The following is a 72,089-nucleotide window of genomic DNA, read 5'->3' as shown; positions in this document are numbered from 1 at the left end:
TCATTGCAATTCATAGCAGTAATTCTATATACCTAGATAATTTCTCACGGTTATAACTATCTATTCCAGTTGCTATGCAATCTTAAAATTAAAGACTTGATCATTCCATCTTTTCCCAAGATTGCCGAAATGTGGAAGCGCAAGTACAACTTCATTGAGATGAGAGAAGAGCTGAAGAGAGAAATGTCCTTCTACAATATTTTGATGTTCCCTGATGCTTTAAAATTGTTGAGCGACTTTTTCCCAAGCGTAGCAGGTGAATATCTCTTGCTTATTATCTTTCTCTTGTGCTTGGAGTTTTCTCTTTCTCCACTCTTATATTTCCCTATGGTGGTGGTAGAGATGACAATAAAGGCAATCAAACTAATAATCAGAATGCTCTGCAAACACAAATGTAGCGGACATAGAGACAACTTCTAGACTTCAATGTTAACTTTGATATTGAAAAATGTTTATTGCAAATAAGTTATTTATATTTTTTTTAAAACGACGTCGTTTTGGTATTGAAATTTTAAAAAATTATAAATATAAAGATTATTATAACCTTGAAATAAATTAAAATTACAAAAATACTATGATTTTCGCTCCAAAACGACATTGTATTGAGCTTACTGTATATAACTTATCTGCAGTAATTGTAGAAAAAATGAACCCATAATTAAAATATAATTATGTTTTTTTCCCATCTTACTGTATGTGAATCGTATTAATCATTCCATTTATACATTCAAAATTGGAATAACTTTCTTTTCGTGATGATTTCAATAATTCAACTACTTATTGATCATTAATGATACTCTTTTGGTAGTCAATTCACTACAATTGTTGAACTTGTGTGATATGTTATTATAATTATTAACTCTCATGTGGGTCTTTTCATAAATAAAAAAAAATTACGAGTGAGAAAATCATGATTAAGAATTAATATAAGTATGTGATATTATACTAAATATTTTGAATTAGCAATGCAACATAGTTAACACGACAAATTAAGAAAAAAAATATTAAATTTATAAACAATATAATCTAATAAAATTAAGAAATCATTTTTTAATTAATTTAATATTGAATCAATTTAAGGAAAGGTTGAATAAGAACTCAAGAGACATGTGATAAATTGAATGCAAAAGCACACAAGTGTACTAATATACGTTGTTTAGGCCCTTTAGGGAGGTTTTATTTACATGTTTTCTTTTTCTTTTTTCAAAGATGTGATACAGTATATAGAGGGGGCAAAGTTTTATTATTATTATTTCAAGAATAATATCTTGACATTCAACGAAAGATATTCCACAGTTTCTTTTTTTATTACTTGAAATTTTTACGATATAAAATACGATGTTGACATGTTTTAAAAATAGAGGAGGGATATTCTCACTACCAAAAATTTTTACTGCCAACTTACTACCTATTTAATCACCATTAGATTAACATTTTCTCTCTCTTCAAATTTTTTTTAACATTCTCTCTCTTTGATCCAATGGTGATGTGATGATTAGTAAGTTAGTAGTAAAAATTTTTGGTAATTAGAATATCCTTACCCTTAAAAATAATGGTTGATGAGACAAAATTAGTTGTCCACGAAAAACTAGAGGTGATATCACATGTCACCCAAGTTCCTTAAATTGATGATATCACCCGTAAGGCGTTATGTTTAACAATTTCATTTGTAATTTTATGTTTTTCATTTTGTTTGGTTTGTTGGGCTTAATTTTTAAAAATAAAAAAAATTTCAGTGAAAAGTAAAAATATTTATTTTATATTAAAATAAGAAGGGATTTTAAATGGCAAAACACATTTATTTCTTTATAAAATAAAAATTTAAATATAGGATACCATTTATTCTCTAATTTTGTTAAATCTGGTGATGTTGAATTCATTTCTTAATAGTATAAGTCATAAGTATTATATGAAAATCTGAAATAACATGTTTAATTTTTTTATTTTTTATATAAATTTTTGGTAAGAATAAAATTTACCATTTTTAAAATATTCTTTATCACTTTTCAATTAATAAAAAATTAAACACGTTATCCGCACTAAGTGCCGCTTGATCTCCTTGGCGTCACTGATAAATATCATGAATACCGAATTAAAATATTAAATAGGATAAAAAACCCTCCAAATGAGTCAAGGAGCCCCTCTTCTCTTCTATATAAAGACACTGACTGCGTACCCTTCCCTAGTACAATTGCCTTTAGGTGGTGTTTGGTTGGGAGCTTTTTCAGCGGATATTTATGTTTTTCAAATATGACTTTTAGAAACACAATGTTTGTTTCAACGTATTTTCACCAAAAATCCATCTATCCAATTTGTATGGATTTATGAGAAACATAAATATCTGCACTGTTTAAAAACCCAATTTGAAGGTGGGATTTTTCGAAAAACCGGTTATCTGACTTTTAATGCACTGTTGATTTCATAAAGTTACCTGATTTTTTCAGTAAAATTTTTCTCCACCAAACAACTTTTTTTTACATTTTTTTACATATCTCACCTTATCTATCTTTCCAATCATTTCTCTGTATATTTCATTTTTCTATTATTACAAAAAAAAAAATTCTGAACCAAACGCTGAATCCACTTTCAGACAAATTTCAAATTTTAGTCACTGCTAGCACTAAACACCAAGCTGGAGAAGACTGTGCAGTCTGAATTTGTTGCCTGTCTTGCTTGACGACGTGACACATTTGTTTCATTTTTCAAAGCACTAGAAGAGAAGAGCGCTTTCTCGGTCTCCTCTGGTATCGATTTTCCCATTCTTGTTACCATATATAACTTGAATTCCTTCAATGAGTTGAGATATTCACTAAAATATTTTTTAACAATTTCAAGCTGTGCAGGCATTTCACAGGTTTACTGATTACTTGCTTCTGCAATGACCAATGCTCAAACTTCAAATGAATCTATAAAAATCTTCACATCAAGAATCTAGGGCGGCAAAGATCTTATTCCCAAATTGAAGGTATATTTTCTACTCAGTAGCAATTTATGGTATTGTCGAGATTTTTTGTGGTAGATGATTCGACTTCCCCTGTTGGGCAAAGTATTCAATCTCCTTGATTGAAGTCTACTTATTCGAGAACTTCATTTATGTATGCAGGAAGGTTCATTATTTGTTTAGTTTGATTGATGTACAAATTTTAAGATCTGTTCTGGCATAGATTGCGCCGTCATAACCTATTTGGTTTTCAAATGCATATTTAATTAAAGTGGATTGCTTATTTGTGTATTGAGTATGATGTTTGCTTGAATTTTTTTCTTTCTTGACCATTTCTTTCCCTATTATTCTTTTTTATTTCTTCAGATCATTAATGTTCATTGGTATTTGTTAATCGCCATAACTACTTTTGTGATCGCTTAAGCTGTTTACTAATTCTGTAACAGATATTTTGGCACATTCAATTGATTTGAAGCCATGCAGGGTATACGGAGTTGTGTATCCAAAAAGAGGGCGGCAAAGGGAGAGCAAAACAAGGAAACTAATATTCCTGGACCATGTTGCAGAGAGGTACATATTCTTTCTCTATGATTTGTGCATCAAATATTATATTTGGAAGATATTATTTTTGTGTTTTTTCCATTACATTTAGATTTTTGACTATGTGCTTTGTGAAAGATCTATGAGAAATTGGAAGGCTCACTTGGAACCAGAAATGATGTCTTTGCAAGATACTCTTGGAGAGTTATCCGCCAAATGGATATGACCCCCAAGGTGGTCTCTGCTGCTAGGAACTCACATTTAGAAAATAATTCTAAGGTTGCAGTTACTTGGATGTTAATGAATGAAGCTTTTAACACAATAATTGGCACGCACACGGGCATCAATCTGGTCGAAAGTGTAGTTTACAGTCGAGGAAAAGCACATTGATGGTATAATTCCACATTGTTGCAGAACTTTATTAGTTTTCCCCGTCTTAAAGCATATAGCTCATTACTTCTGCTGCCATTAATTTGTATTTTCATTCAAAACTTTCTAATTACTCTAATATTCTTCTACTTTTCATATAAGAATCAAGAATACAACCTTTTGATCAATTGCTGTCATTTACTATTCAGATCAAAATTATCCAGGATTAATTTTAGCCAATTTTATACATTTATCCTGGAGAAAGATGATGAGATCATCGCTGCAGCTTGTGTAAGGTATCCTTTTTTTGTTTGTTAATCTTTCCAACTTTTTTAGTTATTGAGTTTGTGAACACACTTCTGTAACTTTGCAATGCCCCTCGTGCTCAGATGCTCTCTGCCCTTGAAATACAGATTTATAATTTTGTTTTGCGTTAACAAAGATTGTGATACACACTGTTATTGATTGTTACCTTCTAGCTCTATATATTTCATGAGAGGAGGATTGCAGAAATGCCTTTTATTGCCACAGAAGAGGCATACAGGGGCCAAGGAATTTCCTGGGCGTTAATGACGATAATTGAATCGGTAAGTGGTTAACAAAGTCCCTTGATCTCTTATAGAATGTCCATTCAATCATGTATAATCTATGTAGAGATTACAGAAGGATCTTAAAACAACAACTCAATTTGCCCCCCGTCAATTTCCTATCATTGCCATTCATAACAATATTCTATATACCTAGATAATTTATAATGATCATCACTACCTTTTCCAGTTCCTATGCAATCTTAAAGTTGCAAACTTGATCATTCCATCTGATCCAAAGACTGCTGGGATGTGGAAGCGCAAGTTCAGTTTCAATGAGATGAGCGAAGAGTTGAAGAGAGAAATATCATCCTTCAATATTTTGATGTTACCTGATGCTTTAAGACTGTACTAGAACTACGACAAGCATAACAGGTGAATATTTCTTCTCTTGTGTGGAGTTTTCTCTTTCTTTACTCACGTTCCCCTTCTACAGATGGGTGACAATAATAAAGACAATCAAAATGGCTTGGAACCACAGACAGAGCAGGGAGAGAGACCCCTTTTTGACTTGAATATTGCCCTTCATGAGGAAGACTATTAGAAGTACAAGAATCTTAGTATCCATACAAATGGTGAATGATAGGTTTATACTCTGGCTGACCGGATTAAAACTACAACAGTCTCTTTCCAAACCCAACAAGGTCAGAAGAGTTGCCATCCAAAGTAATGAGCCTAATGTCAACTACCATTATAGTTAATGACGCATGCTGAATGCTGCATGATATTAACCCTGACGTAGGGTGTGCATGACAATCGTTCTGTTTCCTGGCACTGTTTTTAAAAAGAAACAATTATTTTCTATTTCTGTGTCTTGGAACAGTTTCTGAGAAAAAAAATATGTTTGACAACATGTTCTATTTTTATTCTGAGAATGAGAATTGTGTTTGATAACACAATAAATAATATAAAAAAAATAATTCCTAATAAGCATAATTTTTTTTCGGATCATCACTTTCCTTTCATATGGCGGCGGTGGTGGCAGCGGCGTGGTGGTGGTTGGTGGTGTGTAGTGGTGGTGACATGGTGGTGTTGGTGATGGTATGGTGGTGGTGGTGACGACAGTGGCTGCGGCGATGATGGTAGTGGTTGGTGACGGTGGCAGTGGCGATGATGTGGTGGCAACATGGTGGTGAAAATGGTGGCGATAGTGGTGGTGGCAGTAGCTGCGGAGCTGATGGTGGTAATGGTGGCGATGGTGGTGGTAGTAGTGGTGGTGGTGGTGATGGCAGTGGTTGCGACGATGGTGGCTGTGGTGGTGACAGCAGTGGCTATGACGATGGTGGTGGTGACGGCAGTGACTGCGGCGATGGTGGTGGTGGTTGGTAGCGGTGGCGGTGGCGGTGGCGGTGGTGTGGTGACAGTGGCGATGATGTGGTGGCGGCAGTGGCTGCGGCGATGATAGTGGTAATGGTGGCGATGGTGGTGGTAGTAGTGATGGCAGCAGTGGTGATGGTGGCAATGGCTGTGACGATGGTGGTGGCAGTGACGGCAGTGGCTGCAGCGATGGTGGTTGTGGTGGTGACAGTAGTGATTGCGATAATGGTGGTGGTGGTGGTGACGGTAGCATGGTGGTGGTGATGACATTGTCGTGGTGGTGGTGATGGTGACAGTGGCATCATTGTGGTGGTGGTGGTGGTGGTGGTGGTTGTAACGACGACATTGGTGGTACAATGGCGGTGACAATTGTAAGAACCTGCACCGCTAATTAAGGAAATTAATTAGATAATTATGAGATAATTTCATAATTGACCCTAATAATAATTATGATAACATGTTCTATTTTTATTCCGAGAATAAGAATTGTGTTTGATAACATAATAAATAATATAATAAAATATAATTCTTGTTAAGCATAATATTTTTTCATATTACACTTTCTTTTTCATATAGTGTGGTGGTGGCGGCGGCAGTGGTGGTAATAGTGACGGTGGTGGCGGTGGTGGGGGCGACGAAGGTAGTGAAGGTGGTAATGCCATGGTGTTGGTGGAGACAGTAGTGGTTGCACACGACGGTGGGGGTAGTTGGTGGCGTGTCGGTGATATGGTGGTAGTGGTGACGACAGTGGCTGCGACGATGGGGGTGTCAACGGCGGCGGTGGTGGTAATGATATGGTGGTGCTGGAGAAAGCAATGACTGCGACGATGATGGTGGTAATTAGTGGAAGTGGTAATGGTTGTCGCGGTGACGGCAGTGGCTGCAATGATGGCGGTGGTAGTTGGTGGGGGTGAGGGTGGTGACGACAGTGGTTACGACGATGGTGGTGTCGACAGCGGCAGTGGTGGTAATGATATGGTGGTGCTGCAGACAGTAATGATTGCGAGACGATGGTGGTAGTTGGTGGCGGTGGTAATGGTGGTGGTGGTGACGACAATGGCTGCGATGGTGGTGGTGGCGACGGTGGTGGCGGTGTCGACGACAGTGGTTGTGGTGAAGGTGGTTGCGGCGGTGATGGTGGTAATGACATGGTGGTGGTTGCAATGGCGGCGACGACGGTGGTGGTAGTTGGTGGCGGAGGTGGTGGTGGTTGGTGGTGGTTGGTGGCGGCGATGGCATGGTGGTGATGGTGACGGCAGTGGCTGTAGCAATAATGGCGGTGGCGGTGGCAGTAGTGGTGGCAGCGACGATAGTGGTTGTGGTGATGGTGGTGGCAGCGGCGGTGGTGGTTATGACATGGTGGTGGTGGTGGTGGCTGCGACGACGGTGGCGGTAGTTGGTGGCGGTGACGACAGTGGTTACAATGATTGTGGTGATGGTTGGTGGTGATGGTGACGGCAGTGGCTGCAGCAATAATGGTGGTGGCGGTGGCAGTAGTGGTGGCAACGACGACAGTGGTTGTGGTGATGGTGGTGGCAGCGGCGGTGGTGGTTATGACATGGTGCGACGACGGTGGTGGTAGTTTGTGGCGATGGTGGTGGTGGTAGTGGAGACGGCAGTGGCTGCGACGATGGTAGTGGTTGGTGGCGTTGGTGGTGGCGGTGGCGGCAGTGCTGGAGACGGCAATGACTGCAGCAATAATGGTAGTAGTGGCGGTGGTTGTAGTAGTGGCGTGGTGGTGGTTGTGGTGATGTGGCGATGGGTGGAGGTGGAGGTGATGGTGGCGGTGGAATCGTGGTGGTGGTGACAACGGCATTGGTGGTACGACGACAATGGCGACAATGGTAGTGATGGTCGTGTCGAGATAATGGTGGTGGTGGAGAGTAATTGAGATAGACAAGTGTTTCTCATTTTGTGTCAAGGAGCAAAAAAGCATAAATTTTTTTATTGTTTTTTCTGTTTCCCAGCACAAAAATTAAATCGGTTCATTCCGAGAACAAAAAAATAAACTGATTTTACCAAACAAGTTTCCTATCCATTTTTGTTCCCGGGAACAGAAATTAAAAAAGAATTGATTTCAAGAAGGTTGTCATGCACGCCCTTAGATTGCTAAATCAGCCTAGTTTTGGACCGAAGATTTATTTTGTTTAGTGTAATCATTATTTAGTAAAAGCTATATTTCACTTGACTTTATTATGATACTATTGCAGCACTTTACATATTGGCGTATGATGGTTGATTATGCCACAACCGGAAGTTAACAATTAATAACTAAATCCTAAATATGTTCAAGTTTTGTATTAAATTTCAAATAGAAGGAGGAAAAACAATTTCACTTGCATAATTTATCACTGTTTTTTGAAAATGTGCTTAATTTATTTTGATTAGTAAAAAAAAATAGAGTAATTAATGTGAGACACAAGCCTTCATTTGTGATTTGCTAGAGCATTGAGAAAACACTTTCAAAAACCAATTAAGTCAAATTTTAGTTTATAAATGTAGTTTAATTGAAAACTAAATTATTTTAAACTACTTTCAACGTTTTCCTAGTATTTTTTAAAATTAATTAATTATACTACAAATTACTTGGTTCATTTAAATTTCCATCCGTGTTTGTCCTTTGATTTTCCTTTTTTTTCTTGTCCCTTGATAATTTTTTGGTCCGAGTTTGTTCACTACTAGAGTTAACAGCACAGCACCAAATGTTGGTAGCTCAGTTGGCGCATGAGAGCTTAGCAGATGAGGGTGAGAGTATGTGTTCGAATCTCCTCAGTACCACTTTTGGGAGGAGTTTAAAGCCTTAATTCTGGACCTGCCCCGAATCAGATTAGTTGCGAAGTCATGAACCGATTGAAATATTTCCAAAAATAAAAGAGTTAAATCTGTTCATTTTTGTTACCGATTAAAAGAAGTTACAAAATTGTATTGCATAAAACGGAAAAAGATCAATGAATTATATTCTTTAATTATCCTAACACTATTGCGTAAAATAATATTCAACACAAATGATATTATAATAAATTTTGTATTATTCTATTCACGAGTATTATTGGTCATCAATTAGCTAACAACACTAAAAAACTGTCTTATATCATCTTAATATTGGTCTATTTGTGGTGTCTTTAAACGTGCATGAAACGCAACCTTAGTTTCTCCTGAACTAAGACAACAAAATGTGATTTTTCAAATGAGATGGTTGTCAAAGTCAAATTTCAGGCAAAACCACACACGCACACAACAAATTATAAAAGTAAGCATTTTTATATGGAAAATTTGCAATATCATTAACTGACGTCCATGTTCTCAAGTGATGCATCATGAAATACAATTAACTTAGTTATATAAAATAGTTATACAAGTTACACTAATATACAATTAGCAATTTTATATAGCTGTTAATCATACTTTTATCTCACATTTAGACATGATTAGCCTTAAGGGGGTGTTTGTTTCAAGTATTTGGAGAGGATTACCGGTAATCCTTCTTTGGTAAATGCAATTACCACGTTTGGTAGAAGGAATAAAAATCAATTCACGGATATCTAAGGATTACCGGTAATTTGATTTATAAAGAAAAGTCACTATTCAGATTACCAAAAATAATATGGTAATTCGGAATACCAATCAGAATACCAAGTAAAGGGAAAGCACGATAATAAATTTTGAGACAAAAATACCCCAATATACATAAAAATCTAGACCCAATCTATCAATTACAAAAGTAAAAATAGTTTGGGGTTATTTTGTAAAATAACCTCATATTCCAAGTCATATTTCGTTCTAAACCAAACATGGAATCAGTAATTTTTATCCAATATTCCTGGTAATATTTTGGCGAACCAAACACCTCTTTCGTAAGATTCCAAGTAAACTCAATTTTTACTGTATTCCTATTAATCATGATTTCCGGATACCAAAAAATTTCTCTTGTACCAAACACACCCTAAGGGTACAATAAGGAGATCCTAAAAATGTCAAATTAAAATTTTATATATTGTGAAATACATATAATTTTTTTATAAAAAATATCCAATGCAACTGAAGATTCTCATCAAGTCATCAGCTTATTGCTCTATAAGGGAAAGTACCGGGTCCTATCCTGTGCACCCAATTAAAGTTAGCATAGCATCGAGTCTTGCAGATAAGACCCATCCAGATCTGTAATTAGTTCGTTATCTAGGTTGGCTAGTTTGTTACCTTGAATTTGTTATGTGAGTTTATCATTTGTAACCAATTGCACTGCTACGTCTATCTATATATTGACATGACTTTCATCAATAAAAAAAGACACAGTTCTGCAAATTATATTAACGTGCAAAATGTACACCCAAAATAAATCGGTACATGTTAAATTAACCTATATGTTTGGGTATTTTTCATATTGTGATCGTTTTTATTTGTCATAACTTATGATCGAGAAAGATTTTAGTAAAAATTATTCAGCTCCTTCAAAATTGCGGAATTAAATCATTTAATATACAATAGACTTGACCGTGGCAAATAATTCAATACATTTAATGTACTTCAATAAATTTAATAATAGTGTAGAAATATGATCATGTATTGTTTTAGTTTTTGTAAAAAATTATAATGAAGATTTTCAATCCTAGAAAGTGTTAGAATTCTTATAGAATTTAAATGTTATGAATAAGAAGTTGAGTACGAAGAGATGTTTCTTTTCACTATCGAACAAACATAATTATTCAAAGGTGAATAAACATGACTCTTCACCGCCGAACAAACACAACTCTTCATTGCCAATAGACATCATTCATCATGACCGGTCATGATTTATAAATATGAAAGGAAATCAGGGGAAAAAAAAATAAGTGACTTTTTTTATTTCTTTTCTACTCTGAAACTCTGCCAAAACAGTTTTTGAAATCTCATGCATTATGCATTCATTGTGTGATTGTTCAAACATAGGTTGCGTCTGTCGGTGTTGTCTGTTCGAGAGTGCCATCAACAAACAGAGGTAATATGTTCTATTTTTGGAGATAATTGTCCGCAAATCTTGAGCACCATAAAGAGGGTAATATTGTCTCAAAGACACAATATTTAACACTGGCTCAAATATGTACCCCAAAAAAAAAAAAACACTGGCTCACATTTTTCTTGTTGCATTCATATATTTTTGTAAGGTATACTTTAACTTTATAATATTGTGTGTTTCAATTTCTTATGTGTATTTCATAAAATTGTGTGTATTAATGTTGAAGCAATTTCTCTAACACAAATTATCCCCTCTCAATGATTTTAGCATCATTTTTCTAACCGAAACAACCATTATTAACGGAAATTAACTAAAACTTTTACATGCATGGAGCTTCCAAAAATCAATATTGACCAGTTCAGCAAATAGTACTTTTTATAGGAGTTGAAATGATCTATGCTCTATTGTGAGAATCAAATTCCAAAGTCAATCCATTTATATCCTAAAAACACTAATAATTCATGCAAGATATATCTCCCCCACTCCAAACAAAAGAATACAATTATCATACGATGTCAAGATTATGTCGAAACTACTTGTAGTCTTTAGTACTTGTCAAATTGTTAACATTGTATAGTTTAAAGTTTAAAGATCAAAATGTCAAGCATGTTTGAAACAAAACAATTCGTTTATTTTGTTCCTTTGAAACAATCATCAAAAACCTATATTGTCGAATCACAGTTAACTTCATATTAAATATCCGAAAAACACAACTAATTAATACAAACAAGATAGAACTCCCCCACCTCAAACAAAAGAATACAATTGTCATACGATGTCAAGAATAAGTCGAAATTTGTAGTTTTTTCTTTTCTTTTTACTTGTCAAATTGTTAACATTGTTGAAAATTTAAAATATCTAACTGTCAAGCATGTTTGTAACAAAGCACTACTTATATTCCGTTCCTTTGAAATAATCATCTAAAACGTATTGTCGAGTCATAGTTTACTGCATATTTATGACGCTATTTTTAAATATATACACAGTAGTCAGATAGTCGAAATGACAAAATTTCTTGCATATAGAAATAATTCGATATTTTATTTGAAGTATTTATGTACCAGATTTGTTTATCTCTAACAATAATCATTTTTTAAAATATCGAGAGGGAGAAAGAGAAACATATACATACTTGGTATCGTCACGCTCACTACCTCGTCAATATCCTACTAGGTAGGTGAGACAAAGCAATATCTTACAATATTTTTAATAATATGTACTCGGTTTCATAGACTAGGAACGAGTAATAAGTTGTTAGGAGGAACTCCACCGTTGGCTCTCCAATAGTCTTTTATATATGGGTTTTATTAGTCTCATGCAATAGGAGAGAAGCTCTCTCATGCCATAGAGACAACATGTGTGAGACTCATTCACTTATAGAAAAAGAAAAAAATATAAAAAAGTAACACGAAAATTGATGTATATGTAGGAGAGAAAAACACTCTCCTACAACATAAGAGTATATTTTTCCTTTATATATATATATATATATATATATATAGGATTTTATAATTCTCATTCAACATGAGAATTCAAATTTTCCTACACACCCTTCGATTTTCGTGCTGACATGGGTCCTACATATAATTTTTTCTAATACATGGTCCCACATGCTTTTTATCTCTACAACATGAGAATTGAATTCTCATTCAACATGAGAAAATCAAACCCCATATATATATATATAGGTAGGATCCTTTGATACCGATGTCAAATTTGAAGTTTGACACCTTATCTGAGAGCCGTAACACCCCGTGTATACTCGGAATATTAACATTACATCGTATTAAGCGGTGCTTAATTAAAAATGCGGAATATTCTTTTTTTCTTTTCAATTATGACGTCATTATCAATTACCAACTTGATTACTTAATCAATTTCATAAAATAAAGCCTGTATGTAAGTTGCAATAAGACATCTACTGAAATACCTCAATATATAAATAAAGTGTGTATCTACATCACGGTATTACATCTCGTAATCCGGGCAATATCCTGATACATTATTACAACTCCAAAAGACTCAAGACATAATCAAGACATAACAATACTATGTGTCATGGACAATCCCCATGCTCACCAAATAAACATAGTAAACAACCAATCTCAACATAAAACTCTATAAACATAACTGAAGCTATAAGCATAAAGCAGCATGCAAATCCAGCATCCAATCATAGCAGCATAAAATAACACCAATCTAACTCAGCTCCGGCCTCCTGCCGCCTGAGGTCTCAACATTACCTGACCCTGAAATAAGCATTCCTCAAACGTGGAGTGAGATCTCTAAACAAGAAATCTCAGTAAGACAATGGGTCCTCAAGGATCTTCCACCCCAAGCTCACTTACATGTGCAATATAAGTTCTAAAAGCAGTAATATCATTATTAGTTCCAAAACTATATAGTGCAACAGATATCTATGGCATGTGTGTAATCACTATCTACTGGCCAGAGAAATGTAGGAATACGTCTATTCCCTACATGTAGTACAAGGAACACCGCTTGCACCTCACCCACAGCCTCACCCTCTTGTATGTTCTACATACTCAGGCTTACCGTATAGGTGGAACACCTCCATGCATATCAACAAGGCACTAACATACAATAGCTCAACAACATTTCCAAAACATCAAAAGCATGTAACACAGCATGCATATACCATATCCCCATGGGACATGGTGGAACCACAACATGGTTAAACCGAGGACACGAAAGCTTACCTCTAAGCTAGTTATCCAATGCCACAAGCTCAAAGTCCAATCACAGCAGATCACAATCTGATATGGACCAGATACAAATCAATAAACATGTACCACATGCATACAAATTAAAGACAACGCCTTTTCATTACGTTTTATGTCTTAAAGCTTCTACCAAAGCCACAAGCCCTTAATCCCATGATTCTGGCTTAGTCCATTAAATACAGAAGTTCAACCTCATCAAACTAGGGTCCACAAACCCCCCAATAGCCTACTGTACACACAGCACAGCTACTGTTCCACGAAATCCCAGAATATCCGGATATTCCTCGGGACCATATCCGGATATGCAATATCCGGATATCTCACTGTCCATATCCGGATATGCAATATCCGGATATACAGATTCCAATATCCGGATATCCAATATCCAGATATCCCAAAACCCCATATCCGGATATCACATATCCGGATATCATATCCGGATATCCAATATCCGGATATTCCACAGACAGATATCCGGATATTTCACGACAGAATGCAGTATCTGCATTTTCGTGAAGATATCCCTTAAAGGTTCCCTTTTTACCGATTTTAAACACCTAATCATGCATTTCTAGGCGTGTTCAACATTACCCAACAACAAGTTATCATCTTTTAGCCTTAACATGCATCAAGCTTCCATTTTTAAGCCTTAAAACTCAAGTTAAAGGTTGGTACACATACCCCGGCTCAAAACAGAAGGAAAGGTTGCCTTTTGGAGCTCACAATCAGTCTCAAGCTACTGTCACAAGAGGATGCACGAAAATGGTAAGAAAGGTTGACCCTTTAGCACAAAAGATCAACACTTGGACCACCAAAAACCAAGACAAGGCTTCTCTCAACCCAACCACCAAGGTCAGCCCCCAAACAAAACAAGAACAGTGACTGATCACTCAGAAAATGGTGTCTTCCAACCTCCCAAGGCTCACTCAAGCAAGAACAAGTGTTTAGGAAGAAGGTTTTAAGAAGAAACAAGCATAAAATGATCACAAAGTCTCAAAATGGAGAAGATGGAAATGGAACGGTATAAGAGGTCAGCCACCAAGGAGAACTCACGCTGGTTTTCTGTTACCTAGGGTTGTGAGCCCTTAAATGAGTATAAATAGCCAACTCACACTTAAACACACAGTATTAACTTTAATTGCTACGCTTAGCATTTTAATCTCAAACTTTGGATTCTGAAACTACATAATTTTCTAAAATTTATCATATTTTTATTATATTTTTCTGAGCATCTTTCCGGTACGCGCTTTTCATAGCCAGTATCGGTTTCTAGCACCAGTTCTCATTATTTGGACTCGAAACTCGTTTTACAAGTCCTACATATTATTCTAGTAATTATCATGAACTTAATTTAATTTTCCGGGATACTTTTTCGGTACGCATTTATACCAACTAGCAGAACCGGTATCTGCATTTTTCTTCCGAAAAGCGACTTTCAGCATTCTTAATCACTTACCATAATTATTAAAGCCTCTTAATAATTATTAAGGTCAATTATGGAATCATTTCCTAATTTTGAATAATTAATTAATTAAATACCTTAATTAACGGTGCGGGTTCTTACAAGAGCCGTTAAATAAAAAAATATCAACGACTCTGATTTGTAAGCATCTGACATCATTGATATTTTTTGATCTAACGACTTTCAGATTAAGTGTCAAACTTCAAATTTGACACCGGTGTCAAAGGATCCTACCCCATATATATATATGAGGAAAGTTATATTTACAAATTTTTTGTTTACAAACTAAGCTATGTCTGACCGGTCATACTTCAATCAAGAGTGTATGACCGGTCATACTTAATGTAATTTTTTAAAAAAAAAAATTGTAAACGAATCCTTCATATATATATATATATATATATGGGTTTACATTTCTGCAGCTGCTGTACGTGCAGCAATCAAATACTTGCCATATATATACGTGAAAGTATTAAATACAGGGAATCATAACCATACAAAAGATGAAAACATTAAATGTGGGAAATCATAACCATACACTTGTAATTGTTGTACGTAAAGTAGCTGCAGAAATGATTTTACCATATATATGTATATATATATATGTGTGTGCTCTTTTATTAAAGCCTAATTGTGCTCAATGTGTGAGAAGAGCCCAAGTAGGGGCGCTCAATGTATGAGAACAGCCTAAGTAGGGGCTAGAGTTTCTTGGTGCCTATATAAATAGTCTCACTTTAGTTATCAGCCACCAATGTTATTGCATGTTATTGCCTCTTGAAGTGAGATCAAATCTGAAACTCAAACTGTCCACACATTTTCCCTCTTTTTCTTAAGAATAGTCAAGAAGATACTATCATCCTCTAGACATCATCTTTAGTGACTTGATTGTGTAGCTTGAACAATGAGGTTTGTTCATATTATGACGTTGAGGATGGACGAAAATCATCGGTTGGTATTTGTAATGTAATTAATGATTAATTAATATTAATTAATTCGTATGACTTCCTAAATTATAACCGTTGGATACTCGGAAATCAACGGTTGAGATTTACACCAGTGTAAAATGATCCCGATCTTATATATATAGGGAAGGATCCGTTTCCAAATATTTTTTACAAATTACACTAAGTATGACCGGTCATACACTCTTTATTGAAGTATGACCTGTCATACTTAGTGTAGTTTGTAACGGTTTGTAAACAAAAAGTTTGTAAATATAACTTTCTCCTATATATATAGGTAGGATCCTTTGACACCGGTGTCAAATTTGAATTTTGACACCTCATCTGAAAGTCGTTAGATCAAAAAAGATCAATGTGTCACATGCTTACAAATCAGAGTCGTTGATCTTTTTTGATCTAATGGCTCTCAGATGAGGTGTCAAATTTCAAATTTGATACTGGTATCAAAGGATCCTACCTCATATATGTATATATATATACATATATACCCAATTTAGAGAGTGAATTTAACCCAAACAGGAATACTATAAAAGGGATGTAGCACACGAAATATAATGCAACACATTTTTTGAGATATTTGAATGGATCAGTAGACCATTGTTTGCATTATTCTGTAGTAAATTCAAATGAGTTTGAAATTAGAGGATGTTGTTATTTTGATTATGCTACTGATCTTAATAAAAGAATATCACTAATTGGTTTTGTGTTTAATGTGGGAGGTAATGTGATGAACCGGAAATCCAACCTTCAACACAGCTAGCTTAGACTACATTGTTGACAACAACAACGTACTTTACTTGTTAGTCATTCGCGAATCCTTCAATAGGGAAATTAGAACAAACAGCTAGCTTAATTAGACATAGAGAAAACAAATCCCTTGACCAAAATTGTTTTGAACATTGAAACGGATTGATTCAATTTTAATTAGGAGGCCATGACCTATTAAATAAAGTGAAGTGTGCATTCAAATTCATTTTATGCAAGTAAAGTCGATCCCAAAAAGTTTGTAGCAGCTGGCAAGTTACTCCATTTAAGATATACCAAACAGATTCTTGCCCCCCGAAAAGGATTGGACATTTTCCATTCAATTTATTGAGGGGAAAATAGAAACACAAATTATTTGGATTTAACCCTTGAATTTCTATCATATTATAACTACTTAAATAATCTAAGAACACTATATATTTGTAAAAGAATTCTTTTTAGGAAAAAAATATTTAAGAAAACGTTTTGGGGTCATGATGTAAGGAGAACAACTTCCGAACGGTTCAACTTCTATAGTTATTTTTTTTTTTTTTTTTTTGGAGGTTTAGTTATTTTTTTATGTGCTATATATAATTCATATTTATATTTAGACTTGTGGTCCAAGTTTCTTTATTTTTAAAGCTATTAATCGCCTCTCTTCAACAAAATAAAAGCATAAATGATGTTAAATTTATTATTAAAAAGGCGCAATCCCCTAATGGTTTTCAAATAATTTATGTCATTTTCTAAGTGTTTAGGCAGTACAATTTACTTTTCCTCGCTAAATAATATAAATATAGTTAACTTGTATTTGTTAAACAAGATAAATACCATTGATTCATATACTTTTTTTGTAGAGTTAAACACAGTTGACTTTTACTTGTTGTAGAGTTGACTCGTGGAAGTATAACAAACACAAACTTATATGGATTTGAACAAATATAGTTAATTAATGCGACCATTCATAGTCCTGCCCCTTATGTCAGTTTAACTTATTATTCAATGAAAGAATGAGTAAAAACTTATTTGACGTGGATATTTAAATGAGATGTGTAATGGTAAGTTTTCAAATTATAATTATAATATTGGGGTGGGAAATGTAATACATTCCTTAAATTCTCTGGATGGTAGCAAGTCAAACTAGATCGAATTGGTGAAGAAAGTGATATAACATCAACATCCGCGTTTCTTTTTTTTTTTTTTTTTTGGATAAAGCACATTATCATTCACGGGAAATAACGAGTCCAGAATTAAAATTTTAAATTTTTTTCTAAAATAATATTAAAATGGATCGAGTACATATTTTCATTTTCATCTGTTTCTTATGCACAAAGTGAACTACCATTTATATCTGTGTTGATCACCCATATTTGGTCAAGCATCAAATCAAGCTTGGACTCCACGTAACATGTCACACGTGGACCAGTCAGTTGCAACGCACGGTAGAAGCGAAGAAGCTCCTTAGATTGGACTTGCACATTAAGCAAGTGGCGTGTTCATACTTCATACTAAGTTGATTCTTCATGTTTTTCCTTTAATTTGCCTCGTACTTTGGGGCACCACATGAAGTCTCTTACTCATTTTCCGTTACAGTTTCAAAATAGAGTTGGATATAGGAATACTAATGCTACCTAGTTCTTATCAGAGACGACTCCAAATTTGCTAGGTCGCGTGGTAGGGGCCATCATGATTTCCTCTTGTCTCAACTATGTGGAGCACGAGGTTCAATATACTCATATAATGGATTAAATGAAATTTTCTATATATACGTAAAAATACGTAAAACTCATATATGATTATACGAAGAGAAAAAAGAAAAAAAAAATAAATTTAATATATTTGTATGCATGTGTGTGTAGAAAATAATTTTATCTCTTCCTATGATATGAGAGACATTAAACCCTAAAAGAAATCACAATAATAAGGTTATTATGTGTTAACTTTTAATTCAAAATCTTAAAGCAATAATAATTCATTTATATGTACCGTTTTTGTTACCACAAAAAAGTCACCGTTTTATTTCTTTATTTTTAAAATAAAACATATTTATTTACATATACATACTTAGAATTTTATTTAATTTTCCAACACTAACTTGGACTGAGTCAATCTCCCGAGCAGTTTAATTATGATATGAACATTCTTGTTTGGTTCATCCTCGATCTTGCTCACAGCAACAACAACAAAAACACGCGTGTATGTTTTTGCATGGACCACCATCTTCTAAAGTTCATCAAAAATTCTTGAGCTGCAAGTATTATTATGAGTGTACATTAATTGATTTAATCTAATAAAAATTGAAGAAAGTTAAACCAAAAAATTAAAATCTAACAATAAATAAACTATTTTTTTATTAAATATGTTCAGTTTTCGATTTTAATTATAAAAATCGATTTAATCCAAACTGATATCAATTTGTTTATATGTATGTATAACATTTGCCTTAACTAAAATTCTTTATTGAATTTATTATATTTTCTCTGTTTTTCAAGAATTATTCAATTTGCTTTTAAAAAAATAAATTCAAAATTACTCAAATTCAAATTGCTCTATATCACTACTAGAAATGTCTTTATTTTTTACGGAATTTTTCGACGGAAAAAATTCCATTGAAATTATTGACGAAATTTTTCACGGAATATATTTTTCGTCAAAAATTACGACGGAAAATAGATTCCGTGGAAGATTTTCGACGGAATTAGGATTCCATCGAATTATTTTGAAAAATATAAAAGAAAAATAAATTACATTTTGAGGACTTTTCGACAGAATTTCGATTCCGTCGAAGATCTTCGACGGAAAAAGAATTCCGTCGAAAATTTTTGAAACAAAATAAAAGAAAATAATTACATTTTGTGGACTTTTCAACGGAATTCCGATTCCGCCAAAAAATTTCGACGGAAAAGGAATTCCGTCGAAAACTTTTCAAAAAAATTAAAAGAAAAAGAAATTACATTTTGTGGACTTTTCGACGAAATTTCGATTCCGTCGAAGATTTTTGACGGAAAAGGAATTCCGTCGAAAATTTTTGAAAAAAAATAAAAGAAAAAGAAATTACATTTTGTGGACTTTTCAACGGAATTCCGATTACATCGAAGATTTTCGACGGAAAAGGAATTTCATCAAAAGCTTTTGAAAAAAAATAAAAGAAAAAGAAATTACATTTTTGGACTTTTCGACGGAACTTCGATTCCGTCGAAGATTTTCGACGGAAAAGGAATTCCCTCGAAAGCTTTTGAAAAAAAAATAAAGAAAAAGAAATTAAATGTTTTGGAATTTTCGACGGAATTCCGATTCTGTCGAAGATTTTCGACGGAAAATGAATTCCGTCGAAAAATTTTGAAAAAAAATAAAAAAAAAAAAAAGAAATTACATTTTGTGGACTTTTCGACGGAATTCCGATTCCATCGAAGATTTTTGACGTAAAAGGAATTCCGTCGAAAGCTTTTGAAAAAAAAAAGAAATTAAATGTTTTGGAATCGAAGATTTTCGACAGAAAAGGAATTTCGTCGAAAACTTTTGAAAAAAATAAAAGAAAAAGAAATTACATTTTGTTGACTTTTTGACGGAATTCCGATTCCGTCGAAGATTTTCGACGGAAAAGGAATTCCGTCGAAAACTTTTGAAAAAAAATAAAAGAAAAAGAAATTAAATATTTTGGATTTTTCGACGAATTTCGATTCCGTCGAAGATTTTCGTGTTGGTACAGGAACATGATACTAAGATGCCTTCGAATTCATTCAGCAACTGTTGAGTGAGGCCACTATGTAATTTTAACTCCTTCCCCACTTGATACTAAGATGCCTCTCTATTGATACTATTAACTAGTTAGATAGGATCTTCATCTGGATGCTTTATAGTATATTTGGTTTTATGCTCATATCATAGTCGACCACCTTGTTGAAATTCAATTACAAATGAATGACATAATTCTAATTGTTTTAACCGTGTGTTGCTATGATCTCAATTTTGTCTGCATTAAATTGTCAATTTGAAGAAGCCATTGCAAAATATGAGTAAGTATTTTGTTGGTTGTATAACTAAGATTATATATTATGTTAGATTTGCTTACAGTCTTCTGAATGGCGATTCATCCGTCTTTTGGTGTTCTTTATATGTTATTAAATTTATGTATATTTAGTTTTTGCACTTTTTTGTTTTTTATAACCTATTATAAAGGCCATTTGGGTCAAGAATATATAATGCTCGTGTACTGCTGACTTAGTGAATGAAGAGTTGTGTTTTTCCAATTATTTGTGTTTTAAATATTTTACATGCATATAGGTACAGTTGCACAACAAGAGGAAAGGGCTGCACAACAATAGAAGAGGGCTCCGCAGCAAGAGAAAAGGGTTGAGCAACATGATAGTCTCATGGTTATGATGTAGCGGCCAATGGAAAAAATGGAGAAACTTATGTGAAGACTTCCTGAGGCATTATTAGATGCTGAGGATGACGACGAGACTCAGCCCCCCCCCCCCCCCCCCCGCGGCGATCTCAGGACATTAGCGATGACCATGATTATGTAGGTCATTCACCAACATGAATTTTGTATCTTGTTTGGATGTATATGACATGGACTATTGTACATAGACTTTTTTCATTAGTATATAAAAAGACTTTTGTACACAATTATATTAAGATCAATATGATTTTGATATGTTACTTATTTTCATTATATATTTGTTTATCATGTGCAAAACATAAATTGGTAATAATTTTTAGAGCAAAATTAAAAAAAAATCGACAAAAAAGCAATTTCGTCAAAAATTGAGGCAAAGGTTTTTGACAGAATTTCATCCATTTTTGATAAAAAAAATGATTACAAAATTTTTCGACGGATTTGTTTTCGTTGAAAATTAATATAAGATTTTTTTACGCAATTTTATTCATTGTCCGTTGAAAATTTTCGACGGAATTTATTTTTCGTCGAAAATTATTAAAATATTTTTCGACGGAATTTCATTCATTTTCCGTAGAAAAACTTCGACGCAATTTGCTTTCCGTCGAAAATTATTAAAAGATTTTTCGAAGGAATTTCATACATTTACCGTCGAAAAATTTTGACAAAATTTGTTTTCCGTCGAAAATTATTTTAAGATTTTTCGACGGAATTTTATTCATTTTCCGTCGAAAATTTTTAACGGAATTTATTTTCCGTCGAAAATTGAGAGAAGATTTTTCAACGGAATTTCATTCATTTTTCGTCGAAAATTTTTGACGGAATTATATTTCCGTCGAAAAATTTGTTACCCACCAAGATATATTTGACGGCTTCATTTTCGTCAAAAATTTCGTCGAAAACATCATTTTCGACAGAATTTTAAACATTTTAGACGAAATTTTTTCATCGAAAAAAAACATTTTCTAGTAGTGTATCAAGTAGAATCGAATCAAATCATCCGAATTTAAATTTAAATTGATTGAGTGGTAAAATATGAAAGCTAAAGGGGTGTTTGGTAGGAGGAAAAAAAAAATTTAGAAAAGTAGGATGGAATATATTTTTTCATATGAGGAAGAGTAAAAATAAAGTTAGGGGGTGTTTGGTACGCGGTATTCTCCAAGATTTCCGGGAAACTGAATTTTTCTAAATTTTTAATTTTCGGATATTATCATAAACTGAATGTAAAAATCATATTTATGAAAATCATATTTACACAGCGGATTGTTATTGAATAATACCATATGGGATGGTATTTTTTTGTTCCACGAGGTGGGAAAGGAGTTGCACTTGTCTGAGACCAAGTTACCCTCCTGCACCGTCTTTGTCCTTGATTGGACGGAATTTATTTTCCGTCGAAAATTGAGCGAAGATTTTTGAACGGAATTTCATTCATTTTTCGTCGAAAATTTTTGACGGAATTATATTTCCGTCGAAACTTTCCACAGAAATTATTCCGTCGAAATTTTTCGACGAAATCTCTAATTCCGTCGAAAAATTTGTTACCCACCGAGATATATTTGACGGCTTCATTTTCGTCAAAAATTTCGTCGAAAACATCATTTTCGTCAGAATTTTAAACATTTTCGACGAAATTTTTTCGTCAAAAAAAAACATTTTCTAGTAGTGTATCAAGTAGAATCGAATCAAATCATCCGAATTTAAATTTAAATTGATTGAGTGGTAAAATAAGAAAGCTAAAGGGGTGTTTGGTAGGAGGAAGAATTTTTTTTTCAGAAAAGTAGGATGGAAAAATATATTTTTCCATAGGAGGAAGAGTAAAAATAAAGTTAGGGGGCGTTTGGTACGCGGTATTCTCCAAGATTTCCGGGAAACTGAATTTTTCTAAATTTTTAATTTTCGGATATTATCATAAACTGAATGTAAAATTCATATTTACGAAAATCATATTTACACAGCGGATTATTATTGAATAATACCATATGGGATGGTATTTTTTTGTTCCACGAGGTGGGAAAAGAGTTGCACTTGTCTGAGACCAAGTTACCCTCCTGCACCGTCTTTGTCCTTGACATGGCAACTAGGTTCTCCTCTGAAAAATCAACACTTTGCAAAAACCTTGCAAATTTTTGATTTATTGTGCCTTGTTCGGTTCTTACTATGAAAAAGCTGCTGAATATTCCACAAATCTACAAATTCCTTCAAACTCGAAAAATCATGCATGTTTCATCTCACACTCCTTCACTTAAATGTTTTTTTTTTAATTTATCTTTTGCTTCATGCATCATGATCCTCGCTGTGTTTTGTAGCTGCGCGAATTTTGAGGTTTTCAAAATCCCAAACTATCAGTTTTGAATATTGTGTTGGGTTTGCTCTTCTACTAAAGTCCAAATAGGCTATTAATACGAGAAGAGCCCAAGAAACCTAGAGCCCAATGAGCTAGGGTTTTCTTGGAACCCATATAAAAAGTACCACTTAAGTCATCAGCCTCAAAGGTTTTTTTGAGAGAGAAAAGAGGCAAACTCAAATCTGATTTGTGCCCACACACTTCCCCTTTCTCCTCGAGAGATAGCTTGGAAGGTTTACCTCAACAGTTTGTGAGTTCGTGCTGTGACGCAAAAGGCTCAAGCATGAGAAACAACATCATCTCACATCTGCGCCATTAAAGAGATAAATGACAAAACTATGATGATCCATATACATCCAAATCACAATGGTCTCATACGCTTCCGCAGATGCAATTGCTTCTACAATTGGTATCAGAGCCGGATTGTGTTTTTTTGGATGTGGATCTAGTTTTAATTTTATGTTTATCATGTAATTTCTTTTGCTTCGTAAAATATGGCACCTAGGATTCTATATTTGTTATTCAAATATTTGCATGAGTATTCTTTTCATTAAAAATCTATTCTTTATATGGTTTTGGCTTTAATTCATGGTAGAAATTTCCTTGTATTTTCTTGGGTTGTAACAAGGAGGCTAATCTCATATGATTAGGTTTCATCCTTGATTTTTTATTTCAATTTTGTATTTATTTTTTTTGATTTGTATTCCAAAATTATAACAAAGAAGATTAAGAAGATGAGCAAAGAAGCGCGTTCGTCACTGTTTTGACACGTTCGTGACCCTCCGGTGGCCGATTTCAGAAACCAACCACATCAGATGAAAGGGGACAGAAAAACGAGAAGAACGGTGGTCGGAGCACCGCCAAATTCTGTCGAACGCGCCCCTACGCGCCGCCGGAAGTGGCTGCGCGTGGGCCTCACTCACCGGCACAAATTCGGCGCCCGGAGTGTCCAATTGGGCTGGTTCCGGCGGCGGCGGATTCATCTCTTCAAGGCGGTCCTTCCCCTGAAGATTCGTGGTGAGATGAGTTCGGATGACGGTGCAGTGAACGTGACGGCTAGGGTTCCTGTATGTTAACTTAGGGCTTATCGCCAAAAGTTGGTATTTTGGGCCTTTGGACCTAGGGTTGGCAAAACGGGCCAACCCGGCTCGACCCGGCCCAACCCGCATTCAGCCCGAAAAAAATGGGTCGGGTCGGGTTGGCTCGAAAAAAAAACGAGCCAGAAAACTCAACCCGGCTCGACCCGAGCCGGGTTAGGGTTGGCTCGCGGGTTGGCTCGATAATCAGCTCGCGGGTTGGCTCGTAAAAAAGCTCACGGGTTGGCTCAAAAAAAGCTCGCGAGTTAGCTCGAAATGATGCTAGTGGGTTGGCTCGCGGGTTGGCTCAAAAAATTTAATTTTTGTGGTTTGTTCTCCTGTATAAAATTATTGTATTTTGCAGTCCAACTACAAGTAGAGTAGTTTACAAAATCCAAAAACATTAAATGAAACACAAACCACTCCACAAATCACAGGAGTCAGTTATCATGATTTTTTTTTTTTTTTTTGGAGTTACCCAACCCTAATTATCTCTTTGAGACGAGTTGGCTCCCTCCGGTATCCCCACGAGCTTCGACTCTTTGAGCCGGCTATGGGACTAATCCGGAGTGCGGGGGAACAATGATGGCTAAAGGTTCAGCCCCCTCCCCAAGAATGCATTCAGCGGGAATCTTATCATGATTTTCTGAATTACTCTAACTCACGATAACCATAAAACATATATAAAGCCAAAAAGTAAAAAATAAAAGAAATCCATTATATATTTCAACGATAAGCATCTAGAATCAAAAGCCAATCATGAAAAAAAGGACCTGCAAAAGCGACCAATATAGTAAAGTCCATCAGTGAAGAATCCATCAGTAAAGTCCATTGTATTTTATTAAAAAAAAAAAAGATTAACCCGCGAGCTGGCTCGTTCAACCCGCGAGCTGGCTCGTTTGAGCTCGGGTTGGCTCGGGTCGGGCTAAATCGAGCTGGCAGCTCATTTTTGCCAACCCAACCCGGCTCGTTTTATACGGGTTACGAGCCAACCCGACGGGTTGGCTCATTTTTGCCACCCCTATTTGGACCCATGGCTACCATAAAGAGGCTTGAAACAGAACCTATGGACTACAAGGAAAGGAGCAATCAACCGCAAAGTTTCCTATTTGATTACTCTGTAATTTTATTTTTTTAGGAAACTATGGATTAAGGTTTTTATTATAATTAATTGCCTTAATTGTATGATTGGATGATTTATAAGATTGATAACATGTTTTACTGGGATAACATGCCATAGAGAATAGGTGGTGTTATATTGTTGCATAACTAGCATCATTACATGAGCATAGTAGCTATTATGTCTTCAGCGACTAGTATGATAGTTATTATGGGATTATTTTGATTTTAAATTATCCTAAAAAATTAATTAATAAATATTATGATTTTTGTTAAAAAAATCTAGATTAATAATTGAATTAATTAATTTTGGATAATTAACATCAAGACAAATAATCATTATGGAAATTATTTTGATTTCAAATTATCCTTATGAATGATAATTATTATGATTGCTAAAATCTAGATTAATAATTAAATCGGTTATTTGGATGATTTAAATCTAGAAAAATAATTAAGCAAATTTCCGAAGAGAATAATTTATTTTGCGATTATTTTGTGGGTCTTCTAAAATGGTCATCTGTTAAACACACGCTGCATACCACAATCATGTATCATGATTGTGTGAAGCACACACTGTCTATCTTGACCGAATTTTAGGACCTTAATGATTTCAAAATTCAGATAAGTTAAGCGATGCACGTTCATCGGCGCTCTTGCTTACATAGTTTTTGAAATCAAACAAAGAATACTCTTAATAAAATAATTCTTTGAAATTGGAAAAATTGCTTATGTTGAATGGAAGGAGATTTAAATTAATTTAACCTTCAAGCGCATTATAGGACCATTAATAAAATAATCATGTGAAGTCCCATCGAATAAGCATGATTGGATTTTATTAGATGGGACCTAAATAATTATGGGAAGAGATTTAAATTAAGAAATTAATTTAACCTCCAGGCGCATTGTGGGCCTATCAATAAAATAATCATGTAAGGCCCCAACGGATAAGCATGATTGGATTTTATTGGGCCTTAATAATTTCAAAATTTTAATAAAGTATTGTACAGCCCAACGTTGATAATACTAAGTTATTAAGGATAATTTTGAAATTAAACAATAAATTCAATAGAGCTTATAAAAATTCTAAAAAAAAAATTGAATGGGTGAAGGTTTTAAATTAAGTATTTAATTTTAAAACCTGTGGGTTCCATTTGCGGGTCCATTAATAAAATGGTCATGTGAAGCCTCGTCAGATAAGCATGATCAGATTTTATTTGATTGGACCTTAATAATTTCAAAATTTTAGTTAGATATTGTACGGACCGTCGTCGGCAATATTTAGAAACTAAAGACAATTTTGAAATTAAATAAAGGTTAATTACATTCAAATTTTGTAAAGTTATTAACCCTCCCGTCAAGGCTCTGATAATGGCACCGAAGACCCAAATAACAATTTTAGTTTTTACAAGTATCTTCCTCGTCGTAAGCCTTGTAAAGATAAACTAAAGGATTGTTAACAATAAACATGAGTAGTTATGAGAATCTACTTGTACTTCGTTTGTTTATTGCATTATTTGTTTGTAATTGTGTAATTGTGTAGTTTATATGTTTTTTCAGAAAATGACTTCCTTCAATCCTTTAGCCATGATTTTGAGTAAAAAACTCTAGATGGTACAAACTATGAAGAATGGAAAAGGAACCTTGATATTGTTCTTAAACATGAAAAGCTGAAATTTGTCCTTACCGTACCAAAGCCATGGCAAATTGTAGAGAGTGCATCTAAGGAAACTAAGATACATTTCTTAGATTGGGAGAAGGAAGATATGGTAATTCGCTGCTATATTATTGTCAGTCTTTCCAAATACTTGCAGAAGCAAGACATGATTAAGAGTGGAGTAGAAATGCTTCAGACTCTTAATGACATGTTTGTTGCGTCAAGCAGTTCTGCTAGACAGAATGCACTCAGTGCAGGTTTTGGTAAGAGTCTTGTTAAATCCAAAGGGAAATCGAAGGGTGGTAACAAGAACAAAATGACTTGGTTATCAGTTGTCAAACCAGTTGCAATGAAGAAGCCGAAAGACAAGTGCTTCAAGTGTGGACTAAAGGGACACTGTATGAAAGATTGCCCAGAGGTGATGAAAAGCAAAAGGTAAGGGTAATTTAAAAGGCTAAATTAGTGGATGAATCTATGATTCAAGAACCATTAACTATGTTTGTTACTCTTTGCAGTGGTTCAAGCATAGAGTGCCTATTACCATTGGACAAAGATATTTTAAGCTTGAAGATGAGGAGCTTGTGTCTGCATTAGCAGTAGAACAAGTTATATTATTTTTTGATAATTTATGACTTTAGTTTTGGATGATTGTTTATTTATTCCGGATTTGAAGAGGAATTTTATTTTTGTCAGTTGTTTTATGGAAACATGGTTTAACAGTACAATTTAATTCCTCAGTTTCAATAAGAAGTTCATCTTCTATTTATTCTGGTATATTAAATTGTCTTTATTACTTGAGTTATATATCCCATTTAATTTATTATGGTGAATGGAAAGGATGATGAACAAGGATTTTCACCAAAGAAATAAAAGTTTCAAATGAAACATAACTTTGACCTTTGTAATTGAGTCACATTACCTCAAGTAGGAAATATGTTTTAGTCAAAAGAGGGACTGAAAGTTCAAGAATCTTTTAACTAAAAGCTACATGTTAGTCCTATTTAGAAGGTAAAATCGTTAAGCAATCCTACAAGGGGCCAAAAAGATTTGCGCAACTATTCAACTGGAAATGGCAAATACTAGTGTATGTGGACCAATTAGCATTCAGACTAGAAGAGGTGATGAGTACTTCATTATATTAGTGTTTACTCTGGATTTGGACAGATGAACCAAGTGCACCATAAGTCTAAAGCTTTTGAAAATTTCCAAGAGGTTTAAGTCTGAGGCAGAAAAGTGTGTAGGTGTTCAAATCAAAGCACTTTGGTCTGACTAAAGTGTTGGCTAACTGTCTGGTAAGTTCAGGTCTTACCTGATTTAAGAGGGGATAGTTTTCGTAACTGTCAACTCTAAGTATGCATTAGTTGAATGAAGTTGCAGTATGCAAAAATCAAACATTTCTAGACTTGGTGAAGATCATGTTCAGTTATTCATCTTTGCCAATGTTGTTCAAGGGAGATGCCTATGAGAAGGAAATGTACCTTCTTAACTTGGTTCCGTCAAAGTTTGTTGTAAAGACACCTAAAGAATTATGGAAAGGATACAAGCCTAGATCAAACCATATTCGAATTTAGGGTGCTACGGCACACGTCCTACAACAGCAGTCACATAAGATGGAATCTTGTATGGAAGAGTGCATATCTTTTGGCTACCTAAGAGAACTAGGGATGAATTCTTATTTAGTCTTAAGGACAAGATAATCTAAGTGAGCACTCACATGATTTTCTTAAAGGAGGACTAGATGAGAAATTATAAGCTCTTAAGTAATGTTATTCTGGATGATATTTATCTCAGATCAAGAATTTTCAGAATCTCTAGAAGCTTCATCCACTGTTCCCTTGATTGTTCAAGAGGAGATAGATATATCTCTAGGGGAACAAACAAGAGAACCGTAATTGAAAATTCAACATGATAATATATAAGTGAAACTAGTAGAAATATTAGTATCACATGTGGATGAACAATATCAAGAATAAGCGGATCCTCAAGAAATTGAAGATCCACCATTTGACCCACACTTTGTTTTACCTATAAATATACAAGATCTAGTGCAGTACATTCGTAGTGGGAGAGAACCTTGTTAACTCTCAAGTTGTCTCTTGTTGAGTGACATTGATCCTACTAGTTACGATAATGCACTAGAAGATGTTGTTGATCAAGTGTTGCTCAAGCTATGAACAATGAGATGAAATGCTTGTATTTCAACTCTGTTCGGTCCTAGTAAAGACACCAAGAGGGGTAAAACCCACAAGGTGCATGTGGACATAAACGACAAAGAGAGGATGGACAAGAAGGTGAAAACCTTCCAAGCTAGCTTGGAGGCAATTTTTACCAAACGTCATGCTTGAGTCTATCCAGATTCTCTTAGTTGCTATAAGTCTCAATTATGAGATTTCATTTTAGTAGTTGGATGTCAGGATATCTACATACAACAACCAAAAAGGGTTTATAGCAAATGGGTAGGAACACACGATATGCAAGTTGTGAAAGTCTATTTCATAGACTTAAGCAAGCATCGAGGTCTTGAAACATCAGTTTTGATCATGTTATCAAAATTTTTACTTTGAGAGAACCTTGATGAATAATGTGTATTTGTATGTAAAGGATCCAACGGAAGACAATAATTTTTCTAGTACTTTATGTAGATGATATGCTCCTTATTGGAAACAATGTGGAGGTAATATCAAGCATGAAGAGTTGGCTAAGTTAGTGTTTTGGTGTGGAAGTACTGGAGAAGCCAATTATATTCTTGGTTTAAAACTCTTATGAGACTGGAAGAATAAGTTGTTGGCATCACCTCGGGCTACTTACATTGACAAAACTCTTGCCAAAATTCAACATGAGAATTCTAAGAGAAGAATTATAAATTCTCAGATGTGGAATTCATCTTCCATAAGAGTAACCAAAACTCTTAAGAAGGAAGAATGTATGAGCAGGATATCTTATGCTTTGGCAAAGGTAGACTCATGCATATCATGTTGGGCGTTAAACTAGACATTTGTCACGCAGTGGGAGTAGTGAGACAGTACCATTCTGAACCTAGAGAAATACTAGATTATTGTTAAGCATGTACTCAAGTATCTTTGAAGAATGAGAGATTATATGCTGGTATATTCTAGTGGGAGTCTTGAAAAGCAGAGTTTTCACAAATTCAATTATTTCAAGTGGATATTGACTCAAAAAAATCAATCTTGAGCTATGAGTTTTACTCAACTAGGATATGAATAGAGGTGGATCTTGTAGTCCCAGTTACTAAGAGTTTGCCTGAACTTGTGTTCAAGAGGCATGTTACTTCTTTGGGTCTTAGGAGGATCCAAGACTTGCATTAAGCGAATGGGAGTTAGTGATTTCATTGTGCTCTTGGAGTAAAACAATGAAATAATGAAATCATTTTCTGAATTTCATAAATAAGGTTTTATTTATTTATTTTGCACACTATTTACAAACATCAAGGTCCGGATCAATTGTGGAGTATATGATCATATGAATATGTTCATGGAGGACATGATTATAGGTTCTCACAATTGATGAATAGATTCACAGCTGTTAAATAAAGTTGGGCACTTTATTTAGGCTGCAATATTTTATGAAATGGTTTTGTCCGAATCATTGTAAAATATTGGTGTGAATTAACATTCACATTGAAAGGATCAAGGAGAGATTTGATTAAGGTTGTTTTTCTGTTATAAGGTATCAAATCTCCAGTTAACTATAGTTATGTAATTGCTCTTAATCCTAAGTTTATTATAAATAAGTGATCAAATAGTTTTCATTCTTTGATTTACCAACGGGTGAGGTTCGATCTATTGACGGCCAATAACTCAGTATTTTGGGAGTGAGATTATTTGATTATCGGTATTTATGAGATAAAAAAACATGGAATTTGTAGGATATGTCCCCTTGATATGTTTCGGTACTTGGATATAAAAGACACTGGCCAGTGCATATAATCTATTAGAGAAACTATCATAATCAAGGGAATAAATAATTGATTGAGTTACATAAAACTTGTCAATCAATTATAGACATTCTACAAAGGGGCGATGCATATTCATGTTATAAGTATTGTTAATCTTGGAGTTCAAGTTCGGGCTTTTAGTGGAGTATCACTGAATTAGATAATCATTCGTTGATTATCAGGAGCCTTGATTAATAACATATGGTAGATCCCCAAGCTAGCTTGAGACAAGGGATGAGGTGTTTATTCAGATAGATGATGACTTATTGGTTACATGGTCTTGGGTTTCTCGACTTAAGTTTGTATCCAAAAAAGCAAGTGGGAGATTGTTGGATTTGCTCTTTTACTAAAGCCCAAATAGGCTATTAGTATGAGAAGAGCCTAAGAAACCTATAGTCCAATGAGCTAGGATTTTCTTGGAACCCATATAAATAGTACCACTTAAGTCATCAGCCTCAAAGGTTTTTTGAGAGAGAAAAGAGGCAAGCTCAAATCTGATTTGTGCCCACACACTTCCTCTTCCTCCTCGAGAGATAGCTTGGAAGGTTTACTTCAACAGTTCGTGAGTTCGTGCTGTGATGCAAAGAGCTCAAGCGTGAGGAACAACATCATCTCACATCTGCGCCATTAAAGAGGTAAATGATAAAATCATGATGATTCATATACATCTAAATCACACTGGTCTCATACGCTTCCGCAGATGCATTGCTCCTACATATTGAACTTCTCGGCACTCGTTTTTTGTGGAGCAAGAGTGAAAAGCTTCCACCTTTTTCTGTTTTACTACCTTTGATTGTGTGGGCCTAACCGTGCGTCGTGTTTGGTTGCTTGAAATTTTGGGTTGTCTTTGCTTGCTGGAGATATTTTGTTCGAGAAGAAACAATCACTTATGCTTGTGGGTTTTTTTTTCTCTTTTCTGTTTTAGGGCTCGTTTGTATTGCCTTTTCAAGAAAGTCCTTTTTATCACTTCCTTATTTTAAAAGTACTTTCTATAAAAGTTACAGCTATTTCAATTTTTTTAAAAATATTTAATTTTTGAAAAAAATATTTGGCTTTTGACTTCTGCTTTTTTAAAAAGCTAAAATTTTTAGCTTTCGAAAAAAGTAAATTTTTGACTTTTTTTATGACTTCTGTTTTTTTTAAAAAACTGCATCCAAACAGACTTTTTTCGAAAAGTGCTTTTTTCTCAAAAAAAGTAGCTTTTGAAGAAAAAAAAGTCCATCCAAACAGGCTCTTAATCAAGTACAATACAACGATGAAGAAGGCATAATTCGGTTGAAAGTTAACTTCAAAAGGAGAAAATTTGTTAATTGCAAATGGAAAAATTATGTTTTTGGCTTACCCTCTAATTTTTAAAAAGTTTAATAAAAATGATGGGTCAATTCAAAATTATAAAGGTAATTTTATAAAGGGGTTTGATTTTCTCATGTTGCATGAGAATTCAATTTTCATGTTGTGACTCAACTAGTGGTGGGACCCACATTTATTTAAAAAAAAAGTTTTGCACGCAAATCAAGAGTCACACGCAAATCGAAGGGTCACAACATGAGAATTGAATTCTCATGCCACATGAGAAAATGTTTTTCCTTTTATAAAATTACCTTACATTCTGAATAATATTTGACAAATAATTAAACATAGACTCAAGAAAATTAGCTAATATTTACAGTAATATTTTTGTCCTACTAAATAATTTTTTGATAACATTCATAAAAAGCTTACTTTTCCATCATATTTTTAGCAATTATGATTCTCAAATAAATTTTTTTTTCTCCTTTACCAAATACAAATACCTATAAAAGAATTAGATCAAGAGTCTCAAGGTGTGGCATTGTTCGTAAGCGAATTGTACCCGAAAAAAGGATTATTGTAGTTAAAAGATTACTAGTTTGATCTCTAGACGAAGCACCCTAAGGCTAGTGATAAAAATCTTTGCACTCTACGTCATTAAGGGGATTAATCTCATTCAAATGCATAGAGATATCCTGGAAAAAAAATTAGATCGGATAATTGTTTTTAGAGTAAATATCATTTTTTGTCCTCAACAAATTTTACGATCCTCGCTTTAGTTTCTAAAAAATAAAAAGACCTATCGTGGTCCTTAAAAAATTCAAAATGGACCCATTTAGTTAAAATCGTGGTCCCTCCTCACAAATTCAAAAAGATCTATATTAGTCCCTCAAAAGGACAAAAAAAGGGTCCATTTTGAAATTTTTAAGGACCACGATGAGCCTTTTTATTTGCTAGGGATTGAAGTGGGTATCGTGAAATTTGCTGAGTACCAGAAATGATATTTACTGTTGTTTTTAAGACCCTATCTAATTCAATCTGCGAACATTTCTAATTATTATCAATTTAAAGGTTTCATAATTTGTAAATTTTATTTGTAAATTTTTATTCATATCAAATTGTAAATCATTTTTTAAGACTTGGATATTGTGCAGTTTCAAAAGTAGTGTGTTAAGATCCTACTATATACATATTTCTAAAAAGAAAAAGAACAAAACACTGACTACGCGTGCAACCTACATTGTACTCTCGATTTGCAGATCTTCTCACATGGGACATCACCTAATTCACGTGTCGGAATGATGGACAAGATGCTTTCCTGTTATGTTATGCATAGAAACAATACTATTTTTAATTTTTTATTATAAAAGAATTATCATAATTGATTATGAGATATACTTATTTATATTAAAAGTGATGTATCTTTTTCTTCAATAACATTTTTTATTATTTTAACAAGGAAAAAATTCAATTACATTATGATGAGCTCAGATATATTATTCCAACTCGAGCATCTCATTTTCTTCATGTGGAAAAAATGGAAGACCGGCCAGAACTGTACTGCCAAAAGTGGGTGAATAATTTAATTTCGAAAAATTACATAAACGTTTATTAACTGTATATATATTTTCAGCGCAAAAATGAAAATGATTTTATATATAGTAAGTTGATTAAAAATGACAACTGGTACTATTAATATGAATCCCATTACTTAAGCATGCAGTTCGTCCAGTTGAATTAAAAAGTGATATTATTCTCACGAACCAAAAGTCCTTGCTGACTCATAGATGACTAAAAATCTACCTTTTTCTTTATTTCAATTCAAAGGCTCAGGTTAGGCATTTACGTTAGTGTAAATTGTACACTCATTATTAGTCTCTATCTTGGTGTTTTTCTCGTTTCAGGCTTCTGATCTAGCCTAATTGTGGTCTCTAACAAGTCCCACAACTCACCATATTTCCAGATTTTTTGTCACGTGGTACATGCTTGACTTCTTGGAGTTTATTAATGGAAAAAATATTTTTGTTTTCATTGCACAAAAAATTTTATGTCACGTTCAAATAAAAGTGAATGGGTCACGTTAATCTTCTCTCTTTTTTTTTATAATAAAATTTATTCACTTTTATGTAATTGTGGCAAGAGAAATTTGTTTTGCAGCAAAAATAAAATCTATCGTTTGTCTTACACTATTTTCTCTAAATTTAGCAAAAACCTGAAACAAAAATTAAGAGAGCTACAAGTAGGGGTGCTAAACGACTCGGGGGCCTTTGGTTCGGCTCGTAAAGGCCTGAGCTCGTTTAATAAAAGCTCGTGTTGGAACCAGGCTTGAACTTGTATAAAAACTCGTTTAATAAAAAGGCATCAGGCTCTAATTCAGAAGCTCGGCCTAAGAGCCTCCCAGGCTAGCCTAGTATATAAATATTTATTTATACTTTTTATACTACTTGTAATAACTCTCTCTCATCAATTTATTTCACCCCATTTTATTGGTTTAACAGACTTTTTGAATGATTTTGTTCTATATTATGCTATTTGGATATATATTGAATTTATGTATATTTATGGAATTACTACTGTTGTTCTATATTATCCTTCATCCTCCTTCACACAAACAAACTCACAAAAACTCATTCGTTCAACTGTGCACGGCTCGTTTGTGTCAATTTATTTTTTATTTTTTTTATTTTATTTTTATTTTTGTTGGCACTTTTTTATAATGGGCTAAGATAATATAACCTGTTATCTACCTTCTCTCACTTTAATTTTTTTATTTATTGTAGACTTTGTAAATTATTGCTGCAAATTGGAAGTTAAAGTTTCTATCTGGAAATTGATTTTTTGTGGAATTCTGTTCTCTTATTTTTATTCTTTAACATGCTAACAGGCTAAGACAGGCTTCACACAGACTTTTATTTTTTGTAAATAAACATGGCCACAGGCCAATATTGTATTCGTAACAGGTAACAGGCTAAGGCCAGTCGGACACGTTTAAATACAGGCTTGGCCCGTTAAGATCAAAGTTCGGCTCGGCTCGGCCCGTTAACACCCCTAGCTACAAGAATGTTTAAAAAATAAAATAGGAACGTATATTGTTAGGTTTAAACGGAATTAAGAATTTTAAAATAAAAATTACATGTCATTTTTTTAAGAATAATAAACTAAAAAAATAAATCATTCTCATGTTAAAAAAAAGTCAAATTTAATAAATAATAGTGAGCACTCAGTGCATTGTATTAATTTTTAAATGATTTTAATTTTTTTAAAATTTTAAAAATAGAATATATTTAAAACTAAAATAATATATGCATAGTTAAATTGAAAAAAAAAATAAAATTTGGAATTTTAAATAAAAGAAATAAAAATAATACAGCCATTCAAATTTTAGAGTAAATAAGAATATAAGTCATACATATGCTCTAATTTAATAGATATATAGTAATTAATGAATGAATTGGGTAATTTAATTATGTTACCAAAGAACATGATGCTATACATAGATAAAACTCGGGAAAAACAATATACTTTCATTAAATTTGATATTTTTTTTCATAAGATGGATTATACTATTTTACAAAATAATGTTAAACTAGTATGTATTTTCAGTGTAACAGGATATTACATTGACATTCATTAATATTTTATTACATTATTATTATATCATTGATTCCATCAGTACTAAAATAGACAATAAAGAAAGACGGATTAAAGGATTGATAAATGCTAATATAAAATCCTTTTATTTTAATAATAATGATACACATTAATTAAAACTTTAAAACTATTTGTTTAACTTTATCATAGATTTTGATATTTGATTCAAAATATAGAACCGTGTTTCCAGCCCCTTTGTGTTTACTACGCTTTCGTTATCCACGTTTACCTCACGGTCGGTGGTCTTTCTTTCCGAACGGGAAAAAGAAATAGTAATAATAACCTCTCAAAATCAAATACTCAACTTAAATGATAGCACAAATTCTTCCAAAAACAATTATAGCCGAAAAGGATGTGCGACACTTTTTTCTCCTATTCTCCACTTATATAATGCGATTCACATGGTATACTCAATAATATATTTTAATAAAAAATAAAGAATCAAATAATGATAGTTCAGTTAAGGTATGTGAGCTAAGCATATGAGGTGAGAACATGTGATTGATCCTCTTTAATACTATTTTTTATAGTGATTTAAAATTTTAATCAAGGGTTTTATTTTTATTATGTTACATAATATAAAATCATCTTCCTACACACACAAATTTTATATGGGACCCACTTTAAATTTTTTCTCTTTTTCCTATTCTCTCTCATCTCTCTTCCTTTTGTGAGAGTAGGAAGTTTGTTTTTATGTTATATTACATAACAAAAACATTTCCCTTTAATCATAGACCCGTTCTGAATAAGATTATCTCTCGTAAAAGATAATCGTGAATCATCCAAAAAATAAAATAATAAAGAAAAAATACCTAACCATATTAATAATGACAAATAAAAAGGCAGTATAAAGCTGATCAAACCTGACAACACTTGGAAGACACATAGCTTTAGCTTTAGGGAGGAAATGGAGCTTCCGAATCAGAACAATTAGAGCGCGTCTCCATTGAGTTGTCAAAAAAAGTTCTTTTTATAATTTCCTTATTTTAAAATTATTTTTTATAAAAGTTACAGCTAATTAAATTTTTTTAAAAAATATTAGATTTTTAAAAAAAATATTTAATTTTTGAAAAAAATATTTAACTTTTGACTTCTGTCTTTTTTAGAAGCTAAAATTTTTAGCTTTTGAAAAAAGTAAATTTTTGACTTTTTTTATTACTTCTGTTTTTTTCTAAAAGAAGGTATCTAAATAGACATTTTTTGAGAAGTACTTTTTTTTCTTAAAAAAAGCAGCTTTTGAAGAAAAAAAATTCATCCAAACAGACTCTTAACGTGAATAAAACGTGTATATGTTTGAACTATTTGTTTTTTAAATATTTTATAATTAAAATTTCAATTAAATAACTTTTTTAAAAGATATTTCTTTCTTAAAAATTAAGCAGCTCTAAATATACACTATGATGAAAAATACAGTGGAGCTAAAAAAAAAGGTCGACTAAAAGATTCCTATGTTTGTTGTCAGTAATTGAATTGAAAGTTTGAATCTAAAGTAGGTAGGGAGCGCGTTGCATCAGAGGCACAGTAAACGATTCATGACTGAGGAACAACCGGATCTCCAACCTTTTATGAACAAACTGTACCAAGATCCAACATTAGGAAAATATTATTCTCTTTATGTAATTTGAAAAAAATATTATCTATATAAGATTATATTTTTTTATGTAACATGAGATAAGATATTTTATGTTACACTTATAAATTTATGTGTGTCTCATTGCACAGAAAAAGAGAAAAAAGAATTTGAAGTGGGTCCCACATCTTTTTGAATGTGTAGAAAAGACTTATTATTTTCTAATCACATGAGGCTAATATTTTCCTTTATTATAATGTTAAAATTATTCATTTAAAATCATGGGTGATTTTTTTGTAATATAATATGTAACATAAGTTTTATCTTACACTAATGCTGAATTACTTTTTTATAGTATAAATTCGTATACATAGAATTGAGTTAAACTAATAAAATGCATCTGTTTATATATTTTAGGGATTTGCATTTGTCATTTAACATGACAAAATAATTTTTTCTACACACATGACATTTTGTGGGGCCCACACATTTTGAAAAAAAAAAAAGAAATTACGGCACGCAAAACGAATCTCTATAACATTACACAATCACTTTTCTTACAACATAACTCTTATAAAACCCTATATTTTATACTCATAAGATATTATATCAATTAAGTATCAACTTATATGTTTCATTCGCGTTTGAATTATATTATATTTTACGCGTAAATAATTTTTATTTATAGAGTACTGAAAAAAGTTGTGATTTAAGTTTTTAAAAAAATATATAAAATAAGTTAATTTAATACACTTTTATGCATGTAATACATCTAAATTATATATACAAGCATACAGAATAGAAATTTGTCAAGATGTGACTAATAAATTAGATATTTTAGATACAAGTAGATCAATAATTACTATTTGATACAAGATTTGTTATTTTTATATTAGTATAAATTAATTCTTCCCCATAAAAGGCATGATAATTTTATAGTAGCATAAATTATTTATACTTTCAATTTCAATCATTGATTTTACTTACATTTAACATATCATGTGATTAATAAATTAGAGTAATTAGATGTAAGTAAATTAATAATTAAAATTAGTGTCAGACTTATTGTTTTTGTACCGTTGTAACTTGATCTTTACTCATACAATCATGAGCTATGATAATTTTAAATCAATGTAAGTTACAATGTTAGTCTTAAACGTTAATTTTATTTGATATATAGCTCACGTAACTAATAAATTAAAATCATCATATGTAAATAAAATAACGTTAAAATTTATTACTTTTTCATCGATACAAATTGATTCATAGCGCATTGCAAATACTAATTTCTACCTTGCAATAGAGATATGGTTTATGGAGGCATTGGAAACATGAGTTAATGGATGTATCCAAAGGTGTATATGCACTGTTAATTTACCGTTGATGATAGATATAATCCATTAGCCATCATCGAGTTGTGGACTATTTGCAAGTCACTTTTTTGTTAAGTTGCATATAGGAGTAAAAGTGGGCTGGGTTGAGTCAAGTTTTGCCCCGAAAAGTTCAAATCTATTTAAAAAAAATTAATTTGGTTCTGCTCAAGCCTAGTTCGAGTCTAACTGTTAGTCTGGCTTGACCCGTTTATAAAATAACAAATGGCCTGGCCTAGTCCGTTTGCCTATTAATTTTTAACTTTCAAGCATAACTATGAATCAACTTCACAAAATATTCAAATTCTGTTGCTATACCAAAAATCATAATTTCAACGTCCAAACATAATCATGAATCACAACAAAACTCATACAATCTGTATTAAGTCAATTTCAAAAGCAAAATGCTCAAACTAAATAACATATATTTCATCAGATCCAACAAACAAATTCATATTATGTAAATTAAAATAATTACATGAATCTAACAAACACTTCATGATGTTTGTAGTAAGTATAACATCTCCCAAAAATCTTTTAATATATTCATATACACAATCTAACATGCTGAGATGTTGGTTCCTCTTACATAAGAAATAAAGTCGAATTTCTATTAAAATATAATCGAATATAATTAAGTTATAAATATTTGCAATTGATTAAATTTATATCTTTTATTTTTTCTTCAAGTCATACTTATTCTATTTTATTTTATTTAAAATAAATAGTAAGATATAGGCCGACTGTAGGCTTATGGGTCAGACCTCTTGTGAAAGTGAGCCTACGACATTTTTATTGAACAAACTTTTTTAAAGCCCAAGCCCGACCTATTTTACGAAATATACTAGATCAGGTTTGACCTGACGTAGGCCGAGCCATAGATCCCTGTAGGTCAGTTCGGCCCGGCCCAGTTTCATCCCTAGTTGCATATATAGTGTGGTACCATCACTTTCCCAGTGCTAATTTTGCGGTGGGGTAACATAGAAAAAGGAAAAAAGAAGTGGATGGAAATGATGGCGGTTAGCTATATATTGTTGCCCATATATATAAAGATAGAACAATTTAAAAAAAAAATTTAAAATTTTTTTATAACAAACAAAAATATTGATGTCTTTAATTTTATATCTCAGTATTAAATATTTTTTGTTAAATAATCCATTTATTAAATATTAAAAAAAATTAATAAATGATATTTTAAGAGGATATAGCAAAACTATTTTAAAATTATTTCACAAAGATATTGCGCCATTAACAAAGTTGTAACATGGTGGGAGAGGGAGCTTCCAACCCATATAATCAATTATTAAATGTAGTACCCTTTGCAAGAATATTTCGGCAGAATTTTCAGGTACATGTACATGTAGTGTTATATATAGTGGAGGTTACAATCACCACCTTGTTAGTGGAAAGAACACAATAATTTAATGTCACTTTTGACTTCATATTGGAAGACAAGCAATCAAGGTAAAACCATCAGAGGTTGAAATACACTTGTCCTTTAAAACCTCAACTTAAACACAAATGACTTTTTTAAAAAAATATGCCTTTAGTATTATAAAAACTATAATAATCCTGAAATAAATTAAAATTACAAAAATATCATGATTTTCGCCTCAAAACAATATTGTATTAGGCTTATTGCATATAACTTATCTGCAGTGACGGCAGAAAAAGCGAATTCTTTTTTTTAACATAGTATAACCTATCCAAACTCTTCACCGTTAGATCAATCCTAGTGGTTTTTTATCTTTCCTATCTTCATATTTTTGGTATATTCATCTTGGTACACCATATGACTACATACTTTAACATTAATAGAAATTCAATAATACCCTTGTTATTATTATTTTTTAAGTACGTAGCTATATAATATTAGTTTTAGCTACATTTCGAAGTGAGAATACACACAGATTAATTAGCTGGAAGTTCTACAGAACAATTTAATAACAGTCATTTTGTAAAGAATTTAAATAAGTTTAGTTTCATACTTGTAAAAATCAGACCAATATATATATATGTGTGTGTGCGCGCTTTGTGACGTAAATAAACACTAAATGGAAAATGGAAAATGGAAAACTACCTACAGATACCAAAAAAGAAGAAGACAAGAGAACAATATTAAATATTTGACCAGATTTCAACTACAACCGGCGGCATTTTCTGAAGGTCAAAGCCTCTTTCATGTACACACTGCGTTAGACAATTGGACAAAAATATGTTCTTGACAAAACTGATAACGTTTTCTTGTTTTGCATGCAATTTTTAGAGACCAAGATGATATGTATATTTATTCAAAAAGGGGTTCATTATAAAGCGAGGACGGACTCGTTAAAACTTTTGAATTGCTATTAGCTAGTTTTGATAAATTAGTTCACTACAACTTAGAACGCAAGTAATATTACGTAAGAAATTACGTAATACTTTGGCCTGATTGAGTTCAACAAAAATAAATTTAGACTAATGTCTAAAGCTAGGAATTCTTTTCCATTAATTTTCCCTATGCGCAATTTGACTTGAATTACTCTATTTATTATGTATTCAATCTTCAAACTACTTTTTTTCCGGTGAAAATGTTCAAACTACTTTTTGTAACCAATATTCTCGGATCAAACTTTTTAGGCCTTGAGCCCTTGAAACTTGAAATGATCAACATCTATATTACAACATGCTTGAGCATTTGAATCAAATATCAGATACGAGATAACTTGGTGCCAACGAACGCACTATAATAAAATATCAAATTTGCCCCAAATAAATTTGCAGGAAAAATCACCTACTTCTAACCAGATTGATTTATTGAGATGCATGGCCCCAGTGTTTCGGAGAAAGTAATAACATGACTTGACTTCACAAGAATTTTCAGTTTTTCACACACACATACAACATATATGTACACACATATGTATTCAGGATCAATAACTACCTTCAAGTTCTGCTTATATTAAACTATTTTCTATCTTTTTGGTACATATTTAAACTATTATTTCGTAAGTGTAACAACCATGTAGTAGCGGAAATTGAAGACTATATATACGTGAATACTTTCCGACAAAGCAAATTCACTCGGGTATATTGACCTCAACAACTCTCAACTATATCCGCTTCAGTCTTCCCCCTTTTTTAATGTTAGTTTTTCCGAAAAGGAATAAAAGATCGCTGACCGTACAGTTGACAACACAAATTTTAACTATAGTAGAAGTAGTTGGCGTGATACGAAAAGTCAAACAAAACGCATATTTCCAATACTATGCTTTTGACATCTATAATCAAAAGGGATGAATCAGTAAATACAGACTAAAACCGAGTGATCCCGTTCCTTAGTGGTTGCTTGCCTTTGTGGAACACGACCACGGGCTTTCATGTAGAATTTTTTGTTAGCACTTCATGATTTTAATTATTATTATTATTTTTTGTGGGAAAAGCCGTAAAGCATTAAATATTGAGAGTTTGTTTGGCAACAAAAATTTAAGTTAAAAATTACTTTTAAGTTAAAAATAAAAATTTTAAAAATAAAATTAAAAGCCATGCATTTGATAATTGTATAAAATTGGTTTTAGGATTTTAAAGGGAAAGAGATGAAATGATTTATTATTAGGGTAAAATATTAGGATAAATGATAATATATATATAAATTTAGAATAATTGTGTAATTAAAAAATAAATATGACAATTCCAAAAAATCGACATATATATATCTTACAAAGAAGCTCATTCTCAAAAAATTTAACTTTTAATTTTTTTTCTTTATTATAAAAAAATCTCTTTTATGATAAGAGCTTTTGTAAAATTAAGTTTAGCTAAGTTTTTACTTATAAGGAAAAGCTAAATTTAAAAAACACTTCCAATTTAAGTTTTGTTTTCTCCTCATATTGATAGAATTTAACTGTGATGCTTTATTGACTTAAGAAAAAATTGATGTCTTTTTACGTAATATTATTTTATATTATTATTTAATCATGTATCAATAAATTATTAAAATTTTTGACAAAATCAATCATCAAAAGTTTATATCTTCAATAATATATTTATTCACTATTAAATAATGAAAAAAATTGTGTGTCCTTTACTTAAGTCATTTTAAAAGAAATGTAAACACAAAAAGGTAGGATTCACACTTTTATTTTTTTTATTTTTATTTTTTCAATGAGATCCACACCTCTTTGTATCTATCTCTCTTCTAAAATGATCTAAGTATGTATTTTTTAAAACGACACACTCTTTTTCCTTAAATAATGAAGGAAAAATATTTGTACTTTTAAATAATACAACTTGTGTCATTTTACTCTCATAAAGAAATGAGATCTACACATTTATTTTATTTTTTATCCACCCTCTCTTTCTCTTTCATGATTTCTCTCTTCTTCTCTCTTAAAATAACATAATTTTACGTCGTTTAAAATAAGATATACTTTTTTCAAATAATAATGTAAAAACTTTACATTCCACTTATGATTTTGGGAACCCGAGCACGAACAGAAAGTCCATTTGATACAAGCACTTTTTTGTGTCCCTCACTTCCATCTTTTAATAAAGTTAAAGTGGCACCCACGAAACTTGGTTCCGTCCGTAATATACGACCAAAACCAATGGCAATAACATAACACCCCTCTTTAAATACCCACACCTAGATCCGTTTCGAACACTAGTTTGTTTAAAGTGGTCTCTAAAAATTGACGCTGTCTTCACCTGCTATTTCATCCATCATCTTCAGGGCTAACACGCACAAACCGTTAATATTGTTATTGTGATTCACCATGATGCAGATAAGCTCAACCCTACCCGCAAACAACCTTCACATGTTCCAAACAAGACGCGCCAGCTTCAGATGCCGAGCCTCACCCTTGAACCCATTCCCAACCTCCACCACCGAGTCCACACGGTTGCACCTCGCTAACCTCGACAAACTCCTCCTCAAACAATCGCCGGAACCTCCCACTCAACAACAACAACAACCAATTCAAAATAACAATGACGAAAGCCATGACTTAACAACAACAACAACAACAACAACAACAACGGAAAAGAAAGGAAAGAACGTTCTGGAAGGTCTAAACCTTGCGAGGATGTGGTCGGACATGAAAGCCACCGAGGAAATGTCACCGCGCCACCTCAACCGCCTTCAGCGTTTGCTCTCCAAGACGGCGGAGTACTCGCCGCGAAACGCCCTCGGAAGCCGGTGGAGGGAATACCACGGCAGCAAAGACTGGAAAGGCATGCTCGACCCTCTCGACGAGAATCTTCGGCGAGAGGTGGTGCGCTACGGCGAGTTCGTCCAAGCCGCGTACAATTCCTTTCACTCCAACCCTGCCATGTCAGCAGAGGAGCCTCCGTTTCCTCGCCACGTGGCGTTGCAGGACAGGTCATACAGAGTAACAAAAAGCCTCTACGCCACGTCATCAATCGGGTTGCCCAAATGGGTCGACGAAGTTGCCCCGGATCTTGGATGGATGACCCAAAGGTCAAGTTGGATGGGATACGTCGCCGTTTGCGACGATTGGAGGGAGATCGCGCGTTTGGGTCGGAGGGACATTGTTATCTCTCTCCGCGGGACCGCCACGTGTCTTGAATGGGCGGAGAATATGAGAGCGCACTTAATCGAAGTAACCGATGACACAAAAGCCCAAGAAAAGTCCAAGCCCAAGCCCAAAGTAGAGTGCGGGTTCTTGAGCCTGTACAAGACAAGAGGAGCTCACGTGCCGAGCCTGGCTGAGTCCGTGATCGAAGAGGTGAAGCGGCTCATGGAAGTGTACAAAGGTGAGACCCTAAGCATAACGGTCACAGGACACAGCCTCGGTGCGGCACTGGCGTTGTTGGTGGCTGATGAGATCAGCACTTGTAGCCCAGAAGTACCACCAGTGGCTGTTTTTTCCTTTGGTGGGCCCAGGGTGGGTAACAAGGCCTTTGGGGATAAAGTCATGGCCCAAAATGTGAAAGTGTTGAGAATAGTGAATTCCCAAGATTTGATCACAAGGGTTCCTGGGATGTTGGTGAGTGAAGAGGTTGAGCAAAAATTAAGGACCTCCAAAGTTGGTGGTGCTGTCCTTGACAGGCTGGATGAGTACTCGCACGTGGGGACAGAACTACGTGTGGATACGAAGATGTCGCCATATTTGAAACCGGATGCTGACATGGCATGTTGTCATGACTTGGAGGCTTACCTACACTTAGTGGATGGGTTCTTGGCCTCTAATTGTCCATTTAGAGCCAATGCAAAGAGAAGCTTGGCTAAATTAATGCAATACCAAAGCTCTAATGTAAAAAAATTATATACTAACAAGGCTAAATCCTTGAGTGTGAATCTTCAAAGACAGGGATCATTCTCTATCTCTGGTTATTTGCCCAGTCCATCTTAATCTAAACTCAAATGTGAATACAAACCACGTTATATGTATGTAGCCCGTGTGTCATGCATGTCTCTCTTTGTTTATAGTTCTTCTTCTGCATTCGGATACACATCATTTTCAAAAAGTCACTTGACACAAGTTAAAAATAATTGAGTGTTTTGCGTGTGGGTAAACTATTTCCACATATAACTAACAGAGGTCAGAGGCCAGTAGTTGGCACTTACAATTGCCGCGTACGTATCAAATTAGGAAAGAATCTCAACCTTTTTCTGAATTATTTTATAAATAACAATAGAATGAAATGTGTGAACCTTATCTCGCAAAAATTCAAACTACTGTGCGGCAAGAGCCCTGAAAAACATACCTATTTGAAATATTGATAACACTGCAATTCTTCCTCGGTCATTGCGCTCATGGAACAGAAATGGATAGCAAAAAGTGTGTTATTTTTAAAGAATATAAATTTAGATACTTTTTAAAAAAGAGATAAATATAAAGAGACATGGGTCTCATTGAAAAAATAAAGATGTGAGTCTAATTTTTTTATCTATTTCTTTCTTAAAAGGATCTATATTTGTATCCTTTAAAAGGACACATACTTTTATTATGATATTTACACTTTGATTTTTTAACACTTTTTGTTTAAATCTTCTTTATATTTATATTTATTTATTTTATGAAGAAAAAAGAAATTTAAAAATTAATTGCGTAATAAAATCATTTTATAAATATTAATGTCTTTGTTCAAATTCTTTTTAGTGTTGTTATTTGCAAGTTAATATATTCAAGTAATTTACACTTATTTTTATTGAAAACGAAAGGTAAAGACTTTGTGTTGAAATTTATATTTTTTTACATCTTATTATCCAAAAAATTTGTAAAAATCATGTAATGAAATTTATTTATACATAATATTATTAATTATGTTCAAGTGATCACTTTTGACTTGAGCTGTTGTCATTGATTACGTACCGTTGTTAATACAAACAAATAAACTGATAGAGTACTAAGAAATTTAATATGATTTGGCAATTTCCCGCTTTCACCATATTTAATTTTAAAAACTAACAACAACAATAATAATAAATTACAATTTTTTAAATTAAATTCCCACAAACTCAAAAATCGAATTTGACCTACCTTTCCGTCCAGCTTTTCACTAAGCTTCGCACACATATATCTTAACATTTTTTTTCCAGCAGTCTCAACTCTCAAGAGCATGAGCCTCTAACAAATCATGTATAGGACATTTTGATTCTTTTGTCTAGTAGAAGGTAAGGTATTTTTGTACGTAAAAATAAAAACCAGTGAATTCTAGTAAACCACCTACAAATTATCTAGTGTTATATATATGTTTATGAGTGAAAATATCATATATTTAGATAGAAAAAGTGCTAATTAATTGTATAAGATATTGTGAATGTGTGTGGCAGAATTTAAGATGGTACTGGAATATATAATTATAGTTGAATCAACACAAATTCACAACACAATATCTCATACAACTATCTCTCCGTTAAAAAGAAAAACCACGACGCAATAAAGTAGAAATAAAAATGAGTATAATTAAAAGATCCAACTACATCAACAATTCCGTTGTAGTCTAGTTGGTCAGGATATTCGGCTCTCACCCGAAAGACCCGGGTTCAAGTCCCGGCAACGGAATATTGATTTTTTTTTCTCTCTTTCCTATTTTTTTTTTTTTTCCCATATATATTTTTTTCTACTTGAAGTCTTGAACTACATTTGAAGCTCTTGTACATTAGCTATTCCTCCTATAACAGATGAAACACATTACTTTGTCAACAGATGAAGCTCTTGCATATGTATTATTTACGATTACTAAGGAGTAAGAAACAAAACCCTTTGTCAACCTCGTCCTTTGTTGCACCAACCAAACACCAAACCGTCAATTTCGATCTTAACAATGTCATTGCCTCGAACAAACTCATCACCAACTATGTTCGATCTGGTGACACAGATTCTGCTGTCCGTGTGTTCGAGAGTATGAAAGTGAAGTCCACTGTTACCTGGAACTCTCTCCTTGCTGCCTTTGCCAAGAAACGTGGTAACTTCGAACATGCTCGCAAACTGTTTGAGAAAATTCCTGAACCAAATAGTGTTTCTTATAATATCATGTTGGCATGTCATTTGAACAATTTTGGCATCCACAATGCCCGTGGTTTCTTTGACAGCATGCCTGAGAAGGATACGGCGTCGTGGAACACCATGATTTCGGGTTATACTCAGGTTGGACTAATGGGCGAGGCACTCAAGTTGTTCTCTGCAATGCCAGAGAAGAATAGTGTCTCGTGGAGTGCAATGGTGTCGGGATATGTGGCTTGTGGGGATTTAGATTCTGCTGTGGAGTGTTTTTATGCTGCGCGGGTGAGGAGTGTGATTACTTGGACTGCCATGATCACTGGGTACATGAAGTTTGGGAGGGTTGAATCAGCAGAAAGATTGTTCCAGGAAATGTATTTCAAGACCTTGGTGACATGGAATGCTATGATTGCTGGATATGTTGAGAATGGCAGGGCAGAGGATGGGTTGAAGCTTTTCAAGACATTGTTAGAAACTGGGGCTAAGCCTAATTCTTTGAGCTTGACTAGTGTCTTGTTGGGTTGTAGTAATTTGTCAGCATTGCAGCTGGGTAAACAAGTTCATCAATTAGTTTGTAAATCTCCGTTGAGTAGTGATACGACGGCAGTAACATCGTTGATTAGCATGTATTCCAAGTGCGGGGATCTAAAGGATGCATGGAAATTATTTGTTCAGATTCCGCATAAAGATATTGTAACCTGGAATGCAATGATTTCTAGTTATGCTCAGCATGGAGCTGGTGAAAAAGCTCTTCATTTGTTTGATGAGATGAAAGAAGAAGGCATGAAGCCAGATTGGATTACTTTTGTTGCAGTATTATTAGCTTGTAACCATGCAGGATTGGTGGATCTTGGGGTCCAATACTTTAACGCAATAGTAAGGGATTATGGAGTTGAAACTAAGCCAGCACACTACGCATGCATGGTCGACCTTCTTGGTCGAGCTGGTAGGTTATCTGAGGCTGTAGACTTGATAAAAAGTATGCCTTTTAAGCCCCATCCTGCCATCTTTGGAACACTCTTAGGTGCTTGTAGGATCCATAAAAACTTACTCCTGGCTGAGTTTGCTGCCAAGAATCTGCTTGAGCTTGATCCAACTAGTGCAACTGGGTATGTTCAATTGGCTAATGTCTATGCAGCACAAAACAGATGGGACCATGTTGCTAGGATCCGAAAATCAATGAAAGAAAATAACGTAGTGAAGACACCTGGATTTAGCTGGATTGAAATAAACTGTGTGGTACATGAGTTTAGATCAAGTGACAGATTGCACCCTGAATTGGCTTCTATACACGAAAAACTAAATGAATTGGAGAAGAAAATGAAGTTAGCCGGCTATGTGCCAGATCTTGAATTTGCATTGCATGATGTCGGAGAGGAGCTTAAAGAACAGCTTCTTTTATGGCATAGTGAGAAATTGGCAATTGCATTTGGACTTCTAAAGGTACCTTCAGGGGTTCCAATCCGGGTGTTCAAAAACTTGAGAGTTTGTGGAGATTGTCACTCTGCAATCAAGTACATCTCAGCTATAGAAGGAAGAGAAATTATTGTTAGGGATACCTCTAGGTTTCATCATTTCAAGGATGGGTTCTGCTCCTGCAGCGATTACTGGTAAGCTTGCTAGTGTGCAGCCTGTTATTGAATTTAAGGGTATGCTTTTATTGCAAGAGCAATGCTGTCATGCTATTCACCTTGAAGTTGATTTGGTTCAGCTATACACAGACAGGAATACTATGCTAGAGATTCAGAACAGTGCGCTTAATTTCTCTAGTATCGCATAAAATTTCCAGTTGAACTAGTTGGCTATGGCGCTGAAAATTAACTTCAAGTCCTTTCACCCACACCTTACTTGTTAGCTATCCTTTTGGACAGTTGTAAGGTCCATTCCACAGGCTCTCGACAGACTAGGACTAAGAGAAAAAACAATTGATTGTTGTTTTTTCAGCACCCCGAGAATAAATACTTACCCAAATGCAGCCTTAAGAAGGACGAACACTTGTAACGTCAAAATAAAAAAGCTACAATTTACAAAAAAAAAAAAAAAAGCCACACGGATTGTGTTGGGAGTTCCAACTATAGTCATCTGGAAACTGACCCTGAGAAGACAGTTGCTCATCTATCTATTATGGCACAAGTATCTATTGCTTGCTGTGTGGCTTGCACTTCAAGTTGTGGATGCTGGAGTCACTAGGAAACAGAGCCAACATGTAATCTTCTCGTTGGACATTGGATTGTTGAATTGGGGGATTCTACACTACATGGGGTAGTCCTGCCCCGAATTGATTTGGCATTTTTAGTATATTTTAACTTTTTTAACATTATTTAAATTATTATTTTTAATATAAAAAATTATTCTCTGATTGTGGCTGTAGTTAGGATAGTGTTTCCCGAATTGAATCTATCACGTGCACCAATTGCTTAACCGAATGACATAAAAGCGCTTTCTTACTATAGAATACTAATTGAAGAACTGTGAATCAGAATTCAGAACATAATATATATGCCGTCCTATCTTGGTGACTTTAGAGATGTTCTTCCTAGAGCCTAAAATATACCCAATAATTAATGCAGAAGATACGCACTAACTGATAACAGAACAGAATGAAATGATAATAAGTGAATCTTCTTTAAAATAGATGATAAAAAAAATCCTGTTTTCTATCTATTGTATTTCATAAACTTACGAGCGTGGATCCGATTGACAAGATTTTACTCCTACAGAGTCCAGTAAACGAATACGCGAAGAAGCGATTGCATAAGGTAAAATGTGCTTGGGACAAAGAACAAGGCAAATACTGCTATTCACCAATATTCCTAATTTGTACAATGTTTTTTTAAAATCAAATACATTGAAAAGAATGGAAGTTTTAACAACGAGCTGAACGATAAGGAGCAAATCACGACGAACAATCTTCATATTAAAGTATTATGTAAAAAACTAGTTTTACATGCCACTGAGACACATAAACGTCTACGACCACGAATACTTCGCCTCTAAGACGAGCAGCAACCAGACTTCTGGTTCACTGGCTGTCCTCGAATTTGGACTGTTGGAGGCCTGGCATTGTTCACTGGTTGGCTTGCCATTCTGTGGGAAATAGCCAAGGACAAGCAAATAGGTCAATATAAGTTGGTCAGTATCCATTCACTAAACAAAATTCATTCAACTCCACAAACTAAAACAAAGAGCTCGTAGCAGAAAAAAGACGTCCTTTCCTGACAAATTTAATGACATTTCTTTTTTTAATTTTAGTTTTGCAGTATTCCCAACCCGGTAGGTGAGAGACCAATCCCTCGTTATAAGGTCAGGTGCCACAAAGGTCGGAATTCCTCTCAACGAGATTCATCTGTATTATATATATATATATATATAATACACATGAATCTCGGAATCAAACCAAAGCTCACATGCTTAAGGGACCAAGGCCCCTTCAACTCACACCTACACACATTGGTATTATATTTAATGAAATGACACACGGAAATACAGCACCTGTTCTTTATTTCAGCAGCCATGGCCATGAAAGCCTGTTCCACATTGGTGGCATTTTTAGCACTAGTTTCCATGAAAGGAATCCCAATTTCATCCGCAAATGCCTGAAAAATAAAAATGAGCACAAACTTCAAAACATCAGGCAAAAGGAAGGATTCAACAGATGTCAGGGGGACATATATACAATATAAACAAATTTAGAATCACCTTTGCTGTCTCGTAGGACACAACTTTATTTGCTGTGAGATCACACTTGTTTCCAACTAAAAGCTTGTTAACGTTTTCACTTGCATAACGGTCAATTTCATTCAGCCACTGCTTAACATTGTTGAAGCTCTCTTGGTCAGTGACATCATAAACAACCTGCAAAAAAGGTAACTGGATTACACCAGTGTTTCCCATAATAAAAAAATGGAAATTGCTGGGGAAAGACCAGTTTAAAAAGACTCACAATAATGCCATGAGCCCCACGATAGTAGCTGCTAGTGATTGTACGGAAACGTTCTTGACCAGCAGTGTCCCACTATACATTAAAAAAGTGCAGAAAAATTTGTCAATAATCACAGAATACAACAAAACAACAACCCCAGATCAATGGGGCAGGATGTTTGAAAAAAAAAAAAATCCTACTTTTTATGTCTAATCTCAAGCCCTCAAATATTACTGTTCCAATGAACCAAGGACAGAATTGGTGACTGGAAACAACTTAGAATGAGTCTCGTAGTAAATAAACCATATGATAATTACAATAAATATAAAGAAAAAAAAAGGAAGTGAGACATTCTTGAGTTCATGGGAGAAAACTTCAGATTGAGCATTTTTTCTAGGCACATTCAAAATGACTTTTATACAAATAATTGAGACAATTTAAAGATGTAATTTAGATGTCGAAAACAAATTTGCATATAATCATTAAAACATTCCTATCAGAATAAAAAATAACCAAGTCAAAGTTCAACATTAAAATAACATTACTATCATAGACTTACAATTTGAAGTTTAATCGTCTTCCCGTCCTGTTCCACAGTGCGGATTTTCTACACAAGGCAGCATGGTAAATGAATTGTTACATATTTGTGTTGAAAGTAACATGGAAATAAGGTTAAATGGTGGATACGAATTCTTACAAAGTCCACTCCAATGGTACTGATATAGCTGTCAAGGTATGAATCATCCTGTTTCCAAACAAAATAAATATTAAGAAATGTAACTTATCTTTCAAAATATACTCTAAGAAAATACTTTTGTTTAACATTGCAAACAAATTAATGATTACCACTGACACCATATGTAAACCATGCATTCTCTAATTCACAGTAACAGAATAGTGGGACTACTCAACTTCGTCTTTCATTAATTAAACAAAAAAAATGACCATAAAACACAGTACACCTAAAGAGGGAAGAAGTAAAAGGACATAAGCTTAGAACTTACAGCAAACCTCAGGAGGAGACATGACTTGCCTACACCAGAATCTCCAATCAGCAAAAGCTTGAACAAATAATCACTGCAAACAACACAGTGATCTCCAATCAAAGAAAGGAAAAAACTAAGGAACCGTCTATCCTTTTTCTAAGAGGAAGACCAGGGATACAGGAACATAACACAAGCACACGAGCCACAAAAAATGACTGTCTAAAAGGGTAGATTGCGGGTTACTATGTATATAGGACATCATTCATATAGTAGATTAAGTCATTCACCTACAACACATTCTTCACTATTAAATTTGTCTCGAGATTTGTATAAAATATTTGTCTACGCAAGTTCACATGAACTTCAAAAGCTTTGCACAAAAGTTGTGTTTTTCCCCATAAAACTTTTGTCCATTTAGCATTACCATAGTAGATTGTAGTAGACATTTATCGATCTCAGCAACAATCAATAACTAAAAATGTCTTTAAATTTTTAAATCAATTAGTTTTAGGAAGGACCACTTGTTGCCCAACCAGCACATCCATAGATCTATCTATAAAACTTCAACAATCCCCTTATTCACATCAGTAAAAAAATCTAATCGCAGAAGAATCAAACTATAACAATCCCCAGTTAGAATACAGTATCACTAATCACCATCACCGAATAAAATGAAACCATGTTGTTCCTCCTCCAAATAACTTTTTTAAGTCAGTCATTGCTGTTGGTATTCTTTCGCGGTATTATTTTTCAAGAAATTCACAAGTCACAACCATCACCGAGTCCTGAGAATTCACACATGTTTAGCTTAAGTACAAGTTGTCATGTTTTGCTATACACTACCCAATTTCTGCAATTACAACATCATTACACAAAAAATGATAAAACAAATCCTTTCTAAAATTAAAAATGTTTTTATGAAAATCCCCAAACCGGATCAGAGAATCAAAACATTTTTAAAATAGCCCAAACATAATTGAACACGCGCAAACGGATCTATCATCTAAAGAAACAGATCTAAATCAGCGAGGAAGTTTCCAGAAGCACGATCCACTACAACGTCCGAAACAAATTTCATCAACCACGTAAAACAAAACCGAATCAGCACTTCGCAAAACACAAAATTCACCACCAACACACGACGACTGAGGCAGATCTAATGGAGCTTGGTTTAGATAAAAAAAACAACGATCCTAACGGGATTTTCGAGAATTGAAGCAGAAACGGAAACAGCGAAGAGAAATGGAACTTACTATTCAGGATTCATGGTGGTGCGAGGTGGGAAACGATATGAATCGGAAAGGACTCGACGGGAAACAGATGAATAAGGGTATGTCGGCGAGAGGAGTGACCGGAATCTCAGATCGTCGCCGGAGAAAGAGAACAGAGAATTTGATTAGAGAGAGAAGAGAGAATATGGAAGAAGAAATCGAAGAAACGTGTGAAGGAGTGGCGCTTTAAAATGACCCGCGGGTGTCGGGGTCTACGAGTCAAGGGTGCGAGTGGGGTGACGTATCAACAGGATCACCGGCTTGCCACGTGCCCTGCACCGTGTTTCCATTTACCATATTGGATATTTTCTTCTTCTCACTTGATAATAGCCATGTTGTTCGTATTTGCTTTTAAAAAAACAAAAATTGACAATTTTTTGAAATTCTGAATAAGATGTTTAAATGGGCTAGGCCAAGTTTAGCTTAAATAAATTAGACTTATTTAAAATATTTTAGGTCTAATTTGGTCGGTTAATTTTATCTATGTTTAAATTATAAATCTAATTTGATCTATATTTAAAAAATAAAAGTTAGTTAGTTAATTTATTTAAGCCTGTTAGTCATTCAATAATTAAAAAAATAATTAAAATAATATTATTTTATTATTTAAAATTATTAAAATAATTATTTTATTATTTTAAATTATTAAAATAATTATTTTATTTAAAATATATAATATAATATAAGCGACGTATAAATCTATAAGTCCCGTATATAAGTTTAATTGGCTGAACCTGATTTAATATAGATTGAGTGGTAAGTCTTTATTAAATCTAGAGGTGGCAAAGCGAGCGCCCCGCCCCGCCTCACCCCGCCATCAATCCGCCAAAAAATGAGTCAGTCCCCCTCCCCCCTCTTTTGAAAGTGGGCTGAAAAACTCAGCTCGTCCCGCCCCGTTTGGCGGGTTGGCCCGCCAGCCCGATCCTATTTTACACTGACCCGTCTCGGTCCGCATATGCCAGCCATAAACCCGCCAAAAAATGAGCCCGCCCCGCCCTACCCCGCTTTTCAGATGGATTAAAAAACTCAACCCGTCTCGTCCCGTTTGACGGGTTGGACGAGTTGGTCCACCGAGCCGAGCTCGTTTTGCCGGCTCTAATTAAACCGTCTACTTATTTACATCTCTATTCCCATTTTTCTCATTATAAATAGGTTAAATTGGCTAGTTAATGGTTACGGAATCTGCCAAATATTGTGATTGGAGCATTAAAAGTGCGTTTTGATGGTTTTTTTTTTAAAGATGTTTCGTTTTTTCAAAAGAGAAAAAGTTTTTTTGGTTATTTTATGTATTTGGATATGATTTTTTTTAAAAAGAAAATAGAATTTAAAAAAAATTAAAAAAAGTATCTTTTTTAAAAGTCAGAATTCCTTGTTTCTGGAATAAAAATAAAAATGAAGAGTCAAATAATTTTTTTTAAATTCAATTTTATCGTAACTCACACCGTTCACATACTTTTTTAATAATTTTATATATAAAAAGTATTTATTAAATTATTATTATTTTGATACAAAATACTTATTAATTTTAACATTTAAATAAATTTTTTATTTTAAAGTATTTTTTATATATTTAATCTAAACGTAAAATAATTTTAACTTTTAACAAAAGTCATTCTAAAAACACAATTCATAAAAAATTATTTTTTAAAAGCACATTCAAACTAGCTCTAAGTTAGTTAAACGAAATTCATAACAAGATGTGCAAGTAAGTTGCTTAACAAAGTGCTTGGACAACTATCAAAGTAAAATCATATATCCCTTTGCAGTCCTTTGTCGTGATAGATAAGCTTCACTCTTGTAAAATTATTCTTTCATTAAAATAGATATGCTTAGTAGAAATATAAAAGATAATAGTATAAATAATATATAGTATTTTCTTATGTGCTTACTAAGAAAAAAAGGAAAATATTCTTTTTAATATTAACTGTGGAAAATTAAGAAAAAAATTTTATTTAAGTGCGTTACCGATATAAAAAGTTTTATATTGTGATCTAATAATAAATTACCATATCATTTAATGAAGTTAAAATATTATGTGTTATCAAAATCATTAAATGATATTAGAAGTGGACAAAGGATAATAATTTTGAGTAGTTTGCATAAGTTATAGATCCGAATATATTATTGTTGTGTAAAAAAAAAAAGATTAATGTTTCTTATAACAGTAAATAAAATTATTTCTTATAAAAAAAAATATGTGACACCTATTGAAGAAAAGAGAGAGAAAAAGAAAATATGAGGTAAAAGATAAAATTATTTCCACAAGATAGAAAACACTAATTCCGAAATTATTGTCATCTAATGATGTGCCATCACATTATTTCATGACTTTGACTATGAATATATTATTAAACTGCAGTGTGAAATTATTTCGTTAACAATATCAAAAGTAAATTTTAAAAAGATACACCTAGGTTTAATTTTGGAAATTATTTTAGAAACTTAAAAAAATGATATCTTAAAGGCTGTTTAAAAGAATTGGAAGATAAGATCGTATCCCATAAAAAATTGATGTATGTTCTCACATTATAATAATAAATAAATATTGTCTTCTGTTGAAGGCGTTACGATGTCCACTTTTTGGTTAAGATGGCGGCATCTGTGTTGACAATTGCATCAATGTACATTATGATCCTATCCTTATGTATTGGTCTATTGGATACATCATATATTTTAGAGTTTTATTAATATCATGTTAGAAGAGATAAGTTATCTCATGTCATATAGATAAATTTATGGGCTCCACCACTTAAAAGATAAAAAGAAAAAACATGACACAGTCATCTAAAGATGTGTAGGAGAGAAATTTATTACATGTAGCATAAGAGTAATTTTTTTCTATATTTTATATTAAAAAAGAACGATGGTTATAGTCTCGTAACAAAGTAACGAACATAGGGGGACGGACAACCTTAAACTTAAGTAAATTCAAAAAATAAAAGTTAAAAGACAAATATTTTAAAATTTTAAAATTATAAACAAATAACGTGCAAATAATTTAAATAAAATTTTTAAAATATGAAAAAAAATAAAAATTAAGATTATGAAAAAAATATGCATGATTAATTTGAAAGCCCCAACCCCATATATTGAATTAGAATTTACTTTTGTAAGAGCGATTAATTTTTTCAGTGTACTCTCCTTCAAAAAAATGACATGCGTCATTTTCTGATTTTTCTTCCTTTATATTCCAAATTTATTTTTTGAAATAGTTATATATATTGTTTTATAATTTTATATTTTTAATCTATATTTTTTAATTTTATTTGAACTAATTATGCACATGTCTTTTATATTTTAAAATATTTAATTAAATATTTTTTAATTTATTTTTATATTTTTTCTGGAGTTTAAAATTATCCGCATAATGCAAGAGATACTTATTAGTTTGACTTTAAAATTTAAAAAATTTAATGATTTGTGCTACGTATTTTTTATAATAATTAGTTTAAAAATTAAATTATTATAAAAAATATTATGATTTAATGTATAAATGTCAATTTATGCCAATAAGTTTATTCCCCTTTAAATTTCCTTTCAGGTTGATTTTTTTTTCTCAATCCCTCTTACATGAGAAGATAAGAATAAGATTAAAGTATAACATGAAATGCTTACCAAAAAAAAAAAAGTATAACATGAAATAACAGTAAAAAAAGACAAAAGAGAGTAAAACATAGGAATATAAAATTAATAAGGGAGAGGTTATAGTTACTACCTCTTATTGTTACTACTAAATCATAATCGTTGATTTCCGTCAATCTAACGGTTATAATATATTGGAAATTAATAATTAATTAATAAGTATGACCCAATAATTAGATTGACAGAAATCAACGGTTATGATTTAGTAGTAACAATAAGAGGTAGTAACTATAACATTTTTCAATTGATAAATATATTGTTCAGGAATAAACATTTATGTCTAGCAGGATAGCTAGTATTTGTATCTATGGAGCTTATGGTAAAGATGACAGGCAATGAGAAGTTCTGCACCTTAGGCCAAATGGGTGTGTGTGTGTGTGTGTGTGAGTCACCTGCATGGATAGGATATGCTCTGAGCACAAGTGTGTAGGTTATAGCCATGGTGGCAAATCTTGTGAATAGTAAGATAAGTTATGAGATGAGTCCCCCTCTTGTTAGCTATAGGAGGTCATATATAGATGAAATGCACTAAGAAATTATGCCCCTAGTGAGTAGTTGCAGAAGACTTAATGGTATGATGCAATACCTAGTGGGTGGTTATTTGTAGTGGATAGAAGTTAGGGGAGAGTGGTGGAATGAGATGCTCCATGTAGTGAGGATAGGAAGTGGGAACCACTTAAATGGTCCATAACATAAGCCCCACAGCCTGGCATTGCGCATAGTCGAAATGTCGGGGTGAAAGTAAAGCCCTTGTGCCTATCAAATAGTGTTTAGTGTTGTGAAAAAGGATAAGAATGCTGGGGAAATCCAGTTTGTGACTGCTTCCGGATTCCAGATTGCTTAATCGTGTTGCTTGTTGGTTATAGTCGTCTCCGGGTTTGTAATTGCTTTCGAGTTTGAAGCGGGATGTGATTTCTCGGATTTGTAAGCTTAGACCTGTAATAAATAAAAACAATAATTGTTTATTGCGTACCTGAGTAGGGTGTGAGAACCCTATATGATGATGTCTTGTGCGCTAATTATGATCATTCAGAATCAAATGTTCAATAATTTTATCAGTTTAGATTAGGAAAAGGGCGTGCGCCCATGGGGCTATCTTCTGGCGGCAAGAGACTTATATTTTTCCGCTTTCAAGTAGGAATTGAACGGGTGCCCAAGAGGCCAAATTTTGGCGGCAAAGGACTTTTATTTGCCCGCTTCCGAGTAGGAATTTAACGGGTGTCCAAGAGGCCATATTTTGGCGGCAAGGGACTTTTATTTGCTCGCTTTCGAGTAGGAATTGAATGAGTGCCAAGAGGCCATATTTTGGGGGCAATGGATTTTTATTTGTAGCCGGATTGTGATTGCTTCATTCGTGATTTGTGATGCTAGTTGATATGTTTCCCCCTGGAAAACATGAAACATGCAACTTGCAAGGAAGATGTCAATCAATCTTTAGAGTAAAAAACTCTACAAACAAAAGGAAAAGATAGAATAATTTAAGATACGACTTATACTGTGCAAGTTGCTGATTTTCCAAATTTGGGACACGGATGATGAGAGCAATTACTAATAAATGCTCTGGATTTCTTGGTATGCTAACTTCACTTTCTTGCTTTGGGATATTGATCATTGTCGATAATTGTTGAAAATTGCTATAACATGATTCACGATATATAATGAATGAGTATTATATGTAGAACCCATATATATCATAAATGTATCACACATATATACAATTAAACATAGATTTTCCCTTTGGCAATAAATATTAAACTATAACATCACGTTGCCTTCCTTTTTAAAGTAATGACGTGTAGGTAATACAAAAAATGATATAACCTGCTATAAATTGCAAATGATATTAAATTCATGCATTTTATTACATCCTAACTTTTACATCCCTATAAAGTCGGGTCCATGTAAAAATAATTTTATCCTTATTATTGAGATATGTAACTGTAGAAGCCGTGAATAATGCTCTAGTAATAGGCTTTGCATTTAGTGGGTCTTGTATTAACGAGAGGTTAAAAATGCCTAAAATAATTATTCATACATGTCTTTTGAAAAAGTCTTTAAAGTCTCTTTAATTTTAAAACGTCTTTTAAAATCTGTAAGATTTTTTATCTCAAAAAAATCTTTTGAAATCCTAATCCAATATACTCTTTTAGAATCATCACTCATCATGGCTTAGGCCCCTCTTTGTAGACCAAAAAAAGGGATTCATTCATCACTCGTCAAATAAGGAGAATTTGCCCAATTTAATTACCGGAAGTTCTATTCTTCAAGGTCACTCAAATGGAGACCACCTACTCAAATTTATCATTTCATCAAAACCTTCACGTAGGAACTCTTTCTTGAGTCTAAGAATCGTAGTTTGAAAAATAAGGACAGTCCGGCCAATTCAACCAATTGGATCAATAATGGATCGCGTCACTGATCTGGTCATCAGTCATCACATATAAAGTGCGCGCCCTAGTAAAATGCTAACAAAAAGCTAGAGGATAAGAACGAATAATACATTAAAAAATAATAATAATACCGTAATAACTTAATAGAAGCTAATTTTATATAAATATCTAACACATATTTATTATTCAGACTTGACCATATTATTATCTCGTGCACTGTCTGTTATGTGGGTGCTGCGTCTTCTGATAGGTTAAATTTGCGTGTAATGTTATTTTTACATCAATTTTATTGTATCATTTTCAAATTTATTATTTTTTGAATAATAAAAAAACATTTTAATACATTCTATTTTTATTTTTTTTTCCCTCCATATTAACAAAGTGTAAAAATAATTTTTTTTTGTGAGTGTGTATAAATAACATTACCCCAAATATGTAGTATGGTTCTCTGATAATTAATATGGTGCTGCCTAATTGGTTGAGTGTAGTGTAAATAGTGCTAACAGCTAGCCTGCTACCTAACACTTATGATAGATTCCGAATCAATAAATAATTAAAGGGTTTTATAATAATTACGTTGTAGGAAAAGTGATTGTGTAATGTTATAGAGATTCGTTTTGCATGCCATAATTTTTTTTTTTGCTTTAAAAAGTGTGGGTCCCACAAAATGTTGTGTGTGTAGGAAAGTTTTTCTGGTCATGTTAAAGGACAAACTAAAACCCCATAATTAAATTAGAATCTTATACCAAAATTTTATCATGGGGTTTACATTTCTGCAGTTGTTGTACGTGCAGCAATCAAATACTTGTCATATATATACTTAAAAGCATTAAATGCGAGGGATTATAACCATACAAAGGATAGAAGCATTAAATGTGAGAAAATATAACCATACACCTGTCGTTGATATACGTAAAGTGACTGAAGAAATGATTTTATTTTTTATTATTTAAATAATATTAATATATACTTAAACTTACACAAAGAAAATAATTAAATAAACCATTTTTATTGTGTATCCTCCTAAAGTTACAACCTGCGAGAATATATATAAGGATTAATATTTATTATATTATAGGACATAAAATTATTTTTTCATACATATACAATTATGTAGGATCCATATAGATTATATGAAGAAAAGAGAAAAAAAAAATAAATCTCATATATTTTTATATATATATATAAGAAATAAAATTATCTCTTATAATATAAGAAATATTATATATATATATATATATATATATATATATATATGAGTAAGATTATATTTACAAATTTTTGGTTTACAAATTATTGCAAACTACATTAAATATGACCGATCATATTTAGTGTAATTTATAAATAGATCATTCCCTTCTATATATATATATATTGGTTTTAAAACAAATATTATATAAAATCAGCCACATAAATTTGTTTGTGGAGCTGCATCTTTTACGTTGAGATAGACGATGAAACGATGAGCACATTCGGGCTTGAGGCTTCTATAAATGCTTCTCTATTGGTGCAAGCAAAATAAATTATCCGCAATGTCCCATCATTTTATTTTATTAATTAACTGTTACATCTTCAGCATCTATTTAATCTTTGAGAAATGTTTTTCTCAAGTTATATAAATTTTTTTATCTCATGTTACAGACACATTGCAATCTCAGCCAGCGTTTCTTTTTCTTTTTTTCTTTTCTTTTAACCGTGGGATTCACCCAATTATATCTCTACATGATATAATATTATCTCATGTAGCATGAGAAAAGCATTACCCTTAATCTTTTATGTAGAATCCTGTATATTTTGCAAGCGAAAATTATTATATAAGTTTACGTACCGGAATAGTGAACCAAAATGTCACTGTTTATTAATATTTTATCTAAATATCACTCGAACAGTGTTATTTTTCAATATGCAACGCAGGCAAGTTCGCTACAGTGTCCAGCGAACTTGGTAGCCAATGATTTCGTCACACGTGACACATTTTCGCAAAAAAAATTGTCTGCCACGTGTCCAAGTTCGCTACGACTGGTAGCGAACTTGGTAGCTAATGATTTCGTGACACGTGGAACACTTTTGCAGGAAAAGCTGACTGGACAAAGTTCGTTACCAGGGGTAGCGAACTTGGTGTGCTTTGTGGCACAATCTCGTTGCCCGATCAGAATAATGTTTCAATCACAATAAAAAAAATAGAAAACGAAGGGAAATGACAATTAATTGTGATTAATGTATTAATCACAACTAATGTACCAATCACCAATCACAATTAATGTGTCAATTACCAATTTACCATTCATGTAACACCTCGTATATATCCGGTAGTGTTATCATTACATCGTATTAAGCTACACTTAATTAAAAATGCGGAATATTCTTTTTCTTTTCAATTAGGACGTCATTATCAATTACTAACTTGATTACTTAATCAATTTCATAAAATATCATCTGAATGTAAATTGCAATAAGACATCTACTGAAATATCTCAATATATAAATAAGGTGAGTATCTAAATCACATATCTACATCACGTAGTCCGGACAATATCCCGATACATTATTACAACTCCAAATAAAACTAAGACATAACTAGTCTATGTGTCATGGACAATCCTCGTGCTCACCAAATCAACAACGTCTCAACAAGATAATCATAAACATAAAATGAAGCTCAAAGCATAAAAGCAGCATGCATATCCAGCATCCAACAAGTCAGCATATAATATCATCAATATCTAACTCAGCTCCGACCTCCTGCCGCCTGAGGTCTCAACATTACCAGAACCTGAAATAAGCATTCCCCAAACGTGGGGTGAGATCTCTAAACAATAAATCTCAGTAGGACAAGGGGTCCTCAAGGATCTTCCACCCCAAGCTCACTTACATGTGCAATATAAGTTTTAAAAGCATTTATATCAATATCAGTTCCAAAACTATGCAGTGCAACATATATTCATGCCATGTGTGTTTATCACTATTCTACTGGCCAGAGAAATGCAAGAATATGTATATCACCCACATGTAGTACAAGGAACATTGTTTGCACCTCACCCACAGCCTCACCATGTTGTATGTACTACATACTCAGGCTTACCGTATAGGTGGAACACCACATACATATCATAAAGGCACTAGCATATAACAGCTCAGTAGCATTTCCAAAACATCAAAAGCATGTAACATAGCATGCATATAACCATACCCCTATGGGACATGGTGGAACCCTATAATGCACGGACACGGACACGGGACACGACACGACACGCCGACACGTTAATTTTAAAAAATGTCATATTCGGACACGTTGGGCCACGTTTTGATATTAAATAAATTTTTAATATATAATATAATTTATATTTAATACATATAAGAGTCCATAATAAGTCATATAATCAATCAAATATTTAAATTTCATAACATAAATATAAATATAAATAATTTTTTGTACTTTGTTAATTTTTCATGTCAAATTTCATAACAGAAAAAAATTAATTTATAAATTATTTCTTTTATATTTAATTAAAACATAAAATTAAAATAAAAAAAAAAAAACGTGTCCGAGCGTGTCCTAACGTTGACTGCGTGTCCTAAAAAGTTGACCGCGTGTCCGAAAAACGTGTCGGAACGTGTCGGAGAGTTGACCGCGTGTCCCCAAATGTTGACCGCGTGTCGGACGCATGTCCGAGCGTGTCGAAGCGTGTCCGTGTCGGACACGTGTCCGACACGCAAAAAAAATTTCAAAGTGCGTGTCCGTGCTTCGGTGGTGGAACCACAACATGGCTAAACCGAGGACACGAAAGCTTACCTTGCAAGCTCACTATTCAAAGCCAAGAGTCCTCACAGCTCAAGTCCAACACACAGCATCTCACAATCTGATTTAGGACCAGCAAGTATATCAACATACAAAGCTAAAAAACATTAACATGAAGACTATGTTCTCCTTTTAGGATTTACGTCTTAAAGCTTCCAACAAAGCCACAAGTCTTTAATCACATGATTCTGACTTAGTTCATTAATTACAGAAGTTCAACTTCATCAATCTAGGGTCCACAAACCCCTAATAGCCTACTGTACATACAACACAACTACTGTTCTACGAAATCCCAGAATATCCGGATATTCCTCGGGGCATATCCGGATATACAATATCCGGATATCTCACTAACAATATCCAGATATCCCATATTCGGATATCCAGATCCCCATATCCGGATATCAATATCCGAATATTTCACGGCAAATATCCGGATATTTCGCGACAGAATGCAGTTTCTACATTTTCGCGAAGATATCCTTCCAAGGTTCCATTTTTAACCCAATGTAACGTCCAAGCATGCATCTTTAATCAATTTTAGGTTCAACTATCAGTTGGTTACATGTCTAACTCATTTTCATGCAAAGACACCTCTTTTAATCATCAAAACACAAGACCAAAGGTTAGGCAACTCACCCCAAGGCTTAAAACAGAGGATGAAGTGCTTTTGGAGCTCACCAATGGCTCCTCACAATTCTGACTAAGAAGGTGTACGAAAATGCACAACAAGATGGTTCATTTCTTCACAATGGTGGCACTTTAAGCTCACAATGGCAAGACCAAGGCTTTCACTACTCAATCTCCAAGCTCAGCCCTCAAGACTGACTCAAACAGTGGCTAAGACTCAGAAAAGGCACCCTCCCACCCTCACAAGGATAACTCTCAAGTGTATGCAAGCTCAAGGATGAAGAACCTAAGCAAAGGTGACAACTTGAGCTCCAAAAATGGTGAAAAGAGGCAATGGAACAGTAGCCAACCCTCAGCCACCAAGTGAGTCACGTAGGAAATCTGATTCTAGGGTTTTGTACCCATAATAAGGGTATTTATAGCCACTTATTCAATAAACACACAATATCAACTTTAATTTCTACGCTTAGCATTTTAATCTCAAACTTTGGATTCTTAACCTACTCAATTTTACAAGAATTATCATATTTTTATAATATTTTTCGGAGCACCTTTCCGGTACGCGCTTTTCATAGCCAGTATTAGTTTTTGGCACCAGTTCTCATTATTTTGACTTGAAACTCGTTTTACAAGTCCTACATATTATTCTAGTAATTATCATGAACTTATTATAATTTTCTGGGATACTTTTTCGGTACACATTTATACAGATTAGCAGAACCGGTATCTGCACTTTTCTTCCGAAAAATGACTTTCAGCATTCTGAATCACTTATCATAATTATTAAAAACTCTTAAAAAATTATTATGGTCAATTATGGAATCATTTCCTAATTAAACATAATTAATTACTTAATTTCCTTAATTAACGGTGCGAGTTCTTACAATTCATAAGTAATTTTGATCACAATTAATGTATCAATTACAAATCACAATTATTGTATCAATCACAATTAATTTTGATTGGTACATTAATTGTGATTGGTGATCGGGACATTAATTGTTTGTGATACTATTGTTACAAATGCGAACGATGTTTGTGTGAGATAAAATATGTCAAATGAAGTGTCATTGAATATATCTCGAAAAATTATGTGAAATAAAATAAAAAATATTTGATGTGGATATTTGAATTAAAAGTTATGGCCCTCCGAAGTGATTGGTGATTGATACATTAATTATAATGTGTGATTAGTACATTAATTTTGATTGGTACGTTAATTACAATTAATTGTCATTTTCCTTCGTTTTTTTTATTGTGATTAGTACATTAATTTTGATCGAGCAACGAGATTGTGCCACGTAGGCACGAAGTTCACTACCCTGATAGCGAACTTCGTCTAGTCAGCTTTTCCTGCAAAAGTGTGTCACGTGTCACGAAATTATAGGTTACCAAGTTCGCTACCAATAGTATGAAAAGGAACATGCAAAACCAGAAGGAGAAAAATTCCGGCAGAGTTTCAGTGCAGAAAAACTGGATCTATTTTCTGAAGGTGTCAGTGTCTATTTATAGACAACGTAAAGTCACGTTCCAAAAGGCACCTATTCGACGACGAAACAACACATCCGTTGGACACGAAAAGACACATTCGTTCGACATGAAAAGACACATTCGTTCAACACGAAAAGACACCCATTCAAGGATGAAACAACATGTCCGTTAGGATGAAACAACACATCGTTTAGGATGAAAAGATACATCTGTTTGTCGACGAAAAGGCACACATTTTCACTACCAAACTTCTTATTCATAACCAATAGATTGTCTATACAATTCATATATATATATATATATAAATTCCAACAATCCCCCACATGGATAAGAAGTCAAATCATCGTGACAAAAAATGCACAAGAGTATAAATGCAAAGTGAAATTTCCTCAACGAGAAACAACTGCATCGAGACAGGTGGAGTTACCTTTGAACCTTCTCTAGTGAAAACCTATCGGATATACTCGGTCAATCGGTGGTCTAGGTCGACTTGAAACGTCAACCTTTAGTGTATACCTAGACAATAGGAGTCACACAATTGCTTCTCTAGCATTGTTGGTCCTTTGTTGCGCCCATTTTGGCCGTGGGACACCTGCCTGGTTCTGCGAGTGTTTTAGAGAATCGGCCTTTGAAAAATTCTCATAGAAGCGGCCCTCACTTCACACTCACATAGGTGATTTCTTGTGATGTAACTCACTTATACATCATCTGAACACAACAAAATAAGAAATCATTAAAAGCCTAAGTGCTTACCCTCATAAATACACTGTCTTGTCTTAGGAATGAGTATGAGTTTAAAAACTCCACAGTGTTTAAACATTCGACCATCACTTAGTTGTCTCTTTGAACCTAGTTCATGGGATCTCCACTCTTCTAGGTAGAGTTACCGCAATGCTCAACAATTGATAGGCCAAACCCATTCCTTTCGACAAATTTTCAACCAACTCTCTAGGAATCCCTTTGGTTAACGGATCCGCTATGTTTTCCTTAGACTTAACATAGTCAATTGAAATGATTCCATTCGAGAGTAGTTATCTTACGGTATCATGTCTACGACGTATGTGTCTAGACTTACCGTTATACATGATGTTCTTGGCCCTTCCAATAGCTGCTTGACTATCACAATGTATGCATACAGATGGTACCGGTCTTGGCCAATTAGGAACATCCTCAATAAAATTACGAAGCCATTCGGCTTCTTCACCGGCCTTATCTAAAGCAATAAATTATGCTTCCATGGTTGACCTTGCAGTGCAGGTTTGCTTGGACGATTTCCAAGACACAGCACCTCCACCAAGGGTGAACACATATCCACTTGTGGATCTAGTGTCGTTAGAGCCGGTGATCCAATTTGCATCACAATACCTTTCTATAACATAGGGGTATTTCTCGTAATGCAAAGCAAAATTTTGAGTATACTTCAGGTATCCCAAAACTCTTACCATAGCTTTCCAATGATTTTCATTTGGATTACTAACATGAGTTATATTCAAACTTTTTAATTTCTCAAGAACCTTAGCTATATAGTGAGCCTGTGATAAGGCCAACCCTGCAGATGTTCTATGGATTTTAATACCTAGGATAACGTCTGCTATCTCCATATCTTTCATATCAAACTTACTATCAAGTAATTGTTTAGTAGCTTTAATCATTTGATTATTATTACCCATGATCAACATGTCGTCTACATAAAGACAGACAATGGCAAATCCTTTTTCAGTATTTCGAACATAGACACATTTGTCACATTCATTGATTTGAAATCCATTTGATAACATAACTTTATCAAAAAATTTCATGCCATTCTTTTGGAGCTTGCTTTAACCCGTAAAGGGATTTTATTAAGCGACAAACTTTCCGTTCTTGTCCTGGAACAACAAAACCTTCAGGTTGTTCTAAGTATATCTCTTCTTCCAGGTCGCCATTTAAGAAGGCGGTCTTGACATCCATTTGATGTACTTCTATTCCATTCAATGCAGCTACCGCGATCAACATCCTAATGGATGTGATCCTTGTAACTGGTGAATAAGTATCGAAATAATCGAGTCCTTCACGTTGCCTGTAGCCTTTACCACAAGCCTAGCTTTATATTTATCAATAGTGCCATTCTCTTTCATTTTTCTTTTGAACACTCACTTACTTCCTAAAGGCTTATTGCCAGGAGGAAGATTTACCAATTCCCAAGTGTGGTTGGACAAGATAGACTCTATCTCACTATTGATAGCCTCTTCCCAGAATGGTACTTCCGGGGACGTTATAGCTTCTTTATACGTCCGAGGCTCATTTTTTAATAAATATGTCATAAAATCAGGTCCAAAGGATGTGGCGGTCCTTTGCCTCTTGCTACGTCTAGGTTCATCTTCTACATCCTCTACAGGATCAGTATCAGTTGTAGCATCTCGAGGTATCACAACCTGATCATCATTACTACCACTTGATTCATGTATTTTCTTATACGGAAATACGTCTTCAAATAAAGTAACTTCCCTTGACTCAATAACTGTATTAACATGTATATCTGAGACATCAGATTTACAAACTAGAAACCGATAAGCACTACTATTAAGTGCATAACCGATGAATACACAATTCACGATTTTAGGTCCGATTTTCAACCTTTTGGGTTTAGGAACCGCAACCTTAGCCAAGCACCCCCACACTCTAAAGTATTTCAGGGATGACTTCTTTCCTTTCCATATGTCATATGGTATGTTATTTGTCAAACACCCCCACACTTCAAGATAATTCAAGGTAGGCTCCCTACCTTTCCATATTTCATAGGGGATGTTCTTAATTTTCTTGTGGGGTACTTTACTGATTATATATAATTTGTCATTAAATGACTTTCCCCCACAAACCAGACATCAACAAGATCATATCATTTAATGTCTGGGTCTTTTTCACAGCAATCCCATTAGATTGTGAAGCATAAGGAGCAATCATTTGTTATAAAATATCACACTCCAAACTGAACTCCTCGAAGGGTCATTATAATCTTCCCCTCGATCGCTCCTTAATGCCTTTAACTTTCTTACTGAACATTAACATATATCAAATAATAAAAATCCAATTTAACCATAAAATAATATACAATTATCATGTCATTTACAATATTCAAAGTCATCCATTGACCTTGATCATGCCATCATGATAACTCTTTCGAGTTCACATAGTATCAAATATTTCACTTGATATAAAACTCTCATATCCATTATTACCACATTGCATTTAATTCAATGCAATACACAATTAACTTTTACATTTAATGTACAATCAATAAATGCAATTAATCACAATGCAATTCATTAACATAAACCACTAATCAATGGACATCAATGCTATCAACGTAAGTATAATAGCTTCCCACACATATGAATCAATATACTTGGAAAGCAAGTTTCCAAAGACAAGTAATTAGCATCTAACATGATGATATCAATTCAATGCATTGAAACATCAATACATGTATATAAAGCCAAATGCTCGTATATCTTTCCAATAACCATGCATGTATACATACAGCCTTTTACAAACATCAAGATATCAATTTTCATATTCATGATTATAAAATTCAATCTATTTATATATCCATCTACGACATCCTCTCTTGTTTCCATATGTTGAAAGGACAGTTGCTCTGAAACAACTTTGTTTTTCTTTTTCTTCATAATAACCGCCAATTTAAAATTGATTAATATATTCTTCTTCTTTTTTCAACAGTTCCAACACATATACATGAATGCTTCTTTAACAAATTCATGAAACCAGGAAGCCATCATTTTCTTCAATCGATACATCTATTGATTCAGTATGAACAAATTAATTTTTTTTTTCATGCAACGAATTTCCACAAAAATTCGTATCTCAATAGATATACTCAATAAACATGACTATAAACTACTCAAGTAAGTAGTAACCGTACGAAAGTAGTTCAAGTGATTTTTTTTTTTTACAAACCAAAACACAACATGCAACACAGATGAACAAAACGCAAATTGTAGGCAAAATCACAAATCAGAAATAAAACTTATGTGAAATCACGACTATCGAGGCGATATTGACATAATTCAAAATCAATATCACAACCTGATATTATTATAACAACATTTGATCAAAACAAAATGGGCACGATTCTCGAGACACAATGCCTATATCAAACCAAATACATCCGTAAGACCATAACAGTGAGTGAACAAAATCAATATATTGGTCAAAAAAATCAATATGAAGGCACGACCCTCGAGAAGTTATTTTTCCAAAATCAATATGAAAAAAACCCACATTACAGCGATCTATGTATAAAACTTGAGGGTATAGTGTTGTAAATTTCAAATGCTATTCAAAAGCAATATGCATGGACACGAAAATTGATACACCAATGATAATCAATTTAATATATATAATATGTTATATTAAACAAATCCGTTTTTCTGTGGTGGTTTCAAAAAACCGAGGGTTATCCATCGGATGCACTGAACGAAACTAACTTGTGTCTTAATACACAGATTAGAAATTACATTTCTGTTACTCAAACAGAAAGTTCGATTAATTACACAAATTAATCTTTTAATTACACAATAAATGAAAACAGTATATAAAAACAAAAAATAAAATATACTGATCACAGGTTCAAAACACGAAATTGTCTTAAGATTGTTATTGAAGACAGTGGGTGATGTTAAATCACTAAGAGGTTTGAACCCATGCATAAAGCAGATGAGGAGATAGATGATCAGAATTATCACTGTGCAATTATAAACAATTAAAAAACAGACTTACTTGTTAGGTATTAGAGAAAGACAGAATGATGAATCAGATATGCAAAATCAGAAGGATAAAATCCGAGCCCACAGAACGTGTCTCCTTAAGACAATTTGCCCCCTCGCTGATACCTAAGGTAGATGGACACTTGTCTCCCAGGATAGAACGGATTTCGTCTGAAGAGTGGCGGCACTACCAGTCAACAGCCCAAACGAACACAACAAAATGCCAGAGGAAACTACACCGGAGTATGAAAAGGAACATGCAAAACCGGAAGGAGAAAAATTCCGGCAGAGTTTCAGTGCAGAAAAATTGGATCCATTTTCTGAAGGTGTCAGTGTCTATTTATAGACAACGTAAAGTCACGTTCCAAAAGGCACCTATTCGACGACGAAACAACACATTCGTTGGACACGAAAAGACACATTCGTTCGACATGAAAAGACACATTCGTTCAACACGAAAAGACACCCATTCAAGGATGAAACAACATGTCCGTTAGGATGAAACAACACATCGTTTAGGATGAAAAGATACATCTGTTTGTCGACGAAAAGACACACATTTTCACTACCAAACTTCTTATTCATAACCAATAGATTGTCTATACAATTCATATATATATATATATATATATATATATATATATATATATATATATATATAAATTCCAACAACTTCGTCTAGTCAGCTTTTCCTGCAAAAGTGTGCCACGTGTCACGAAATTATAGGTTACCAAGGTAGCGAACTTGGACACGTGGCAGTCAACTTTTCCTGCGAAAATGTGCCATGTGTAATGAAATTATTGGCTACCAAGTTTGTTGGGCACTGTAGCGAACTTACCTACGTGGCATATTGGAAAATAACATTGTTCGCGTGACATTTAGGTAAAAAAGTCAGTGAACAGTGACATTTTGGTCACTATTCCTTTACGTACTTTTACCTCTTATGAATATGTGCTTTGATGAATATACAATTATAATATTAAAGTTATGTTTTTTTTTAAAAAAAAAAATTATCAGCTGATGTAAAAAGAAAAAAAATAACTTTTATATTATAACTATATATTTCATAAAATATATGATTAATGGGTAAACAACTTCTTTTGGAAAAGTTTTTTTGATGCAACGCTAACATCCCATAAGCATTGAAATATGTGATATGTATTTTGTTTTTTGTTTTTTTTTTCAAAATAACGAATAGATCCCACCAAAAAAATTGTTTTAGCTGGAAAAAGAAAGCTTCTCCTGTGAAAGAAGAAGTTGTTTACACATAGTTATAACTTATAAAAACTAAAAGGGAATAAATTTACACACACCACCCATTTTGCAATCATATTTATTTCAAACTCCCAATATGTCTGTCTGTGAATGAGAAGAGACCACAAACCGCGGTCCCTACTCAAAATAAATAGTTTTATCAGTAATTTATTCTTCAATTTTCGTCAATCATTTATTCCAATGTGAATAAAGAAAAAATATTGCACGTTACCGACAACAAACAAATCGAACAATCAAATTATGTAAATATTCAAAACTTCATAACCGATATATAGCACAAAGTAAATAACCAAAATATTATTACAAAAAAATAACCAAAATATAAATATTCATACACGAAAATAATGATAGTTATTTATTTTTATACTTTCATT

The 72,089-nt window shown here is 33.4% G+C and overlaps 3 protein-coding genes, 1 long non-coding RNA gene and 1 other non-coding gene across 5 annotated transcripts; 4 read left to right on the top strand and 1 right to left on the bottom strand.

The window, feature by feature from the left end:
* The first annotated feature begins 3,729 nt into the window (after positions 1–3,729).
* LOC133299378 (uncharacterized) lies at positions 3,730–5,107 on the top strand. The gene is made up of 5 exons (XR_009749917.1): positions 3,730–3,873; positions 4,060–4,146; positions 4,330–4,437; positions 4,628–4,812; positions 4,874–5,107. It is a non-coding gene; the product is annotated as an uncharacterized LOC133299378 (long non-coding RNA).
* A 38,743-nt stretch (positions 5,108–43,850) lies between these two features.
* LOC133299396 (phospholipase A1-Ibeta2, chloroplastic-like) lies at positions 43,851–45,449 on the top strand. The gene has a single exon (XM_061498851.1). It carries the CDS (start codon positions 43,851–43,853, stop codon positions 45,447–45,449), a length of 1,599 nt encoding a protein of 532 aa, XP_061354835.1.
* Positions 45,450–47,032: 1,583 nt separating this feature from the next.
* Positions 47,033–47,105, top strand: TRNAE-CUC (transfer RNA glutamic acid (anticodon CUC)). The gene has a single exon. It is a non-coding gene; the product is annotated as a tRNA-Glu (tRNA).
* A 144-nt stretch (positions 47,106–47,249) lies between these two features.
* Positions 47,250–49,281, top strand: LOC133299385 (pentatricopeptide repeat-containing protein At4g16835, mitochondrial). Its single transcript, XM_061498841.1, has one exon. It carries the CDS (start codon positions 47,250–47,252, stop codon positions 49,155–49,157), a length of 1,908 nt encoding a protein of 635 aa, XP_061354825.1. The 3' UTR covers positions 49,158–49,281.
* A 1,032-nt stretch (positions 49,282–50,313) lies between these two features.
* LOC133299390 (ras-related protein RABD2c) lies at positions 50,314–53,901 on the bottom strand. The gene is made up of 8 exons (XM_061498846.1): positions 53,705–53,901; positions 52,470–52,542; positions 52,163–52,210; positions 52,025–52,072; positions 51,487–51,558; positions 51,243–51,398; positions 51,036–51,139; positions 50,314–50,630 (listed from the first exon to the last, which is right to left on the bottom strand). Exons 1-8 carry the CDS (start codon positions 53,716–53,718, stop codon positions 50,537–50,539), a joined length of 609 nt encoding a protein of 202 aa, XP_061354830.1. The 5' UTR covers positions 53,719–53,901; the 3' UTR covers positions 50,314–50,536.
* Positions 53,902–72,089: the final 18,188 nt, after the last annotated feature.

The sequence above is a fragment of the Gastrolobium bilobum genome, unplaced genomic scaffold, assembly GCF_033153095.1.
Source record: "Gastrolobium bilobum isolate Gb01-03AN ecotype WA unplaced genomic scaffold, APGP_CSIRO_Gbil_v1 utg1549, whole genome shotgun sequence".
Lineage (NCBI taxonomy): Eukaryota > Viridiplantae > Streptophyta > Magnoliopsida > Fabales > Fabaceae > Gastrolobium > Gastrolobium bilobum.
Note: the sequence above shows the minus strand (reverse complement) of the source record. Positions and strands in the feature narration are given on the sequence as shown.

Excerpts from the sequence above, each read along its gene's own strand:
- LOC133299396 (XM_061498851.1), top strand. The coding sequence starts at position 43,851 with ATGATGCAGATAAGCTCAACCCTACCCGCAAACAACCTTCACATGTTC.
- LOC133299390 (XM_061498846.1), bottom strand. Across the intron at positions 52,073-52,162 it reads GTACCATTGGAGTGGACTTT|AAAATCCGCACTGTGGAACA; the intron begins GTAAGAATTCGT and ends TGCCTTGTGTAG. Across the intron at positions 50,631-51,035 it reads GCTGCTGAAATAAAGAACAG|AATGGCAAGCCAACCAGTGA; the intron begins GTGCTGTATTTC and ends TATTTCCCACAG.
- LOC133299385 (XM_061498841.1), top strand. The coding sequence starts at position 47,250 with ATGAAGCTCTTGCATATGTATTATTTACGATTACTAAGGAGTAAGAAA.